We start from the raw sequence: 72,089 nt of genomic DNA, 5'->3' as shown, positions 1-72,089 counted from the left end.
ATTATGACAACACCTCTCCGTCGGAACATGACCCCCTTACCCTGAACAAGGTAAGCTACAGCATAGACTTTCAGCGAGGAGGGCAGGTCGGAAGGGACAGCGAAATGATTACTAAAGGATATAAGCAAACGTTGAAGACAAGAAGAAGTTTAAGCTTTTCTATCTCTAATCTCTCCCTCTACACTCTACTTCTCTTCCTGACTTGCTCGTCGGAGGGTTCACTGGGGGACTACCCCGTTCCCCATTGAACTTGCTTACAGGTTATCCGGTGGGCTTGATCATTTGGACCTGGGCTTGAGGAGCTTGGACCAGTCCGATCCATTCACTAGGACAAAGTGTAACATCAGTTGGCGCCGTCTGTGGGAAGTGGTTCTTATCCGGACGCCAGTTGTGCTCATTGTCGCCGGAGACCCTGTCCAAACAACCTTTTCCTCCTACCCATCCAAGTGTATGGTCACGACTAGATCTATAGCTTCTCACCATAATGCTGCCGACCATCAAACCGACCCTTCCAATCCAAACAACTCACCACAGTATATCATTGAGCTTACCAACAGCATTAACCGCATGGCTGAACAAAACCAGGCCCTGATAAATGCTTTACTCCAAAGAAACCTTCCGATGCTTCTTCCACCACCTCCAGATATACCACCCAACCAAGAAAGAGCCCCGAGCCATACTGTCTCGCAACCTTATCCACCCAACTTGGAAGGTTTGCAACCTCCTCCCCCGCACATAAATCTACCACCTCCACCCCCACACCCTTCGGTCGTGGCACCAGCCCCTAAAGAGGAAGCCAGCAGCGTCCAGCCCCCATTGACTGACAATGGTGACCACATTCCCCTCTGGGACGCTGAACTCCGAGCAATGAAGCTCCAGCTCCAAGGGGTCATGCAAAACATTCAACATAAACCCTCTACCACGGCAAGCTCACCATTTGTTGCCTCTATCCGGGACAAACCTCTGTCCGCCAAGTTCAAGATGCCCACCATTGACTCTTTTGACGGTACGACGGACCCAGTCGACCATCTGGAGACCTACCGTACCCTCATGATCCTCCATGCCTTCCCTGACGAGATCATGTATCGGGCTTTCCCCGTGACACTGAAGGGGTTAGCTCGACTGTGGTTTAGCCAGTTACCAGCAGACTCTGTCTCTACTTTCCAGCATCTCAACGATTCCTTCCTTAGCCATTTCATTGGAGCCCAGCGCCAACGCCACCCTACAACCCAACTCCTCAACATCCGTCAGACCGAGGGGGAGTCGCTGCGCAGTTTCGTTACCCACTTCAACACCGAAGCCTTGCAAGTAGCGGAAAACGATGACAAGGTCATCCTCACGGCTTTCATGGCCGGGCTACGATCGTCCGATTTCCTCTTCTCCCTCTCCAAAAACCCCCCGACCTCCATGGCAGCCCTACTCTCCAAAGCCCAGAAATACATGAATGCCGAAGATTCACTAGCCGCTCGGCAGGATCCAATATCTAAAAACCCGACCCCCAGAGAAAAGAGAAAAGACTCAGAACCCAGAAACACCCAGTATAACAGCCAAACACCCCACTATACCGACTGATCTCCTCGCGCTGACTGGTCGGCACCAGCTCGACCGCCCGGTCGGTTCGAGCGGTACACGCCACTTAATTCTTCCATGGAACAAGTCTTCCACCAGATCCAACGGGACTACCCTCTTAAATGGCCCCTACCCTCACGGACCCCCTTCAATCGGAAAGACCAGTCCAAATATTGTCGTTTCCACCAGGACCATGGCCATAACACCGATGACTGCATCAACCTCAAGGATCAGGTCGAGACCCTCATTCGTCAAGGGCGTCTCAGCCGGTTCACGGACACCTGCCCACAGCAGAGGCAAAGAATCGAGCCCCTCAGAAACAACCACCGGCGTACCCCACCCCGATAGCCAGCCCAACCTAACTAAGGCCATGATCGCCCCCCACAATAGCCTCGGCCGCCAGGTAATCCCCCTCCGCCAGTTGGTGAAATCCGAGTCATTTCAGGTGGCCTTGCTTGTGGCAGACCATTCAGCTTCGCTCAGAGGGCAGAGCTCAGGAAGATAAGGCAAGGCTCGGACAGAGCAGTTGCCACGGTAGATCGACCCTCCAAACAGCCCAAGCAGTGGACAGAGCCCATTACCTTCACGGACGCCGACTGTACAGGCATCCGTTATCCTCATGATGACCCTCTCGTCATTTCTGCTCTCCTCTCCAACTATAAGGTCAGACGGGTTCTCATCGACAACAGCAGTTCTTCAGACATCATATTCCTCAACTGCTTCCGCCAGCTCAAGATTGGGGAGGAAAGCCTGTCTCCCCTCCAAACCCCTTTGGTCGGTTTCACTGGCGATCGGGTGACCTCCATCGGCTCCATCGATCTCCCCCTCACCATCGGCCAATACCCGCGGCAGACTACCAAGTTGGTCACTTTCCTTGTGGTCGACTGTCCCTCTGCCTACAACATCATCCTTGGCCGCACCGCCTTTAACGCTTTCCAAGCTATCACTTCAACCTACCACCTCGCCATAAAGTTCCCTACCGACTTGGGCGTCGGGATAGTAAGGGGAGAGCAGACTGTAGCCAGGGAATGTTATGTCGCCTCACTCAAGGAAGTCAAGCTGAAGGAGGCCATGATCATTGAAGGACTTGACGTCCGAGATGAGGATGAGCTGGTTAGAAGAGAACTGGTTGAGGAGCTCGTTGAGGTTCCCATCGATCCCATCAACCCTATGAAGACTGCCAAAATCGGCAGCCAACTAACCCCCCAAGCTAAGGCCGACCTTACCGCCCTTCTGATCGAGCACAATGATGTATTTGCTTGGACCCATTCAGACATGCCAGGCATTGACCCCTCTTTCATAACTCACCGCCTCAGCATCGAACCCCATTTCTGACCTTACTGCCAGAAGCAGCACATCTTCCATCCAGAGCGCAATACACTTATAGCCGTAGAGGTTGACAAGCTCCTTGAGGCCTAATTCATCAAAAACGTGGATTACCCTAAATGGTTGTCAAACGTGGTCCTAGTTCGCAAGAACAATGTCAAATGACGACTCTGTGTCGATTACTCTGACCTAAACCGAGCTTGTCCCAAAGACAGCTATCCTCTTCCCCTCATAGATCTGCTGGTCGATGCCACGGCCGGTCATCAAATGCTCAGCTTCATGGATGCTTTCTCTGGGTACAACCAAATCCTGATGCACCCGTCCGATCGGGAACATACATCCTTCATTACCGACCGAGGTACCTACCACTACCGTGTGATGCCATTCGGACTGAAGAATTCTGGGGCTACCTACCAACGGTTGGTCAATGCCGTTTTCCATCATCAGATAGGTCGGAATATGGAAGTCTATGTCAACGACATGCTAGTCAAGAGCAAACTCTCTATTGATCATCTGTCCGACCTGCGAGAGACTTTCGCCACCCTACGCAAGTACCAAATGAAGCTCAACCTAGAGAAGTGCGCCTTCGGCGTAAGATCTGGAAAGTTTCTGGGTTTTATGGTCAGTCAGCGGGGCATTGAAGCTAACCCTGAAAAGATCAAGGCCTTGATTGAGATGCAATCACCCAGAACGGTTAAGGAGGTTCAAAGGCTCACTGGCCGAGTTGCGGCCCTCAACCGCTTCATTTCCCACGCAACAGATAAGTGCCTACCGTTCTTCAAAGTTCTTCGACAAACTTTTGAATGGACAACTGAATGTGAAGAAACTTTTCAGTAGTTGAAGCAGTTCATGGCAAATCCCCCCTCATTTCACAAGCAATTACGGGCGAGCCCCTTTTCTTCTATTTAGCCGTCTCAAGCACCGCAGTCAGTGCAACTCTTATCAAGGAAGACGACTCTGTCCAACGGCCGGTCTACTACATCAGTCGGGCTCTTAGGGGAGCAGAGCAGAATTACCCGCTGTTAGAAAAATTGTCCTTGGCTTTGGTCACCGCCTCCAGACGGCTCCGTCCTTACTTCCTGGCCCATTCCATAGTGGTTCTCACCGACCAACCCTTGAAGAAGGTCATGCAACAACCAGAACTTTTTGGCAGACTCAAGCAGTGGTCAGTGAAACTCAGTCAGTTTGATATCTCCTACCGGCCTCGAACAGCAATTAAGGGACATGCTGTCACGGATTTCATCCTAGAATTCACTAATCCTACCCCAACCGCTGTGCCCCCACCCCTATCCCCACCCCCACCAACCCCTACCGAGCCAGAAGACCCGCATTCATGGACTCTCAACGTGGACGGATCATCCCGCAGGGAAGGTAGTAAGGCTGGCCTCATTCTCACCGCCCCTGAGGGCGACTATTTCAAATATGCTCTCCGTTTCTTGTTTAATGCCAGTAACAATGAGGCCGAATATGAGGCATTGATAGCAGGACTCCGCCTCGCCAAGGACATTAGAGTCAGCCACATCCGGGTGTTCAGCGACTCCCAACTCATCGTCGGCCAGATTACGGAGGAATTCGATGCCAAGGAGGACACAATGCAGGCTTACAGGGATATGGCCCTCCCTCTTGTTCACCTCTTCAATACCTTCCACATCAGGCACATACCTCGGGCGAAAAACTCCAAGGCAGACGAGATGGCTCAGTTGGCCTCTGCAGACCAGTCCGACCTCAGCCACGGTGTCCACCTCGAATACCTAGCCCACCCGACCATCTCACCCGATTTACAAGAAGTGTAGTTCCTCCAAAACGAACCCATCCCTTGGGCCTCCGACATCTTCCTATTTTTGACAACAGGGGAACTCCCAGATGACCAACAGTAGGTCGCCAAAGTTAGGGCCCGGTTGTCCAATTACATCCTGGTCAGTGGCGTCTTATACAAACGTGATTTTTTACGCCCATACCTGCGATGCCTCAATTCGGTTCAAGCAACCTATGTAATGCGGGAAACCCATGAGGAAATTTGTGGTAATCATTCGGGCGGCAGGTCTCTGGACCACAAAATACTCCATACTGGTTATTTCTGGCCAACTCTCAATCAAAATGTGACTGATTTCGTGCTCAAATGTGATAAGTGTCAACGTTTTGCCAACATCCCCCATGCTCCTTCTACAGAGTTGATCACACTTTGCAGCCCTTATCTGTTCGCCAAATGGGGGATCGACTTGGTCAGTCCACTTCCCACCGGCCGAGGTCAGACCAAGTTCGCGATCGTCGTCATTGATTACTTCACCAAGTAAGTAGAGGCAGAACCCCTTGCCGCCATTACCGAGCGGAACACAACCAAGTTCATCTGGCAGTTGATCGTTTGCAGATTTGGCATCCCTCAGGCCATCGTCTCCGACAACGACAAACAATTTGACAACGCCAAGTACAGGAAGTTCTGTGCCGACCTCCAGATTCAACCATGTTTCTCTTCCCCCGATCATCCCCAGGCCAATGGCCAAGTCGAGGTCACCAACCGTTCTCTCCTGAAGATCATCAAAACTAAGCTCGAAGTTGCTAAGGAAGTTTGGGCTAAGGAACTACCGAATGTACTCTGGGCTTACCAAACTACAGCTCGGACTCCCACTGGGAAAACCCCTTTCCGCTTAACATACGGCGCTAAGGCGGTTATTCCAGTAGAAGTCGGTCTGTTTACTCCTAGGGTTTTACATCTGGATCCAGCACAAACCGAAGAGCTCCGTCGGGCAGACCTGGACCTAATCGAAGAACTTAGAGAGACCACCGCGGTCAGATTGGCCTCATACCAGCAGAAAATGAGAACCTACTACAACTGGAAAGTCCGACCAAGGGAGTTCGCTGTAGGGGACCTTGTCTTGAGAGAAGCAACTCTTGCTACAAAAAATCCGACTGAGGGTAAACTAGCAGCCAAATGGGAGAGACCTTACGTTATGAAAGCCATATCATGTCCGGGCACCTACCGACTTCAGGACATGGAAGGTCGAGACCTTCCCCACCCATGGAACGCCGAACACCTGAAACGTTACTTTCAATAAGCTCCTACTTTTGTATCGCTCAGTTATTGTATTTTCTTTCCGACAAATTTACGCATTCTTGATATCTCCTTATGCAATGTAACTTTTTAATTAACTGGGTTACACTTCCCCTGCCATCAATTATATATCTCAGTTATTTGTATGGTGTCTCAATAACGTTTTGATTGCAGCACTCATGAAAAGCCTCAGCCAGACTGAGCATCATAAAGCCTCAGCCAGACTGAGCACTAAAAAGCCTCAGCCAGACTCAGCATCATGAAGCCTCAGCCAGATTGAGCATCAAAAATCCTCAGCCAGACTGAGTATCAAAAAGCCTCAGCCAGACTGAGCATGAAGCACTCGGCCAGACCAAGCCTCAGCCAGCCTAAGCATAACAAGTCTCAGCCAGACCGAGCGCCACAATTTCAAGTCAGACTGAGTTCCTTATGATGTCAGTGAATCATAGCTTAGCCCCAACTGAGCACGCGTGCAGGGCTCGGTCAAAGCCATCTATGCAAACTTCATGCTTGTGGAATTAGTAGACACACTTAGTCACAATTCCAGGTCCAAGTCTTTACACTACTCTTTGCTTAGTCAAATTCCAAAGACGTTCTTACAAGTTTTCTTTACAAGTCAGGTTATTTTCTTCTCAATCAAACTCTTACAAGTCAGCCTGTTCCCTTACAAGCCAAGCCTCACTCCAATAAACCACTAATCTACTTCAGCAGTGTGGCAAACACAAACTTATAATTTTATTACATTTTAAATTTCACTCTGCATTGAGGAGTTCTTAACTTTACTCTGCATTGAGTCTTTATTACAAGTTCAATTTTACTCTACATTTAGGAGTTCTTAACTTCACTTTGCATTGAGTTTTTATTACAACTTCAACTTCACTCTATACTGAGGAGTTCTTACATTTAGTTCTTATTACAAGTTTAACTTCACTTTGCACTTCACAATGAGTTATACACCTGCTTCACCCATGCCTTATTCATTTCAGCTGTACAAGCACAGACAATCAAATGAAAACATAATTGCAATTTTATTTATTCAGAAATTTGTAGATGAGTTCATTACAGCCATTCAAAAAAAAAAAAAACTCTCTTAAGTACAAACTTTCTTCACTTCACTAATTCCTCCTCACTGGAGACAAGGTCTTCTTCTTCAACACCCTCATCCAGGGGGGTCTGGGCTACATCATCTTCACCAATTGTTACACTACTGAGGTCTAAGTCTGGGAACAGTTCTTCAGCCCTACGTTTGAACATTTTCCAGCCACTGTCCCAGAATTCAGCCATTTCGTGTTTATAGAAGTCTGATTGCTGGAAGCTCTCAATCACTTCCGCTTCAGTTCTGCCCCCAGCAGTCGTCCTCGATGGGCCCGCCCCCCCCAGACTCCTCCCTCGCCAAGCTACTGGCGACCGCGGCATCCACTGCCATCTGAAACTCAGCAGACCCCTTGAATTGATCCACTGCTGCCACATACAGATCGGGGTAAGCCGCCCTTTCAGAAGCTGCCTTTGCCCTCTCGTCGTCCAGCTCCTTCTGCAGGGTCGCCGTTTCAGAGGCTGCCTTAGCCCTCTCTTCCTCACACTCCTTCTTCAGGGACGCCCTTTCAGCAGTTGCCTTGGCTTTCTTTGCCTCCAACTCCTTCTGAAGGCTCTCCCTCTCTTCCAGTGCCTTTGCACGCTTGCCCTCCAGCTCCTTCTGCAGATCGCTAATCTTCACGTCTACCTCATCCTTCTGCCTGACCAACTCTTCATTGCTGCTCATCACCTCTTCATGCCGTTCGACCACGACCGCACAGGCTTTTTGGGCCTCATCCAACCTCTTCTGCTCGCCAGCCAGTTAGAATTCGAGCGACACAACCTGGCAACATGTGTTCTTCAGCTCCACCTTGACCGTTTACAACTTAGCGTGGGCACTCTCCCAGTTTGCGCTCTCTTTCTTCAACCTTGCAAGTTGAGCCTTGGCCCCATCTGCCTGGAGCTTTGCAGCCCCAGCCTTCCTCAGCAGAGCCCCTGCTAAGGTGGTTACCTCCATTTGAGCGGAGCATAACCCCCTCAACAGTTCAGCCTCATTGAATCTGGCTGCTGAGCGCAAGGCTGCCTCTTCTACAATCCCCATAAGGCGGTCTGCCCCTGCCCTGGCTGGGCCTTCTTCTCTCTCCAACCGCCCAGCCACCGCATGAGCATGGTAGATCGCAGTTGTCAGACTGACTCCTCCTCCTTGGGGTGCAGGAGCCCCCTAGGGCTGTTCTTCACCCCTTGGCTCAGGGCCAGTTGCCCCACCTTTTACTTGTACTTTAAGGACGACCCTCGCAACCCCCGCGGCGCTCGCCGCCACTACTGGAACGACTTCCATATCCTCTGAGGCAATGTCCACCACTTCTGGGGCAATTAATCTTCTTGGGCTCTCCTTCACTTCCCCCTCCCTCTGCCCCCTTCGCCATACTGGTCTCTTTTGCCCTTACTTCCCTCTTCCTCTTCTGGGCAGACTCTTCTTCTTCACTCCTCCCCACTTTCCTCTTCTTCTTCACTACGCCCAACACCTCCATCTCCTTCAAAGACCTCTCCTTCAAAAGATCTGTTGGGGGCGGTCATGGTACAAATTCACCTAAGTTTTTTTTCCCCAAGGGTTTGGGGTGAGGACGGATCTGCTCCCTTGCAACCGGCCTTGGCGGTCGGTCTTCCTGAGATTCTTTGAATTTTTGAGCTTTGGCAAGGATGGTCTAATCCTCCGCCTCTTGAGCCTTCCTCCTAGCCTCCAACTCCGCTCGGTCGAGGTCCCCACCGCTTGGCTATGGACCCAACCCCGCCTCAAACAAAGCCGACGGCTGAACGAGCTCGTCCCATCTGACCCCTTCCTTCTCCCTCCATTCCTTTACCCTCTTTACCCTCTCCTCTGCTGCTGCCCCCAGCTTTGGCTCCACAGACTTGGTGGGCACTTTCCAAATGGTGCGCACTCCAACCCCTCCGCTGGCAGACACATAGAACCATCGTGGTCTCCACCCCTTGATCAACGACGACAACCCCGCCACCAGCCCTTTCCCTGCTGCTGCTTGCAGAGTGGCCCAAGTCTCTTGCTGCCCTGACGCCTTGTAACATGCGAAGAATTCGTCTACTGTCATGGCCGTCCCTTCGTTCGCCTTCGGCTACACACTTGCACAGGCCAGTAAGATTTTCCACGCATTGGGCATTAGTTGGCCCGGCGCTACCTCCAAACGATTCAGGATATCTACCACCACTTGCGGCAGGGGCAACCTCAGTCCTCTCTTCAATGCTTCCTCATAAAGGGCAAACTCCCCTGACCTGGCGTTAGATGGCCTCTCCGTCGACGTCGGCAACAATAACTCTATTTCAGCAAGCACCTGGTATTTTTCTCGCATAGCCTCCAAATTCGTTGCACTAACTATTGATCTATCTGCCTTTGTATGCCAGTGATCTGGCTCTGCCTGGCTGATTGGCTTCGGCGCTGCTATCATGGTGGAACCATGGGATCGTACCACCGACTCCCCACCCCTCTCCATCCTATATTGTTGCGCCAACTCCACTACATCATCATTACCAAGTGCATTCACCCTAACATTCGCAGTTTCTTCTTGGGCCATCTCTATGGTATGTCTGCGAATCGCTTCAGATACAGGTGCAAGGAAATTGAAAAAGTGTTACAGAGGTGTATCGTGAGCAACAAAGGAATTAACACTTTGAATGTTTTGATTTTTTGTAAACAAGTAGGTGAATCGAATGATGCCAAAAGCCCAGGGTTTGCCCGTATTCCAAGGATCCCAATTAATTTTCGCCAGTTTGAAAACTTTTTAAATCATTCGCCAAAACTGTCTTTTCAATACCCATAATGACCTATCGTTTCATTTCTGATCTAGCGCCTAATCTCCCCCTCCCGCGAGATGTTGCCACGTGTACGACCACGATCCACTGTCTCCTCCCCTCACCCTGTCTTTTCCACTTCAAATCACCACGTGACACGCCGCCTCTCGAGCCTCACGCTCCTCCACCTCACCCCTGGCGGTCGGCCCTCCTTGTGGTTGACCCTCCCACTCGGCCAACCTCCGCGGTCGACCTCCCTCACGGTCGGCCCTCCTCGTATTCGACCCTCTCACTCGGTCAACCTTTGCGGTCGGTCCTCCCCGTGATCGGCCCTTCCATTCGGTCGCCTTGCACGGTCGGACCACCACCCGGTCGGTTCACCCCCTCGGTCACCCCTACCGATCGACCTCCATCCTGCCAATCCCTAACACCATCATCTACTTCATTAATATTCCCTTCGTTGGACTAAAGCTGCACTTGGGAATGGGGGACTACTGACGTGTATAAGCCCATAAAGGCCACAAATCACTATGAACAATCCAAGCCCATCACTTGGAGCCCAATGCATAACTCAGCTGGTGAGGTCCAGGACAGTTGGAGTCCAACATAGCATAAAGAGCCAATGACATTCAGACACACGGCAGGTGAAGGATGCGCCACATCAGCAGACAAAGATTTGCAAAGTTATTGCTACTGCACATCACCATTAATGTAGCCCATCACAGCATTTATTACAACAACACCTCTCTGTCGGAACATGACCCCCTTACCCTGAACAAGGTAAGCTACAGCATAGACTTTCGGCGAGGAGGGCAGGTCGGAAGGGACAACGAAATGATTACTAAAGGATATAAGCAAACGTTGAAGACAAGAAGAAGGTTAAGCTTTTCTATCTCTAATCTCTCCCTCTACACTCTACTTCTCTTCCTGACTTGCTCGTCGGAGGGTTCACTGGGGGACTACCCCGTTCCCCGTTGAACTTATTTGCAGATTATCCGATGGGCTTGATCATTTGGACCTGGGCTTGAGGAACTTGGACCAGTCCGATCCATTCACTGGGACAAAGTTTAACATCAAAAATCAATATTAGGTATTTGATACATTTAGAAAACACTATATATATTGGTGAGCATCTGAGAAATATAATTATACAATACGAGTGTGATACATATACAACTCAAATGAGCTTAATAGTTTCAATTAGATAGACTTTATATGTTCATGTATATGCTTATCTCTTGAATTAAAATATACTTTCATATGATAGTTATTGGGGGTGTTTGGGAAGAAAAAAAATAGTCCAATTTAGGCTAAAATTCACAAAAAGACAAAATAGGCTAAAATAGCTAATAAGACAAAATATCACATCAAACCCACAATTATTTCACTTTTTCTCTCACAAACATCACATCCAACCACAAAAAAATCCAATCATCTTCCCAAACACAAAAATTTTAGCCTACTAAAATAGCCAAAAACTAAAATAGCCTACTAAAATAGTCAATTGTCTTAATAGTAACCATTACGACTTAAAAGCATATATATAGGTCATGTTTGATTCATAAAATTAATAGTGAAGTATTAATAATCCTATTAAATTAGTGTGGTATTCACTATCCAATTGGATTAATAATCCCACCCCTACCCCATTACTAATAATCCTACAAATTTGTTGGATTAATTATCCATTGGATTAATAATCCTAAACCAAAATATTAAAACAAACATAAGATAATTGGGCCCACGGATTAATAATCCTAATCTCATGCTCCAATCCACCCAATCAAACATGCCAATAAAGTATTAATAACCTGTTGCTTACCCACCAAATCATCATTAATGCATTAACAAATAAATAAATAAACACACAAGATTTTATGTCTTCAATGATAACCACCACAAAAGAGTTACATGGATGTTAGCCTTGATGGACCTTCCTTGCATATTTTTAATTCACAAAAATAGTTGGCATATGTGTCCCTGTTTAATCTAAAAATCGCTATCCAAACAGACCCCAAGAAGAAAGTTTTGTCGAGCATAATACAAACCACGCTGTAGACCTTTTTTTTTTTTTTTTTTTTTTTTTTTTTTGGAACGATGAAAAATAATATTCTGAGGTGTCGTTACTACATCTGTGAATTTAGGTCCTGAGGTAACTGGTTGTCTGCTTGATTTGACTCAATTTATAGGACGGGACCCACCACCGAGATATCAAAAGAGCTCAACCATAAACTACAGACAAGCCACTATTTCGATTGAAGTATAAGACGAGATTTCCGTGTAGAGCCAACTATAAAATAACAAATTCACTATCTCAAAATTTGAACTTAATTCACACCTATAAAAAAAAGATGTCTTCTCCCCTCGACCACCACCTTCGGTGGTCATGCTGTAGACTTTGAAAGGATACATTATATGCTAGAAAAGGAGTTTGCCCCACAACAATGCATGCTATCTACAAAAGGTTGATAATGTTTTGTTTCAGTGGGGCTCAAAATGATGACAGTGTGTCCCACAACAATGCTGCTACTTACAATGAGTAATATTAGAAATTTTAAAAAATTTATCAAATATTTTATATGGATATGAAATTTATATAGAATCTATATGGTGTGAGTCTTATATGCATGTAAAATATTTAATAAAACTTTTAAGATATCTAGTATTTTTTATTTACAAAATTTGATAATATTTTGTCCAAAATGATGAATTGTTTTGGGAAAACTTCAATGCTGTGTAGGTTTTAAAAATATATATTATATATATATAAGTGATAAATTATATAAGAATTAATAATTAAAAATATTATTTTTTTATTTATTAATCTGTAATAACTTTTTGAGAATATCACTTATTAGTATTTTCCCAATTGTTTTGCTAGCAGCTTCTTGTTTGGTCGCTAAGAAATGTTGTGGAAAATACCTGGCATTGTTGAGACACTCTATGGGCACAATTTCGTTTGAGGTTATTTGTTGTTGTTGTTGATCGATATCTGGTGGAAATCTTTGTGTGTACCAAATGTTTGGGATTTTTATATTCATAAACATGAATGGAAGAACACTCACCCACTCACTAAACATTAAAAATATAAAAATTTACATGATTTGATTCAAATTTACTTATGCCCACTGGTTAAAGGAGAGAAATTTCACTATATAAACTGTGAACAGTATAATTATGAAACTAAAAACACTCAAATACTTGAAATAAGATCTCAATCGTTATACAATCTTTGTTTATTTACCATAAAGGTAATTAAACCATTAAGAAATTTTCATTTTTTTGCTCGTTCTCAGCACCTTTAGATTGTATTTGAATTGTAGATTTGAATACGAATTCAAAAAAAAAAAAAAAAATGGTTGAAATGTAAATGGAATATAGTTACATTTCACCTATATATTATTCATTTTTTCATTTTCCTTTTCTAAATCATCATTTAAATTCATAAAGAAAAATTAGTAAAATATTTATCTTCAACTTGGGGCAGTAGGAGAGATCCAATATGTTTTTTTTTTAATTAGCTAAGGTCAGAAAATTTTCTTTATGAAAATTAAATTTTTTGTTTTGGGGCGAAACTTCTCTATGTTGAATTTTCTCTGTGAAAATGTTGAAGGATCACAACTACTGTAAAAATATTATATGTCATTTATCTTATAAAATTTTAATATTAAAGACCTTAAAAAAAATTCTCAATTTATAATTCAAACACACCCTTAAGAATATTAAAGAAAAAAATTAGATGACAAATTACACTTTCCAACCCTTTAATTTTTACTCGAATTTTACTTTGCTTCCTCATATTTTAACTGTCAATTTCAAACACTGTTGAAATATAAAGATTTAATTTTTATAATTAAAAAATAAGGAATTAAAATAAATATGTTTAAGCTGTCGGTAGTGCACCGTGACGAGAATGGTTATATCAGCAGAGCATGAAGTGGACTTCAATATCTTCCAAAAATTGACCACTTGCACGGACACATGTGAATTGCCAATTATTTTTTATGGTTAATTAAGTATAATAATGATTTAGACTATTAAAAAATACATCATTAATAGTATTAATACATTTGGAATAACAAAAAATAAATAAATAAATAAATAAAAACAAGGCATAGAAAGTAGGCGGGGCTCACTGTCATATCATTAGTACTCCCTCTAGTGATCATTTTTTAGTGCTCCCAAACATTTTTCATTAAGTATAGGGAGTTTTTTTTGATAAATTCTTTTTTAAAGAGTTTTAGAGTATTCAATTATGGTTTATTTTGAAAAGATGGTAAAAAGTAATTTTTTTGCTTTTAACTAAGCTTTTGATTTTTTTAGACAAATGATTTGGAAAATTGGTAAAAAGTTGCTTTTGACTTTTTTGATTAGTATTTGTTTATGATGTCAAATCACAATAAAATGATCAAACTATCCCCATTTATTTAAAATATATACAATTTCACCCATGTAACACATTTTTACCCATGAGGGGTAGAATTGTAATTTCACAATTGGCTAAAAACTAACTTTCCAAATGAAAAAAATAAAATAAAAAGTCAACTTTTGACTTTTGCTACAAACCTAAAAAAGTGGCTAAAAGTCATGTTGCCAAAACACCCCTATATTCTCTTTGACTATTTTAGTAGATCATATTTGAGGTAAAAAGACAAAAATATCCTTAATTTCTCATGCCTCCTATTAATGTTGATATTTAATGTTAATTGTCATTATGTTTTGATAGTTTTCATACATCATGATGTTGACTATCATTATATTCATATTAATTTGAAATGAAATTTAATTATGTTGTCAATTACATGATGTGAATATTCATACTAAAACATACGAATGTGAACGTTTACATCACTACATTAGATGAGAGAATGTTTACATACTGTGAATAAGGTCTTGTCAATTAAAAATATAATGAACGTTATTTTTAATGTGTTGTCAATTAAAAATAAGAACTTCACATGTTGTGAACGTTCTCATCACTACATTAGATGAGGGAGACTTTTTCGCGAAAAGTTGTTGTGAACATTCATATCAGATGAGAGAGAATATTTACATTATTTTTAATGTATTGTTAATTAAAAATATATTCACATCAGATGAGAGGTGTTCACATTATTTTTAATGTCTTGTCAATTAAAAATATATTCACATTATACAATAATATAAAATAGGGTCTGGTTTTAGTCCAGTTCGCCATCGGACTAGACCGTGCTGTTGGGCCCGTGAGGGCCCACCACGGGTCTCGTTTTGCAAATCTGAACCGTAATATGTAGAACTCGTCGAGTACTATATGTCTGTGAAAAATCACGTTGATCGGATATCGATAGCTATGTGATTAAATTAGTTTTGTATAAAAAAAATGGACGGTGAATAAATTAACGATTGATAAAAAACTGTTTTGATCACATAGTTATCGATATTTGATCAAATTGATTTTTCATAGACATATAGTACTCGACGAGTTTTACACATTGAACGGTTTAGATTTTCAAAACGAGACCCGTGGTGGGCCCCCACGGGCCCAACAGCACGGTCCAGTCCGATGGTGGACTGGACCAAAGTCAAGCCCTATAAAATAATAACATCTAAGCTTACTTGGTTAGGTTTTTCAAAAAATACTTTTCAGAAAATTTTACTTTCTTATTTTTCGAATTATTTTTTGTTTTTATTGAATTTTTTTAATATTTTAAACAATTTTTTTTTTTTACTTTTTAGACATAGCTAACATAAATATACCTAAAAAATAAAAAAAAAATTATGAAAAAAATCTTTTAAAAATTCACTAAATACCAAAAATACAAAAAAAAATGAGAATTTACTGTATTTTTATATATTTTTTAATTTTTAAAAATATTTTTTCACAAATTTTTTACTTTTTAGATATATCTAAGTAAGGTGCATCTAAAAAAGTATGAAAAAAATGTTTAAAATTTTAAAAATATTCACTAAAAAAAAAAAATCGAAAACCAAAAAACTCAATTTTCAAAAAACTTAATCCAAAAAACTCAAACCAAACACACTGAATGTTATTTAATTTATGTATAAAATTTCTTATACCGTGATCCTTTCCCTTCTCTCTCCTCCCCCAATATTAAATCAATATTAAATATAAGAACATAAGAGTCTAAGAAAATAGTGTAAATAATAAAAATGATAATGTTTGAGAGCTCGAATTTGGCCCCCCTAATCCCCAAAACGACGTCGTTTTGGGGATTTTTTTTTTTTCTTTCTCCATTTTCGACTCTGAAACAGGGAGAGGGAGAGGGAGAGAAGCAGAGGAGAGGGGAAGAGAGAAAGAGAGAGAGAGAGAGAGAAGACGATCGTCGATCGCCGATGCCCAGTCGCCGATCGTCCCCCAGCCGCCGGTCGTCGTCGCAGCCCAGCCCCGCCGTCGCCGTCCCCTCCTTCCTCCTCCCCCTCCCTCCTTCCTCCTCCTTTTCTCCTTCTCTGCTTCTGAAAGGCCCCCTCCATTCCCCTCCTTCCTCCTCCTCCTCCTCCTCCTCCTCTCCCTCCCTCCTTCCTCCTTCCTCCTCCTTTCCTCCTTCTCTGCTTCTGAAAAAAAAAAAAAAAAATTAGGGGGATTCGGGGTAGCTCGAAATTAGCTACCTAGCACGACTCATAAAAAAAAAAAAGGACTTTATGAATAACAATATAAATACATGAGACTAAGTGGGTTAAAAAATTTCTTTATAAATTACTTAGGTTAGAACACTTTTAAATGAGATTTATCAATAAAAATCCCTTAAGTATATATGTATGTAATTATTATTATTATTTTTTAAATTCTAAAATTATATATTTGGAGGTCTATATTATTTAAAAAATTATATTAGTTTCACTTCTTTTTAAAAAGGACAGCTGTATATACTTTTAAAAATATTGGACGAATTACATTTTATCCCCTAAACTATTGTCTTATATCACTTTATCATCTTGAATTTTAAAGCAACTCTTTCTGTCCGGTAAGCAAACAGGTTAAGTTTCCAATCGATTTTCGGCTCAATGCATCGGCAACGGTATTGGCTTTTCCCGGATGGTACAATATCTGTAGGTCATAATCTTTAATTAGTTCTAGCCATTTCCGCTGTCTCATGTTCAGTTCTTTCTGTGTGAAGAAATATTTTAAACTCTTGTGGTCGGTGTATACTTCACATGTCACCCCGTACAGATATTGACGCCAGATTTTCAGTGCAAATACTACTGCAGCAAGTTCCAGATCATGGGTCGGGTAGTTCTTTTCATGCGGTCTCAGTTGACGGGAAGCATAGGCAATTACTCTCCCATTCTGCATTAAAACACACCCCAAACCCTTATGAGAAGCATCACTAAATACAGTATAACCATCCATACCTGAAGGTAAGGTAAGAACCGATGCAGTCACTAATCGAGTTTTCAACTCCTGGGAAGCAGATTCTCTTTGGTCAGTCCAGTCAAATGATGTCTCCTTCTGAGTTAACTGAGTCAATGGTAGGGCAATTTTGGAGAAATCTTTGACAAATCTTCTGTAATATCCAGCCAATCCCAAAAAGCTTCGGACTTCAGTCACGTTTGTTGGTCTAGGCCAGTTCACTACAGCTTCAATTTTCTGAGGATCAACAGAAATTCCATTTTTGCTAACAACATGCCCCAAAAACATAACATGGTCAAGCCAAAATTCACATTTAGACAGATTAGCATACAGTTTCTGTTCTCTTAGGGTCTGCAAGACAAGTCTCAGATGATGTTCATGTTATTCTATACTTTTGGAGTAAATCAATATGTCATCAATAAATACTACAATGAAATCATCAAGGTATGGTTTAAAAATTCTGTTCATGAGGTCCATAAAAGCAGCAGGGGCATTCGTGACTCCGAATGGCATAACTAAAAATTCATAATGGCCATACCTCATTCTAAAAGCAGTTTTATCAATGTCTTTCGGTTTAACCTTCAGTTGATGATACCCCGATCTGAGGTCAATCTTAGAAAACACTTTGGCACCCTGTAACTGATCAAACAGGTCATCAATACGCGGTAATGGGTATTTATTCTTTACAGTTACCTTATTCAGTTCATGATAGTCAATGCACAGTCTCAGTGAGCCGTCTTTCTTCTTTACAAACAAAACAGGAGCGCCCCATGACGAAGTGCTAGGCCTGATGAACTTCTTATCCAGCAGTTCCTGCAGTTGCACTTTCAGTTCTTTCAGTTCAGTAGGGGCCATTCTGTAAGGAGCTTTCGATATCGGCTGTGTACCCGGAATCACATCAACGGTAAATTCAATTTCCCTGTCAATCAAATCCCCTGGCAGATCATCTGGAAATACATCTGGGAATTCCCTGACTATAGGAATACAATTCACATCAGTTTTAACACTATCATCAGTAGACACAGTCAGTACAGAACACAGATATCCCTTACACCCCTTTCTAATCAATTTTACAGCTTTCACAGATGAAATCAAATATGGAGGAGGTACTACTCCACTCCCATTAAACACGAATTCAGGCAAACCAGGTGGACGGAAAACAACTTGCTTGGTCACATAATCAATAGTGGCATGATATTTTTGTAACCAATCCATCCCCAATATTACATCAAAATGATCAATGTTCAATGGTAGTAAATCGATAAACAGATGCATATCCCCAACAATGATTTCACATGCGGGGTATATATAAGCACAGGTCATAGATCCCCCAACGGGTGATGATACAGCTAACAGATAATTCATGGGTTCTAAGGGTTTACTCAATTTCCGTGAGAAAGCATGCGATACATAAGAATGCGTAGACCCCGAATCAATCAATACATATGCATTTTGTGTACAAATAGAGAGGATACCTGACACAACGGTTTCAGTATTTTGCACGTCTCCCGGTACTAGGGCGAACACGCGGCCCTGCCTCATGGGCTCTTTCCCAGTAGCTCTGGGGTTAGGCTTTGGTGCTACAGTTGATGCTGCTGCACTTGGTGCAGCTTTACTACTGGCTTGTGGAGCAGAGGGGCAGTCTTTAACCATGTGGCCCACCTTGCCACACCTGTAACAGGCTCCAGATATTTTGTAGCAGACCCCTTTGTGCTTCTTGCCACACTCAGAACAGGGTGGTATGAACCCACTCCCTTGGCTGGGGCTAGTCGTCGACCCCGTATCCTGTTTCTTGTTGGCCGGGTTGTGCTTGCCTTTCTTGAATTTAAAACCCTGCCTCTTGCCACGCCATTCCGACGTTGGTGTTTCAGTTTTCAGTGCTTCAATGTTTGACTCGGCCATCAATGCCCGGTCGAGAACACCACAAAAGTCGATAGTTTCAAAACATTTATTCGGTCAAGTATTGCAACATTAAGGCCACCCTCAAATTTTCTGGCCTTCTTGTAGTCAGTGTCCACCATGTGTGGTGCATATCTGGCAAGTTCGGTAAATTTTGTTTCATATTCCGCAACGGACATCGTGCCCTGCTTCAGCTGTTCAAATTCAGTCACTCTTCTATCCCTGACACACTGAGGGAAATACTTTTCAAAAAAAGCTCCTTTGAACTGAGCCCAAGTCATAACCGTATTTTCGTTACGGATAAGCATCCACCACCTTCTAGCTTCTTCCTACAGGGTGAAGGTGGCTAACAGTACCTTGTGTGCTTCAGAGCACGGGAACACCTCAAATAATTTCTCTGTTTCAAGAACCCACGCCTCAGCTTTTAACGGTTCGAGGCCTCCCTGAAAGGACGGCAGTTTTATTTTGCTGAATTTATGGGTGAGAGCAATAATATCCCCATCATTCACATTCGCATTAGGTTCCGGCTGTATCGGAGGATGAGGAGGTGGGGGCGGTTGATTCTGTTGTTGTTCAAGTCTAGCAGTTATCAGTTCTATCATTCTTTCCATTGTTTCCATTCTTGCCTCAGTAGATGAGGATTCAGGTTCATTTGCATTGTCCATTTCACTATAAGCAGTTATAACAGTTTTAAACATAAGCGGTCATTTGTTTCACAGTTTAACACGTTAGCAGATATTCAGTCATAACATAACCACACACTTTTCAAGTTCATGAAATGCCCTAATCACTTTCCTAGGACACCCTGTAGCTCATTTGGACACGTGTGTGCGGTATGACTCGTGGTTAAGTATCGCTCTGATACCACTCTGTCACGACCCAAACCCGGCCCTATGGGTTTAGCACCGTAACCGGCCGGTAATCCGAGATTACCAAAGGCCTGCAGAACAGTAGTACAGTAAAACAGAGTACAGGGCCTGGCGGAAGCCAAAACAGTAATTAAACAATGCCCAATGAGCTGTGACAGTTTGTATGCAAAAAGACTTTTCATACATATATACATAAACAGTACAGAACAGTATGCACAATATTTACAATCATTCAGACTAGGGACTCAATCCCTGTATAACAGTACAGTAAACCTTCAGTCTATACAGAACAGTAAGACGATACAGAAGGGGGAAATCTAAAACACCCCTAAGCCTTAACAGATAGGCTCGGAACCTCGCAGTAAGGCACATGGGCTGGCTTGACAAAACTGGAGTAACCCTGACGCTCCTAGCCGCGGTTTGGTGCTTGTACACCTACATATATATATATATATATATATATAAACAGTGAGCTAAAGCCCAGTGAATAACATAATGCGTAAGGAGGTTAAGAATGAAATGTCCTTACAGTAATGAAATCAGTTCATCAAACAATACTTCAGTCTTTCAGTCAAAACAGTTATTCAATCATATGTGGTACATCCATTAGCATAGCAGTAAACAGTAGGTCTTAAAGACCGAACAGTAATGATGGCCATCAATCAGTAAACAGTAGTGGTTCCACGAGGGAACCGACAGAGATCTCTGTAACAGTAGCAGTAACAGTACACAACAGTTGCTAAGGATGCCACAATACATTTCAGAATATAGGACATACATTCAAACAATTAACAATAATTACTTCAGAAAACAGTTTCGTTAAACAGTCAGAAAATATTCTCAGTTGAACATATCTTTACACAATTATTACTCACAGAGTTTGGGCTACAGTAAGCTAGAGCGCGTCTCCCCAGTCGCCAACCCTACACAGTTAACAGATTGAACACACACTAAGCTACACAGTTGGGAAAGATAACAACTTAATCCCTAATTTGCCTCGGTGTGTTCTACATCTATATCCTCAATAAGATGTCTTAAACTAGGCCTAGGAATGCCTAGAATGGGATGAGGATGCAAAGATGTACTCAAAAAGCAGTTTCAGAATTTAGCAGAAAAACAGAGTCCTGCTCGAGCGCAGGTTTCCCCGCTCGAGCGGTCATGCAACAAAGGTACACACTCGAGCGTCAACTTTCCAGCTCGAGCGTACTGTAAAAGTACTGGATGGGTGAAATCTCCGCTCGACGGGCGCTCGACGCCCGCTCGATCGTGAGACACATGCCTCCGCTCGAGCGGACTGTAAAACAGTGCAGAGATACTGGATGCTCGGATTCCCCGCTCGAGCGGCTCTTACCCCGCTCGAGCGGAAGTGCAAAATCTGGAAATTCCAGATTGCACCTCCAAGCCAAAAACCAAGTTCAAAAGCATCAAAACCGATCCTCTTGGGCTAAATTTCCAGAAAACAGTTGTAAACATATAGAATATCATAGTTCAAAACTCAATTTGAGAAATCAAAACCCAAGGGTGTTTAATTGAAACCCAATTTCAAACCATTTTTCAAGAACAATATGAACATGCAAACATGCATGAATTCAAATCATTTTGAAGTTCCAAATTGATGCTCTAAGGAGCCAATTGTTTCCAAAACATGATGAAATCATGGACTTGAACATAATTGTGAACATGCATGCAATATTTTGCCATGAACTCAACTCAAACTCCAACAACACTAACATGCATGCATGAATTATGCTCTATATCAACAACAATGAACCAATTCTAGACTTAATTCACTCGAGGCTCAAGAATCTTGCATGAATAAGCTTAAACACAACAAAGAGGGGTTGAAATCCTTACCTAGAGCTTCAATTACAAGGTGAGAAAGCTTAATTTGCAACCTATACTTCAATTCCTTCAATTACCAAGCAATTTACAAGCAAAATGAGATGAAATTCACTCCTCTAGTTCCTCTCTCTCTTTATGGTCGGCAATGCAAGGAAGAAGGCTGAGGAAAATATTTTGATTTAAGTGTAATGAACTCAAAGGTGTATAGGTAGTGGCCCACTCAAGGGCAAGATTGTAAATAAGTCCAATTCATATAATTAACTCATTTTAATATAATTTAATCATACCTAATCAGTTTTCAGATAATTATACCATAAAATCACATTAATTATGATGATCATAAAACACTAATCAATTTCTGGTTCGGCCGTCGATAAGGCCTTCAATTAGCAGTTTAAACATAAAACACGAACAGATAATCAAACAGTCAAACAGATGGATTATGCATTTAAACAGATACAATCAGTCAATTAATTTCAGATTCCAGTCAGTCAGTTCAGTACTTTAATCAGTCCAATTATCAGTCATAATCAATTCAGTTTAACGGTAATCGATGGTTATCGGTAATCAATCAGTCATTAATCGGTAAACAGTACGAGGGTTGTTACACAAAACTACCTTTTTAATTATAGAAATAAATTTCACTTAATCCCTTAAACCATCACTCAATAACACTTTACACCCTAGTGACTGGTTGATTTTTAATTTAAAATGCAATTCTTAAGTTTTATTTCTAATATATATATATATATATATTCTTATTTTTTTTGTTTTTAGTAAAAATTTTCCATATTTTTGTCAAAAATTTTAAAATTTTAAGTGCACGTAAAAGTTAAATATTTGTGAATAATTTTTTTTAAAAAAATACTAAAGACTAAAAACAAAAAAAAATGTATTTTTTTTTTTGTGAATTTTTTAAAGATTTCTTCATAAATATTTTCACTTTGTTTGGTTTGATTTTCAAATTTTATTTTTAATTTTTTTCTTAAAAACTTAAAATTAATTTAGTGATTAAAAAAAAAAAAAAAAAAAAACAAACAAACAAACAAAGAGGTCCAAGTTGAAAGTGATATTGGGTGATAGTTAAAGAGGTAAAGTGATATTGGATAATAATTCATGAGAGTAAAGTGTAATTTATTCTATTGAATAATTTTCAAAATACTTTCTCATAGTATGTAAAATTGCTCTTATATAGTCTATTGTTTTCGTACCTAATAATTACAAAAACATAAGGTTAGCATTCACATTCATGATATAACTCTTAAAAACACACAAGCATGCATATATAGAGACAATACGTTTTACCCACCCAACAAAACTTGTATGTAGGGAAGTGATGACAAAGTTAATACCAAAATGCACATTGACCAAATTAAAGAACAAGATATTATGTTGTCTGAATCGACTAGTGGTGTGAGAGGTTGTAATGACTTGATGATATAGGGCCTCAGGTTTTCAAGCATAATTGACACCCCCCCATTTAATGAACCACACAAAGCTCAATGGTTTCACTTTCAGTTAGGCCTCGAGTCTCTCTACATGAGCCCTATGAAATTCTTCAATCAAGCCCCAACAGTATGTTGGTGTGTAGGCACTCAGTTTGACTCCCTTGTTTACATCATCAAAGGCAACTAAAGCACCCCCATCTCTGGTTCGGACCCTCTCGGACATACATGGGGACCATTTACAAGACAATCCAATCCAATCCAAGCCCCTGCTCCATAGAGAGCCACGAAGACCATTCTCGCTCGCTCACGAACCATCATGACGCACTCTGCATCACATGCAGTCTCCAATTTGGGGCCTCCCTTCCCCGTACAACTTGTAATCTGTTGTAATTGTGTCTCCAATTCCATTCAGATTATGTTTATCCCTTGCTGAGTCACTCCATTCCACTAATGAATATGTCTCACCCACATTTTGAACTTATTTTTTGGATTTTTAAGTTTTGTTTATTAAATTATTTCAAGATATAGATGGATATAGAGGGTGGGTTAAATTGTTGATTAGTTTCGGAACACTTTGTGAAATGGCTCTCTGTTGATCAAGAATCTTTGTGTTTGACTAGGGAAATTAATGAAAAATATATTTAATTAGGTGAAACCGCGCCAACAATGTTTTGTTTCGTCATTCCCATGCCAATTTTCTTTCCAAAAGTATGTATACAAAGTTATATATTTTTAGTTCCGGAGCACTACGTGGCATCATTACAACATATAAGAGTTTTAGAAATCAAATATTTTGATCTCTAATACTGTGTTTAGTTAGGGGATTTGGGGAGGGATTTGAAAAGGGAAAAGGAAAAGATGTGTGAAACTAGGTAAAATGTAGGTATATTTTATTCACATTTCACATAACTTTTTCCTTTCCTTTTCCAAATCACTCTTCAAATTCTCCAACCAAACACAGCGTAAAAGTAAAAATTTTGTTGCAAAAGACATTTAGGGACATATTTTCATCATCATAAGGATAGTCACTAAAAAGTTGTCTCGAAAAGTAAAAAATAAGACATTTAGCGATAAAATTTTAAAAATGTCACTAATAAATAGACTTTTAGGGACAATAATTTGGTCTCAAAATAGTTTATTTTTTGAGACAAAAAATTTGATCACAAAAGGATAATAATTCATCATTAATGTCCAATTTTTGTTGCTAAAAATATAATGGTGACACTTTTCGCAACAAAATTATTTGGTTCCTAAAAAATAATTTTGTCCCTAAATTTTGGTCTCTAAAACCTTAATTTTTTGTAGTGCATCATGCTTCAAATCAATTACATAATGAAAAATTTTACAAATGAAATATGTTGACTTATTTTTATTAAATGATTAAAAGATAAATGATGATCCACTTAATATGTATTGCAATTTTTCATTGATCGAGTGTGTAATAATTTTCATAAAAAGTGAGGTTTTCTAAACTAAAATAAATTTATGGGATAGATTTAATTTTAGTATGATAAGGTCAAAATTAAAATGAATTCAATCTATAAATTTTAAATTACACGTTTCTTTTGCAGATTTTTTGTGGAATGATCAACCGATGTTTGACTATGGAAATTAATGGAAAGAAATAGATTAATTAGGTGAAACCCCCACCAACAATGTTTTGTTTTGTCATTCCTACGTCAATTTTCTTTTCAGAAGTATGTTATAATTCAAGGAAAATGGGGGAGACCCCTAGCACCCCCGCCCCCAGTGGGTGATGATTGGTTGAAATTTATTTATTTATTTATTTTTTTCCTCTCTTTACCGCCCACATGTATGTGGAGGTGGTGGGGTCGTTCCGTACAGGGGTCCGAAGCAGTGCTCATAATTCAAACACAAACTCAAACCCTTTCGATGTAAAAAAAATAAAATATAAAAAATAAATAAATAAATAAAATCAGACCCTTCTATCTCTTTCTAGTCACTCCACTATGGTATTTTGAAAAGATAATTAAAAGTTGACTTTTGGTTTTTATCCAAGTTTTTTCTTTTTTCATAAAGCAATTTGAGAAGTTGGTAAAAAGAATTATTTTTTAATTTTTTTACTTAATATTTATTTATACTATCACATCATAATTAAATAACTAAAATACTCTCACCTATTTTTGAAAATAACTACTTTCATTCATGTAACTCATTTAAACAATACAGAGGGTATAACTGTAATTTTATAAACGCAACTTTTTTTTTTTCTTTTCTTCCCAAATGAATGGCACCACTGTTACGCATGCCTAAGCCACTATATTTCGTGGAAATGTTATATATGATTGGATCATTTTATTCCATTGCACACTACAAGACATAATTTTAATAAATATTCCACATAAAATTTCTTTTAAATACAAAACCAATCACAACATCCAATTATACAATTATTAATATAAAATAATGATAAAAATCTTTTTGTATGGAAAAAGTAATTTCGTGATTGTAGTGAATTCGATCTCCATTACGTGTCAATAAAAGAAGAATCCCATGTTGCAGAACCATACCGAATAGATCTACTCGAGAATCATTTTTAATCAAAAATAAATAAATGAAATAATGATTTGAACTCTATTACTCAACATTTGTTTTTTTAGGAGCAGTGAAAGGGATTTACCGAGCTCAACTTGGGGGATCCATATCGATGATTCGATTGATTTATTTTGTTAAAGCGAGTTTAATAATATTTTTCTAACTTGATGAATCACTTAGTGCTTTGAGTTCGGTAGACTTGTATTAATGAGTTGAATCATTTATTTTACCAAAATTAACTTAACAAAATCTCTCCAATTGAATGTCCAACCAAAAAAAAAAAAAATTCATTCCCTTTTTTTTTTGTGTGTGGAGAGTTTTCTTCTTATTTTCCAATAAAAGATAATGAAGAAAAATGCCACAAGCAATTAGATTCAAAGTTCTCTTTTATTTTTTATTTTTAAAAATTCCCCCTTCCTTTCTGGCATTTGGCCCAAAATCATTTGTTACATCCATTTTTCAACCATGGAACATTTATTTCCTCGCCTCATCAAAATAATTTTCATAGTTAAATTCGTTGCATCATTCTGTTAAAATTACCAATCAACCGATTAATGCAATTTAAAAAGTAAAAAGATGGTTTTTTTGATGTGATAAGTTAAATCTTAACGGAATATGGTTGGAGTTGATTGAGACTCTTTAAAAACATCTTTAATTTTAAAAATAAAAGTGATAGATTTTTGATTTGATAAGCCAAAACTTTAATCGAGTATGGTTGGCATTGATTGAGACTCTCTAAAAGTATCTTCAATGAACTTTTTAAAAGAGACTTGTTAGTTATTATAATTAATTTCATTTTATTTTACCTACTCCAATGGGTTGCTAATATGATAATTATTTTAACAAGATTCTTGCTGTTTAACTACATTTGGAGAGTATTGAGATGCTTTTTTAAACTAATTTGTATGAATAAATATATAAAATAAATAGTAGCGTTGGAACATATAAATCATAATTTAATTAGGTAAATTAACGAGCAAATCTTTTTCATATTTTAACTAATGAAAACTAAAGAGTAGTTAGAATTGCTCCAAAGAGAAATCCTCGGATTTTTTAAAAAAAAATAGGATAAGTCCAAGTTTATATTTTTCCAAACATTTTATATTTCTTATTTTTTTAATAAGAAATAAATAAAACGATTTTGTGGTGTCAAAAAATTAAGTTAGCCTCATAAGGAAATGTAACATTATAGTATTTTTGACAAATGAAGAATTACAAAATATAGTATTCCTTCAAATACTTAAAAAATGTGATTCGACATTATTTCATTCATTATATTTTTTACTAAGTTATTGATTAATAATTTTATATAAATAATTTCAGATGATATTTCAAGATTACTTATTAATATTTTTCTATAAGAGCTCTGCCAAGTTGAATTTGATTAGAAAAACTAATTTGATTAGTCAATTTTACAATTGGGCCAGGTTCAAAACATCCTATTAACAAATTGGTAAACTTTCTTTCTTTATTATTTTTAAATTCGTTTAAAATATGCGAATAAATTTATTTTTTAAGTACCGTATTTCATTTAATTTAAACCAAGTGAAATTGCATTATTAAAGTTACAACTACGACCTTGTTACGCGTCGTCACTATCTTACGCCCCCCTTATATGCGCAGAGAAGACCGCCCCTCCAGCCTACCACATCAAAACCCTTCTCTCTCACTCCTCCAATATGCTAAATTGCTCCTCCTTCCCATCCTCACCAACCCCCAAATTAGTGCCCCTCCACTCCACATTTTCTCTCTCTCTCTTCCCCCTGCTCTGTCCCTTCCTCAATTGCCACCCCAAAACATAAACAAATAAATAAGATACAACCACGCTTTCCTACACCCCCTGTCCTTTGCTAACGTGCGCCTTGATAATTGATCAAGGAGAAAAGAAAGAAGCCCATTTTACCCATCTTTCTCTTCCTTTCTTCTGATCCTGTGTCTTTACAGGGGGAGGGAGCAAAGCAAAGTAAAGCAAACAGAGCAAAAGGCAAAGCATATCAGACTTTTTGTACGCTGATTTGGGTCACATCTCTCTCATCTCATCCTTTCACTAACGTACGCCTTGGTGGCACTGCCTAACACGTCAATCAGTTATACACACGCACACACACAAATTAAAAGCTCCATTTCTCTCTCTCACCTTTTATTTGGGTTTCTTCTGTTCTTTTTTTGTCTTCTCTCTAGATAGGATATGGGTATTGGTATTTCTTCATCATTTTGGAGATTATTAGTCTTGCTGTGGCTGCTAACATGCGCCATCCTCCTCCAACCCTCCACCCCAGATCCAGACGACGAAGCTTGCTTAACCCACCTGAGCGAGTCTCTACAGGACCCAAACAACAACCTCCACAACTGGACCAAGACCACCTTCAAGGACCCCTGCGGCGGCTCCGCCTCATACCTGGAAGGCGCCACCTGCAACAGCGGCCGCATCTACAAGCTCTCTCTCTCAAACCTCTCTCTCCGCGGCTCAATCTCCCCATACCTCTCCAACTGCACCAATCTCCAATCCCTCGACCTCTCCTCCAATTCCCTCTCCGGCCCAATCCCCTCCGACCTCCAATTCCTGGTCAACCTCGCTGTCCTAAACCTCTCCTCCAACCTCCTCTCCGCCCAAATCCCACCCCAAATCGCCTTATGCGCCTACCTCAACGTCATCGATCTCAGCGATAATCTTCTCACGGGTCCGATTCCGCCGCAACTGGGGCTTTTGGTGCGGTTATCGGTTTTCGATGTGTCGAATAACCGGTTGGAGGGTCCGATTCCGGCGGCGCTGGGGAACCGGACTGGGAATTTGGTGAGGTTCAATGCCAGCTCGTATGTGGGGAATAAGGATCTCTATGGATACCCATTGCCGCCATTGAAGAGTAAAGGCCTTTCGATTATGGCGATTGTGGGGATCGGATTGGGAAGTGGGTTGTTGAGCTTGGTGCTCAGTTTTAGTGCTGTGTGTATATGGTTGAGAGTTTCTGAGCAGAATATGACTGTGGAAGAAGGCAAAATTAGTCAGCTCATGCCTGATTATTGAGCTCATCTCAAAAATTAATTAATGCTTTCAACAAAAATGAATTTAAGGTAGGCAGGTATATATGATTGATAATGGGTTTTTGTTTTTTCACTTTGTTGTAATTCTTTGTTTTTTGAGGGTAAATTTTATTAATTTCTGCAAGTTTTTTTTTTTTCTTTTCTTTTCTTGGAATTTTGTAGTTTTTGTTAACAACTACCTTCTTCTTCTTCTCCTCCTTTTTTTTTTTTTTTTTTTTTTTCACAATTTTTACTGATTCAACAATTAACAATGAATAGATGATTAAACCAATTCAGAAGTACAAGTTGAAATATGAGATTCTGGTGAAATTATTCGAACAATTTTGCTCCTCTGTTTCTCTGTATATAAATAGTGCACTATTTTTGTGTGTGTGTGTGTGGGTGTGTGTGTGTGTGTGTGTGTGTGTGTGTGTCTAGTGGGAAAATTATTTGGCGATCTTGGTAAGTCTACGTCGTGCCTTTGTTGATTAAAATTATGTGATCCAACATTTTTGGATGGCTTATTTGAGTGGTGTTTTAGGAAATTAATAAATAGTTGACTTTTGATTTTTGACTTTTTTAATCTAAAATTTAACCTTTTTGGGTAATGATTTGGATAAAAAAATTAATTTTTTGTCTAAAAAAATTAAAAATTAACTTTTTATTAATTTGTCAAAACAAGCCATAATACAACTTGATGTTGGATAAATGATAAGGGTTAATGAAAGGAAAGGGGAAATATCATTAAAGTGAAAACTAAGAAAAATATCTTCAAATTAATGAAATTTTTTATTAAGGAATGCTACGTACACAGAAAGTGGAGCACACAAGACAAACATAGAATACTGTTCACCGGTTATCCTCCCGGATGATCAGAAAATTTTATGACATCCGCAATTGACAAGCTTGACAATCACGGTTGATATCATGACAATCGCAATCGATAAGCTCTGACCCGTCGTTTGGACGATCGTCTGAGCAAACGACCGGTGAACAGTTTATGTGTTTAGTTTCTGTATTTCATTCTCTATATTTCTAGACATTTTGAATTTTATAACATTAAAAAATATATGTATAAACCTTTTCATAAAAGTGATAATATTTTTTAATTACCATGAATGCTATTTTTCCTTAGGATGTGACCGTCTTCACACCATAATCGGACTAGATAGTTTAATTTGGCTCAATGAGTCAACTTTTAGACCCGTTTTGATAATTTGAATCATTATATTTTAAGGTTATATTATTTTTGTAAAAAAATAAAGTTGATTGGACAACGAAAATCACGTGTTCGAATCAATTTTATATGAACTATTTTTTTTCTCACTGTTTATTTTTTTCATATAAAATTGATCCGAACACATAATTAGCATTATATAATCGACTTAATTTTTTACAAGGATAATATATTCAATGAATCTTAAAATGTGAACGGTTTAAATTATCGTAATAAGACCCAAAAGTGAGCTTACAAAACCCAACAACACCTCTCTAAGCCTTCGTTTGGTAATAATTTTTTGGGTGCTGTTATGGTGTGCAACCCCTTAAGGTTGCACACCATGTGCAACCAACACAAAAGATGTAAATGGAAGGTGTAAACATAAAACAGGACAGCAAACATAAAGGCGTAAGTGTAAGGTGTAAGGTGTAAGTTGCACACTTAAGAAAAGTCCTAATTTTTTTAGTTGGCTTTTTAACTTTTTTAGCTTGAGCCTCTGTTTGGGATTGGCTTTTTTGGGCTTTTTTGGCTAAAATAGCCACAAAAAACAAAATAGACTATTTTAGCCACAAAAAACAAAACATCAAATCCAACCCATAATCATTACAATCCTCTCTCACAAAAAAAGCCAAAAAAGCCAAAAAGCCAAAAAGCCCTTCCCAAACCAGGCTAAAATAGCCAAAAAGCCAAAAAGCCAAAAAGCCAACCCACTTCCCAAACGGAGGCTGAGATTTTTTTGTTCGTTTGGTATTCTTGATTGACTTTTTTAACTTTTTAGTTTTGGATTAGTTGATTTTTTTTTTTATCCTTTTACGATTTTTGACATTTTATGATTTTTTTACTTTTCTTTTTCTTTTTTTTAATCCTTTTATGATTATTTAGCCGACTCAAAAATCAAACAACCACTAATGCAATGGAGGATTGAAAAGAAGCCATAACATTTCCCCTAATTAAATTGATATTGATGTCGATTGGGGTTTAAGAAATTTTTTATTTTGTTAATGTGTGACCAATGATTAGATATTTTGTATAAAATTGTACTATCATTTTACTCCCTCCGTCCCAAAATAATGGTCCCTTTTGGGGAATCCAACTTTTTTTGGTAGTACAATTATTGCATTTGAAAAAAGTTGATTTTCCAAAATTATCCTTTTGATAGAACATTTTTTGAGAATATCAATGCATAATTGTACTTTTTATGCTGTTTATTAATTTAAAAGAAGGGTAAAATAGGAAGTTTATATTATTTTTGTACTTGATTTTTGAAGAGGGACTAATATTTTGGGACAATGAAAAATGGAATAAGGGACTAATATTTTGGGACGGAGGAGTACTATTTTTTTTTATGACACATGTTGACCGGACTTTTGAAAATAAAAGGGCATATTACAAATATATTTTTTAAAATTTATTTAAAATATAAATTATTTTTTGTGACTTGAAAAATTACAAATATCTCTTTGTTATAATATTTTATTTAACAGAATTAATTAAAAAAGTAAAATTTTTAACTATTCACCTATATAATAATAAAATTATCTGAATTATTAATTGAAATAAAATTTTAACATTATTAAAAATTATTAATTAATTTGATGATTTATTACAAAATGACCTATTTGTTATGAAATTAGAAACCTTAAAGAGCATACTACAGCGGATAATTTACAATTTAAGTAAATCTTAGAGGGTGTGTTTATAATTTACCCAAAATAAAAAGAAGAGAAATATCACATCAGAGAAATTTTTAAAAAATAATTAACATATCAGTGAAATATTTTATAAATATTAATAATTAAAATTATAAATTTTTTTTATGAATATGTATTTTTTTTTTCCTCCTAACTCTCACTGTGGTATAATTACCCCTATTTGGGAAAATATCCCATCAGTATATTTTTAAAAAATAATTACAAATCAGTGAGATACTTTTTATAAATATTAATAATTATAATTATAATTTCTTTCATTAATATGTATTTTTTTTTACTCCCATTGTGGCGTAGTTACCAAAATAAATAAATAACTAACCATAATTTTAGTTCAAATAATACTATCTTCATTTTATTTTCATAAAAATAATATGATATGATTTTAATTCACACTTACTAATATTGAGAATATGATAGAAAGTGTATTGAAAATGTGTAAGATAGGTAAAAAAAAATGTTTTCAAATTCATAAAATATATTTTGAATTTAGTAATAAAGTTTTTGAATTTATACAATTTTGTATTTTTATTGTGCTCCAAAAGACTTTTGTTAACAAAATTCTTTGAAAAAAAAAAGATTAATCAAATTATAATTTTATCAGGATGATATATATTAAAATTATATTGACATATTTATCAGATCAATTTAATTTTTTTAATATTATTTACACAATAATAATTACAAAATAAATTAATTAAATTATTAAAATAATACATATCGTGGCTTCAGCATAGACCGAACAGGTTTGCTACTAGTGAAGTTTTAGTCATATTTGAAATCGAACCAATTGAGATATACTTTTACAACCTCAAAATGATTGGATGGTGAAATTAGAAAGCTTGAAATTTAACCATGAGCATTTTTGTTCAAAGTTGTATTAATTAGTTTGTGAATTTTACATAAGTGCTACTTTTGTTGTTGACCATGACGTTAAGGTCTCCTTGTTGATGTCTTAATTGAAATTAAAAGGAGTAGCCACTCATGTTCAAAAATGTGATATTGAGTGGGTAACATGATTGTGGTGGCTTGTTGATGTATGATTTTTTTTTGCCTCTTTTACACTCAGTTTTGTTTATTTTATTACCCTTATATTATACTCATCATATTTACCAAAAAAATAAAAAAGAAATATATGGTGGGATTCATATTTGTCCCCTTAAACAAAAACTATCCACATGTTATTTACACATTACCTGTTTATTTGTAAATATAACATAAAATTTGTTTTCATGCATACTCTTGCACACCACTAATGTTACGTTTTAGGGCAAACTTCACTTTACCTCATATGATTTAAACCATATGCGGATTACCTCCCTGACGTTCGAATATCACCACACAATCTCCCTGTGGTTGATGGAGTAAAGTGCACAATTAGTTTTTTCATTTATTCTAACAGGTTGTACAGTACACGCAAGTGTGGTGCAGTTGGGCATGAACTGATGATGTTCCCTCACAATTAAAAGACCAAAATGTCCCTAGAGTTACAAATAAAAGCTTACCCAAAAAGATTGCTTGTGTGTTTCAACTCCTATGTTCATTACTGATTGAATTTGCCAAAGGAAAATGCTAGAGGTCTTAAATTTTCTATCAAATAAATGACCAAATGTCTCACATGAGTGTGGGGCCCACAAAATTGCGGACCCCACACCCATGTGAGACATTTGGTCATTTGTTTGGTAGAAAATTTGGTGTCCCTAGCATTACTCTTTGCCAAAAAGCTATGATCTTTTATCCTAAAATTCAAACTCTACATAACATTTCAGTTTGCAGAATATAATATAATTCCCTAAACAATTACATGAATTTGAAAGGACGAGTGATTCAGAGATCATGCCGAACAAAATCACAAAAATCAAAATCAAGTTCATTCTCTCTCTCTCTCTATATATATATGGATTCATTTCTGTTCTGTTGTATATAGTGACTCATATATGTATTGTTTGATTGAAGATAGAACTTCATGATCGGAATCAATGTATATATATGTATATATATAATTTGTAGCTATATATTGTTGGACAATCTTCACTGTATTTAAATAGATTAAATTCTGTTGTGTACAAAACAACAATAAGAATATAAAGAAATAAAGAAAAGGACAGAATTTGTTTGATTACAAAAATCAAACTCGAAATAATAAATAAATAAATAAATAACATATTTTATTTTGTTACAAAAACAAAATTTAAATCTGATTTTAATAAATAAAAACAACAGTGAAAATAAATTAAATAACTTACTTAATTTAATTTCTTCGAATAATTTTCTAATCAAGTCCAGTGTTTGACACTGTATCCTTAAGACAGATTCGTCCTCTCCACGGTGCTATCAGAATTTGGACGTCTATCTCCCAGGATGAAATGATCTACCACAAACAATAGCAGCACTGCAAATTGTTTGCCTTACGAACACAGTAAGTGTTTACACTCTTTTTTTTCAGAAATAAAATGCAACAAAATGAAGAATAGAATAAGCAGAGGTGAAATACGAAATTTCTGAATGAAAAATATCAAATGAGGGTGGTCCTATTTATAGATGTAAAGGTAGCTCTTGGTTTTAAATTGAACAGGTATGATACCTGTTGGTTTTGAATTCAAACAGATTTGAATCTGTTAATAATTCAAACAGATAGCAAAAAATGGGAAGGGCCCTGTTTGGGTGTGCACTAATTCCAAACTAGTTTATTTCTGTTTCAATTTGAATTCTGGATTTTATTTTACCAAAAATAAAATTAAATTCAAATATTTTTGGCCCAAAAAGATTAGTATTGGGCCGAACAAGCCCAACCACGCCCAAGCCCAGCCCGCCCAATCGGACGAGCGGCGGTGGCGCGCGCGCGTGTGGTGATTTTTGGATCCAATGGGTCTAGCCCACAACCTCTCCCTCTAAAACACTTGGATACCCCTTGGGGCACACCCCAATTATCTCACCCAAGCCTGATAAACCCTTTCAAAACTTCCCACCAAATCAATGTGGGACAAGCCAATTTACAACCTTAAGGAATTTCCACCAAAACTCCATTTCCATGGAGCACACTTTGGCTTCAATTTTCCATTCACTCGGTAATAGTTTTGAGCAACCAAATATACCACGTGAATCACAACGCGGCATAGAACGCGTTACCACTTTGACCCGTGTAAATCGATGCACGGGGCCCACCTAAAAAATAGATCAAACTTGAGAAAAAATTCTGGTTTTACCCAGAATTTTTCTACCATTTCCAACATATATATGTTAGGAATATGGTACAAGAATAAAACTGTAACTGTATGTATATAATCTGTGACTTTGATTTCTATGTATATATATAATCTATATGTATATAATCTGTAGCTATATATAATATGTGACTTTGATCTCTTCTTTAATTTCTATGTATATGTATATATGTATATATATAATCTTCTTTGATTTCTCTCCAAAAATTTTAATCTTCTTCGTGTATATATATATATATATTAGAAGGTTGTGCTGAGCACAAACCTTCTTCAACATTTTATTCACCCCCATCCCATAAGGTTCACTATAGAAAAGTAATTGGAAGCTAATCTGAGTACGAACCCACCTCAAAAGGAAAAAAAAAATAAAAAAATTAAAGAACCTAAATCAAAAGAGAATCAAAAACTCATTTTTACAAATTCCAAGACTCCATTCTTTGAATGAATATCATTAAAAAGTACAAATCAGAAAATAAATTTCCCAGCCAACTGAATTCGAATCAACAGATAAGGTAGACGAGAGAGAGAGAGAAAGAAAAAAAAAAAAACCTTCTTAGATGTGCAAGGTTTTTTTTTTTTTTTCTTAAGCTCATTCTTAAATTTGGTCGCAGGTGTTCAATCGTACAACCTAGTTCTCTCCCCTTTTCTCTTTTCAGATGCATGACTGTTGGAAGTGAAAATGATAAGTTTAGATATATATATATATATATAAGGCAAATTGATCTTTTAACGTTTGTCATTAGCAGTGTTAACTGTGTATTTTACTCCATCAACTACAAGAAATTATGTAGTGATATTTAAATATCAAGAGAGTAATCTGCACATGATCTAAATCATAGAGAATAAAGTGAAATTTGTCCAAAGTTTTATAGTGCATGTATAAAGATTTGAAGTGAATACTATTTATTAAAAAAAAATACATACACACAAAGAAATATATTTTAGAACTAAAATAAAATATCTTGTTTTTAAGTGATGTGATTGGAATAATCTCCTTAAAAGTAGTGGTGAAACACAATACTAATATCACTTTATTCCTTTTTATTCCAAAAATATTAAATTAATTATCGTACTTATATTCGCAAAATTCTAAAACCGTCAAGAAAATGAGTCCAAATAAGAAATTATTTTTTTCTTATTACAAAGACAATATGGATCTTTTTTTATTTGACTCAAAAAGTGTATTTCAGATTCTTCCCCTCGACAATCAAATTTTATTTATATGCTTATTTATTTAAAGTAATTATATTATTTTTTGATGGTTGTTTATTAAAAACATTGAGTTATTTTAAAAAGATAGTTAAAAATTGATTTTTAATTTTTTAATTTTTTTTAAAAATATATATATATATATATATATAATATGAAAGATATTGTGAATAAATTAAAAATTTTAAAAAAGTTTTAATTATTTTCCATAAAATAACCATTGTCAAATGAATTGATGTGGGAATATGTCAGATCCAAGCCGAAAGTTCAAAGGAAAAGTCAAAGTTTGCTTTTAATTTCTCAGTAATCGGGAAATATTTATTGGCTACTCCCATGCTATTGCTCCACACCAATTAGATTTATTTTAGGGTAATTATAAATACATCTTTTAAAGTTTACTTAAATTATAAATTATTTCTTGTGATTCTAGAAATTATATTATGCCTCCTAAGATTTTTAATTTCATAAAAAATAGGTCATTTTATTAATAAATTATCAAATTAATTAATAATTTTTTAATAATGTTAAAATTTTATTTTAATTAATAATTCAGATAATTTTATTATTGTATAGGTGAACGGTTAAAAATTTCATTTTTTTCAATTAATTCTGTTAAATAAAAAATTTTGACGGGAAAGTATTTGTAATATTTTCAAATTACAAGAGTAATTCGTATTTTAAGCAAACTTCAGGGATGTATTTGTAATTTATCCTTTATTTTATTAGTAATGATATATAAATAAAAAAATTAATAAAATAATAAAATTCAATGTGAATATTTTATTTTAAAATTAAATAATTATAAAGATAAATTTATTTACAAAAATATTATTGTCATATTATTTTTATATAATTTGTTGGGTATAAATAGAGTTTTTCCTTATTCTCCATGTATAAAATTTGTGTACATTGTAAAAATGATTAGCTAATACTTTTCATTAATTAGAAAATTGATGAAAGATAGGGAAAGAAAAGGAGCAAGGATCCTTTAGAGTTTTTTTTTTTTTTTAAAATTTTTTTTAAAATGGTGTGTTGTATAGTTGAGATTTAATGACAAGTCACATCAATTTTTGATCATTAAATCTCACCCATACAACACATCACTTTAGGAATCTTTAGAAAAAAAAAACTCTAGAGGATCCTTGGTGAAAGAAAAGAGTCTTGTTAACTTAGGGTGTACATTGTAAAAATGATTAGTGAAATTAGTAAAGTGAAATTTTGAATAATTATTAACTCTGTTTCGTTTCATTTTTCAAATTTTAATTTTCAAAAAATTTCACTAATTTTTTTAATATTTTAGGCAATTTTTTTAATTTTTAGACACTTAATATAAATATACTTAAAATGTATAATATTTGTGAATTTTTTTTTAAAAAAAATTCACTAAATATCAAAAATATAAAAAAAATATGAAAAATTCAGTACAGTTTTCATATTTTTGTGTATTTATTAATTTTTTAAAATATTTTTTTACAAATATTTTACTATTAAATACATCTAAGTAAGGTACATCTAAAAAAGTAAAAAAATTACTTAAAATTTTAAAAATATTCACAAAAACAAAAAAATCAATTTCAAAAAAAATTAAATTCAAAAAATTGAAATTGTTAATTTGGTAATTCACAATTTGCGCGTCTGTACCCGACCCGATCGAAACCATCTCAACCCGCCTCGTTTCTGTTCCTCTATTTCCCGCTTCTTCTTCAACCGCTAACACCCTAGTTCTTTCACAACTCTTGTTTCGTTAGAGTCTTCTAAAATTCTAAATCAATGGCCAAGTCATTGATCGAAGACCAAGAAGAGGAAGAGGAACATGATGAAAACCAGACCTTGGAAGATCTTCGACTCAATCCTCGCTTGATTCATGCTCTGTTTGGCCGCTGAGAAAATTCCACCAAACAGAAAGAGAAATTTGAAAATTGAGAGATATCTGGTTTGATTTTGATCGCAGAGAACAGCTTTGGCTGGACCGTGTGATATTCTGGTTTCCACTCCAGTTCGCATACAAACATGCTTTTCGAAAGGTGTAATTATCCCAACATCTGTCCATAATTCACTTTCAATTCTTGTTCTTGATCACATTTTGGCTGTTTTCTTCCTTGCCGCTTTTATGTTGGTTTCTTGATATTTTTGCATTTGCAGTGCTGATGTTGAAAAAACTCAAAAACCTTGTTCTACTCAATTTTTATATCTTGAAATTGCCAGAAGTGGGAGATGTTAAGGATCAGATTGTCCCTAAAAAATTTTGAGCCATTTTGGGTAAGAATCAATATGCCCTTCTTAATAAATAACGAAGCCCTGGGAATGTTACCGTATTATTTTATTTAAAATAACACAAGTTGTAAAATTTCATTAAGCTTCCAAGTTCCAAGATTTTATTTGCATCATTGCCTTACTATTATTGCAGCATCTTCTATGTGATTTCTTTACATCATTGGTACCCAGTTCATTGCCTTTGCTATTATTTGTTTATCTTTCATGCAGTGTTCACGATAAGCTTGTTTACATCCTAGCCCTCTTGAATTTGGAGCTAGTTCAATAAGAAAAAACATGCTGATATTTACTAATACAATTGACATGAATTTTAGACTAAAAATCTTCTTTGAACAGGTATTTTGACTTCATTTTATGTTGATCATTTAGTCCCGATACGAAAAGTTTTTGTCTGATGATCATTATTTTTTTGAATTACAACGAAGTGGTTTTAAAACCAAAATGCATCACAATACATTCATTTTTTAATGTTCCAAAGCGTAAACTTACTATGCAGGCCGGCTGTATTGGAGGGCAGGGGTGCTGCTAGTGGTTGGTTTCTTATAGCTCCTCATATGAGGTGGGTGGTGTCAAGATACTTATTGATGTTACAGTTACGATACAATGGGTCCTGGGTGGAATGGGTCGGACTAATCCATGCTTCTTCAACCGGTAATTGAGTGTTCAAGCCCACCAGAGAACCTGCACACAAATTCAACAGGGGAACGGGGAGTCCCCCAGCGAACCCTCCGACAAGCAAGTTAGAGAGAGAGAAGTGTAATGTAGAGATATGAATTGGAGATAGAAAACTTAGCCTTCTTTCTGTGTTCAACGTCTGCTTATATCCTTTGGTAATCATTTCGCCGTCCCTTCCGACCTGCCACCTTGGCCGAAAGTCTATGCTGTAGCTTACCTTGTTCAGGGTGAGGGGGTGCTGTTCCGACGGAAAGGTGTTGTTGTAATAAATGCTGTGATAGATTGCATTAATGGTGACGTGCAGTGGCAATAACTTTGCAGATCTTTGTCTGCTGATGTGGCTTATCCTTTGCCTGCTACATGTCTGAATATCATTGGTTCTTCGTGCCATGTTGGCTTCCAACTGTTCAGGATCTCGTCAGTTAGGTTATGTGTTGGGCTCTAAGTGATGGGCTTGGGTTGTTCATAGTGGGCTATGACCTTTGTGGGCCTAACCACGTTAGTAGTCCCCCATTCCTAAGTGCAGCTTTAGCCCAACGAAGGGAATACTAATGGAGAAGATAAGAGGACCGACAACGAAGGGTGGCCGAATGGAAGGACCGACCATAAAGAGGACCGACTGCGAAGGGTGGCCGAGTGGATAGGCCGACCATAAGGAGGACCAACCGCAAAGGGTGGCCAAGTGGATGGACCGACCATGAAGAGGACCGACCGCGAAGGGTGGCCGAGTGGATGGGCAAACCATAAGGAGGACCAACCGCGAAGGGTGGCCGAGTGGATGGACCGACCATGAAGAGGACCGACCGCGAAGGGTGGCCGAGTGGATGGGCCTACCATGAGGAGAACCGACCGCGAAGGGTGGCCGAGTGAATAGACCGACCATGAAGATGACCGACCGCGAAGGGTGGGCGAGTGGATAGGCCGACCATGAGGAAGACCGACCGCGAAGGGTGGCCGAGTGGATGGGTCGACAATGAAGAGGACCGACCACGAAGGGTGGCCAAGTGGGAGGGCTGACAATGAGGACCTACTGTGAAGGTTGAGGTGGGGGGGCACGGGGCTCAAGAAGCGGTGTGTCACGTGATGACTTGAAGTGGAAAAGAAAGGGTAAGGGGAGGTGGCAGTGAATCGTGCACGTGGCAGCATCTCGTGGGGATGGAGATTAGGCGTTGGGCCAGAAATGAAACGATAGGTCATGATGGGTGTTGAAAAAATAGTTTTGGTGGATGTTTTGAAAAGTTTTCAAACTGGTGAAAATTAATTGTGACCCTTGGAATACGGGCAAGCCTTGGGCTTTGGGTATTATTCGATTTACCTACTTCTTTGCAAAAAATCAAAACATTCCAAGTGTTAACTCCTTTGTTGCTGACGATACATCTCTGCAACATTTCTTGAATTTTCTTACACCCGCTTCCGAAGCTATTCATAGGCACACCACAGAGATGGCTCAAGAAGAAGCTGGAACTGCCAGGGTTGATCCGTTTAGGGATGACGACGTAGTGGAGCTGGCGGAGTAGTACCGGACGGAGAGACAAGTAGAGAGGGTAGGGGAGCCGGTGGTACAATCCCATTCTTCCACCATGATAGCGGCTCCGAAACCAATCAGCCAGGCGGAACCAGATCACTGGCATACGAAGGCTGATAAATCAACGGTTACTGCGGCGGACTTGGAGGTTATGCGCGAAAAATACCAAGTTCCTGCTGAAATAGAGTTACTGTTGTCGTCGTCAACGGAGAGGCCATCTAACGCTCGACCGGGGGAGTTTGCCCTGTACGAAGAAGCATTGAAAGGAGGACTGAGGCTACCACTTCTGCAGGTGGTGGTTGATATCCTAAACCGGTTGGAGGTAGCGCTGGGACAACTAATGCCCAACGCGTGGAAGATTGTGTTTGCCTGTGCAAGCGCGTGGCCAAAGGCGACTGAAGGGTTGGCGATGCCGGTGGACGAATTTTTCGCGTGTTATAAGGCCTCAGGACAGCAAGAGACTTGGGTGACGGTGTAGGCGGCGGCAATGAGGGGTCTGGTGACGGGGCTGCCGTCGTCCATTAAGAGTTGGAGGCCGCGGTGGTTCTACGTGTCCGCGAATGGAGGGGTTGGGGTACGTACGGTGTAGAGAGTGCCCACCAAATCTGTGGAGCCAAAACTGGGGGTGGCAGTAGAGGAGAGGATAAAAAAGGTGAAGGCATGGAGGGAGAAGGAGGGAGTCAGGTAGGACAAGCTCGTTCAACCTTCAGCCTTGTTTGCAGTGGGATTAGATCCTCAGCCGAGTGTTGGAGATCTGGGACGGGCTGAACTAGAGGCGAGGAGGAAAACGCAAGAGGCTGAGGATATGGCCATCCTTGCCAAAGGCAGCAAGTTCAAGGAGGCGCAGGAAGATCGACCGCACAAGTCGATCGCGCAGGAGAGGATCTGATCGCGCCCAAAATCGCTGGAGGAAAAAGACTTGGGTGAATCTGAGCCACGACCGCCCCCGATTGATACTTTGAAACAGAGGGCCAAGGAGATGGGCAGTGTGGGGAAGAAGAGAAGAAAGGTCATGAGGAGTAAGGGGGAGCCTGCCTTGAAGAGGGGGAAGGAGATGACGGTAGAGGAGGCCCCCATGGCCCAGGAGGCAAAGGAGGAGGGAGTGAGGGAGGCCCCAGGAAGGGTGGTTGCCTCAGGAATGGTGGAGGTCGCCTCAGAGGTCGTGGAAGTCGTCCCAATAGTGGTGGAGATCGCCCAAGAAGTTCAAGTAGAGGGTGGGGCAACTGGCCCTGAGCCCAGGGTAGAGGAACAGCCCCAGAGGGGTCCTGGGCCCCAAGGAGGGGGGGTCAGGCTAACGACTATTATCTACCACGCTCGCGCGATGTTTGGGCGGCAGGAGGGAGAAGAAGGCCCAGCCAGGGCAACTGCAGATCGCCTTGTGGAGATAGTGGATGATGCAACCGTTCACTCGGTGGCCAAGTTCAATGAGGCTGAGCTGCTAAGGGGGTTATGCTCTGCCCAAATGGAGATAACCACCTTAGCTGGGGCTCTGCTGAGAAAGACGGCGGCTGCAAAGGTCAAGTCGGATGAGGCCTAGGCGTAACTTGCAAACTTCACAAGAGAGAGTGCAGGGTGGAAGAAGGCTGCGCGAAGCGTGTGCTCCAGAGGTTGGCAGGAAGCTGAAAAAGCTAAAAAGATATAAGTGTTGGCCATTGTTCACCGCAATGTTGCTGACCGAGCCCATGCTAAGCTGATCGCGGTCAAGTTGGAGCTAGAAGACGAACGCCGCCAGGTTGTGTCGCTCGAGTTCCAGCTGGCTAGCGAGTAGAAGAAGCTGGAGGAGGCTCAAAGGGCCTGCGCGATCACCACTGAGCAGCATGAAGAGGCTATGACCAGCAATGAAGAACTGCGCGCCCAGCAAATCAAAGAAAAGGATGAAGCAGACGTGAAGATTACTTGGCTGCAGAAGGAGCTGGAAGACGAGCATGTTAAGGCAATAGAGGAGAGGGCGAGCCTGCAGAAGGAGTTAGAGGAAGAGAGGGCCAAGACGGCCTCTGAAAAGGCAGCATACCCCGATTTGTATGTCTCAGCAATAGAACAATTCAAGGGGTTTGCTGAATTTCAGATGGCGATCGATGCCGCAGTTGCCAACAGCGTGGCGAGGGAGGTGTTTGGGGGGGCGGATTCGTCGGGAACGACCGCTGGAGGCAGGACTGAGGCGGAAGTTATTGAGAGCTTCCAACGGTCAGACTTCTATAAGCATGAAATGGCAGAGTTCTGGGACAGTGGCTGGAAAATGTTCAAGCGTAAAGCTGAAGAGCTGTTCCCAGGCTTAGACCTTAGTAGTGTAAAAATTGACGAAGACGATGTGGCCCAGACCCCCCTAGATGAGGGTATTGAAGAAGAAGACCTCGTTTCCAGTGAGAAAGAATGATTGAAGAAGAAGGAGAAGACCTTGTACTTAGAGTGATTTTTGTGTGTTTGTTTTTGTTTTTTTTTGTTTTGAAATACTGTAATGAACTTATGTACTAGTTGGTGAATAAATAAAATTTGAGTTGTGTTTTTAGTCCATTATTTTTGCTTGTGCATCTGAAATGTATAAATTATTGTGAAGTGTAAAATGTAAGGAAAACTCAATGCAGAGTGAAAGTGAGAAAACTCAATGCAGAGTGAATTTTAACTTGTAAAAAAAATTCAATGCAGAGTGAGAGTGAGAAAACTCAGTGCAGAGTGAATTTTAACTTGTAAGAAAAATTCAATGCAGAGTGAAAGTGAGAAAACTCAATGCATAGTGAATTTTAACTTGTAAGAAAAATTCAATGCAGAGTGAATTTTAACTTGTAAGAAAAATTCAATGCAGAGTGAAAGTGAGAAAACTCAATGCAGAGTGAATTTTAACTTGTAAGAAAAATTCAATGCAGAGTGAAAGTGAGAAAACATGGCCACTGTGCTTATGATCATGAAGTCGCAATGGCGGCTTCGGCCTGGTTGGGGCTTTAAGTAACTCAGTTTGGCCGAGCTCTTCATGCTCAGTCTGGCTAAGGCTTTTTTGTGACTCGGTCTAGCCGAGCTCTTCATGCTCAGTTTGACTGAGGCTTTTTGTGCTCAGTCTAGCTGAGGCTTTTTGTACTCAGTCTGGCTGAGGCTTTTTGTGACTTGGTCTGGCCGTGCTCTTCATGTTCAGTCTGGCTGAGGCTTGTTGTGCTCAGTTTGGCTGAGGCTTTTTTTGCTCAGTATAGTTGAGGCTGCAATCAAAGCGTTATTGGAATACCACAGATAGTTGAGATATAAGCTCGCTATTATACAAAGTGTAGCCCGTTGGATCATAAATTTACACCATATGTGGAGAAAATGAGAACATTCAGGTGTGCAGATTATCAGAAAGAACATACATCAATTGGACAATACAAAAAATACAAGTATTATTGAAAATAGCGCTTCAAATGCTCAGCATTCCAAAGATGGGGGAGGTCTCGACCTTCCATGTCTTGAAGTCAGTAAGTGCCTAGGCGAGGTCTGGCTTTAACAACGTAAGGTCCTTCCCATTTGGTTGCCAGCTTGCCCTCAGTTGGATTCTTGGTGGTGAGGGTTGCTTCGCGTAAGACAAGGTCCCCTACAGCGAACTCTTTTGGTCGGACTCTGCGGTTGTAGTGTGTTCTCATTTTTTGTTGGTAGGAGGCCAGTCTAACAGCAGTGGTTTCTCTGAGCTCTTCAATTAGGTCAAGGTCTGCCCGATGAAGCTCTTCGGCCAGTTCTGGGTTTGGGTGTAAAACCCTTGGGGTAGGCAGACCGACTTCCACTGGGATGACCGCCTCAGCACCGTATGTTAAGCGAAAGGGGGTCTCCCCAGTGGGAGTCCGAGCAGTAGTACGGTAAGCTCAGAGTACATTCGGTAATTCCTCAGTCCAAAGTCCTTTAGCAGCTTCTAGCTTAGTTTTGATGATCTTTAGAAGAGAACGGTCAGTGACCTCGACTTGGCCATTGGCTTAGGGATGACCTGGGGAGGAGAAACAGGGTTGGATCTGGAGGTCTGCACAAAACATCCTGTACTTGGCGTTGTCGAATTGTTTGCCGTTGTCAGAGACGATGGCTTGAGGGATGCCAAACCTGCATACGATCGACTGCCAGATAAATTTGGTTGTGTTCCGTTCGGTAATGGTGGCAAGGGGTTCTGCTTTTACCCACTTGGTGAAGTAATCAATGGCGACAATCGCGAACTTAGTTTGGCCTCGGCCGGTAGGAAATGGACCAACTAAATCGATCCCCCATTTGGCGAACGGATAAGGACTGCAAAGTGTGATCAATTCGGTGGAAGGAGCATGGGAGATGTTGGCGAAGCGTTGACATTTATCACATTTGAGCACGAAGTCGGTCGTATCTTGGTTGAGGGTAGGCCAAAAATATCCAGTGCGAAGTATTTTGCGGGCTAGGGATCGGTCGCCTGAATGATTATCGCAGATACCCTCATGGATTTCTCGCATCACACAGGTTGCTTGAGCTGGACTGAGGCATCGCAGATACGGGCGTGAAAAACCACGTTTATACAAGACACCACTTACGAGGATGTAATTGGACGACTAGGCCTTAACTTTGGCGGCTTGCTGTTGGTCATCTGGAAGTTCCCCCGTTATCAAAAATAGAAAGATGTCCGACGCCCAAGGGATGGGCTCATACTGGAGGAACTGCACTTCTTGCTGATCGGGAGAAATGGCAGGGTGGGCTAGGTACTCGAGACGGACACCATGACTGAGGTCGGACTGGTCTGAAGAAGCCACCTGAGCCATCTCGTCTGCCTTTGAGTTTTCAGCCCGAGGAATGTGCTGGATGTGAAAGGTATTGAAGAGGCGGGGGAAGGGCAATATCCCTGTAAGCCCGCATTGTGTCCTCCTTTGCATCGAATTCCCCCGTAATTTGTTCGACAATGAACTGGGAGTCGCTGAACACCCGGATGTGGCTGACACAAATGTCCCTAGCTAGGCAGAGCCTTGCTATCAATGCCTCATATTCGGCCTCATTGTTACTGGCATCGAACAAAAAACGGAGAGCACATTTGAAATAACCACCCTCAGGGGCAGTGAGGATGAGGCCAGCCCCACTGTCTTCTCTGCGGGATAATCCGTCGACATTGAGAGTCCAAGAATGAGGGTTCTCTGGCTCGGTAGGGGTTGGTGGGGGTGGAGTGGCCGTCGTTGGGGTAGGATTAGTGAACTCCAAGATGAAATCGGCGACAGCCTGCCCTTTAATTGCTGTTCGAGGTCGGTAGGAGATGTTAAACTGGCTGAGTTCCACCGACCATTGCATGAGTCTGCCAGAGAGCTCTGGTTGCTACATTACCTTCTTCAAAGGTTAGTCGGTGAGGACCACTATGGAATGGGCTTGGAAGTAAAGATGGAGTCGTCTGGAGGCGGTGACCAAGGCCAAGGACAATTTTTCTAACAGTGGGTAATTCTGCTCGGCGCCCCTGAGGGCCTGACTGATGTAGTAGACCGGCCGTTGAACAGAGTCGTCTTCCCTGATAAGAGCTGCACTGACTACGGTGCTTGAAACGGCTAAGTAGAGGAAGAGGGGTTCGCCAGTGATTGCCTGAGAAAGGAGGGGGGTTGGCCATGCACTGCTTCAACTGCTGAAGGGCCTCTTCGGACTCGGTCGTCCATTCCAAAGTTTGCCGAAGAACTTTGAAGATGGGGAGGCACTTATCCGTTGCATAGGAAATGAAACGGTTGAGGACGGCAACTCGGCCAATGAGTCTCTGAACTTCCTTAACCATTCTGGGTGACTGCATTTCAATCAAGGCCTTGATCTTTTCAGGGTTAGCTTCAATGCCCCGTTGACTGACCATGAAACCCAAGAACTTTCCAGATTCGGCGCCGAAGGCGCACTTCTCTGGGTTGAGCTTCATTTGGTACTTCCGTAGGGTGGCGAAGGTCTCTCGCAGGTTGGTCAGATGGTCAGCGGAGAGTTTGCTCTTGACTAGCATGTCATCGACATATACTTCCATGTTTCGACCGATCTGGTGATGGAAAACGGAATTGACCAACCGTTGGTAGGTGGCCCCAGCATTTTTCAGTCCAAATGGCATCACTTGGTAATGGTAGGTGCCTCGGTCGGTAATGAAGGAGGTGTGTTCCCGATCGGGTGGGTGCATCAAAATTTGGTTATACCCAGAGAAGGCATCCATGAAGCTGAGCATTTGGTGACTGGCCGTGGCGTCGACCAATAGATCTATGTGGGGAAGATGATAACTGTCTTTGGGGCAAGCTTGGTTGAGGTCTGAGTAGTCGACACAGAGTCGTCATTTACCATTGTTCTTGCGAACCAGGACCACGTTTGACAACCATCTAGGGTAGTCCACGTTTTTGATGAATTGTGCCTCAAGGAGCTTGTCGACCTCTGCGGCGCTCCGGATGGAAAATGCGTTGCTTCTGGCGGTAAGGTCGAAAATGGGGTTCAATACTGAGACGATGGGTTATGAATGAGGGGTCAATGCCCGGCATGTCTGAGTGGGTCTAGGCGAATACATCGTTGTGCTCAATCAGGAGGGTAGTAAGGTCGGCCTTTGCTTGGGGGGACAATTAGCTGCCAATTTTGGCAGTTTTCGCTGGGTTGGTGGGGTCGATGGGAACCTCAACGAGCTCCTCCACAGGCTCCCCTCTGACCAGCTCGTCCTCATCCCGGACGTCAAGTCCTTCAATGATCATGGCTTCCTTCAGCTTGACTTCTTTTAGTGAGGCAACATAGCATTCCCTGGCCACAGTCTGCTCTCCCCTTACAGTCCTGACCCCCAGATCGGTGGGAAACTTAACGGCAAGGTGATAAGTTGATGTGATAGCTTGGAAGGCATTTAGGGCAGTGCGGCCAAGGATGATGTTGTAGGCGGATGGACAGTCGACAATAAGGAAGGTGAGCAACTTTGTAGTCTGCCGTAAGTACTCGCCGATTGTGATGGGAAGATCGATAGAGCCGATGGAGGTGACCCGGTCGCCAGTGAAACCGACCAAAGGGGTTTAGAGAGGAGACAGACTTTCCTCCCCAATTTTGAGCTAGCGAAAACAGTTGAGAAAGATGATGTCTGAAGAACTGCCGTTGTCGATGAGAACTCGTCTGACCTTGTAGTTGGAGAGGAGGGCAGAAATGACGAGAGGTTCATCATGAGGGTAGCGGATGCCTGTACAGTCGGCGTCCGTGAAGGTGATAGGCTCGGTCCACTGCTTGGGCTGTTTGGAGGGTCGATCGACCGTGGCAACTGCTTTGTCTAAGCCCTGCCTTATCTTCTTGAGTTTTGCCCTCTGAGCCGAGCGGGATGGTCCCCCGCAAGCAAGGCCGCCTAAAATGACTTTGATTTCTCCAGCAGGTGGGGGGGTTGCCTGGCGGCCGAGGTTGCTGTGGAGGGTGATCATGGCCTTGATTAGGTTGGGCTGGCTGCCGGGGGGAGGTGCGCCAGCGGTTGTTTCTGAGGGGTTCAGTTCTCTGCCTCTGTTGAGGGCGGGTGTCCGTGAACTGGCTAAGACATCCCTGGCGTATGAAGGTCTCGACCTGATCATTGAGGTTAACGCACTCATCGGTGTTATGGCCATGGTCCTGGTGAAAGCGGCAATATTTGGACTGGTCTTTCCGATTGGAAGGGGTTCGTGAAGGTTAGGGCAATTTAAGGGGGTAGTCCCGCTGGATCTAAATGAGGACTTGTTCCATGAGGGAATTAAGGGGTGTGTACTGCTCGAACCGACCGGGTGGTCGGGTTGGTGCCGACCGGTCAGCTTAGGAGGGTCGATCGGTATAGTGTGGTGTTTGGCTATTATACTGGGTGTTTCTTGGTTCTGAGTCTTTTCTCTTTTCTCTGGGGGTCGGGTTTTTGGTTATTGGATCTTGCCGGGCAGCTAGGGAATCCTCAACATTCATGTATTTTTGGGCCTTGGAGAGTAGGGCTGCCATGGAGGTCGGGGGGTTTTTAGAGAGGGAGAACAGGAAGTCGGACGACCGTAGACCGGCCATGAAAGCAGTGAGGATGACCTTGTCATCATTTTTCGCTACTTGTAGGACCTCGGTGTTGAAGCGGGTAACAAAACTGCGTAGCGACTCCCCCTCGGTCTGTCGAATGTTGAGGAGTTGGGTTGCCGGGCGTCGCTGGCGCTGGACTCCAATAAAATGGCTGAGGAAGGAGTCACTGAGATGTTGGAAAGTGGAGACGGAGTCTGCTGGTAACTGGCTAAACCACAGCCGAGCTGACCCTTTCAGTGTCATGGGGAAAGCTCAGTACATGATCTTGTCAGGGGATGCGTGGAGGATCATGAGGGTTCTGTAGGTCTCCAGATGGTCGACTGAGTCCGTTGTACCGTCAAAAGAGTCGATGGTGGGCATCTTAAACTTGGGGGGTAGAGGTTTGTCGCAGATGGAGGCGACAAATGGTGAGTTTGCTGTGGTAGAGGGTTTATGCTGGATGTTCTGCATGACCCTTTGGAGTTGGAGCTTCATGGCTCGGAGTTCCGCGCCCTAGAGAGGGATATGGTCACCTCCGGAGGGCAACGGGGGCTGGACGCTGCTGGCCTTTCCTTCAAGGATTGGTGCCGGGATCAATGGTTGTGGGCCCCGGGGTGGCAGGTTTATACATGGGGGAGGCGGTTGCAAGCCTTCTCTGTTAGGCGGATGAGGCTGCGGGATAGTATGGCTCGGGGCTTGTTCGTAGTTGGGAGGAATATCGGGAGGTGGTGGAGGGGGCATAGGAAGGTTTCTTTGGAGTAGGGCATTGATCAGGGCTTAGTTTTGCTCGGCCATGCTGTTAATGTTGTTGGTAAGCTCGATGAAATATTGTGGTGGGTTGTTTGGATTGGGGGGGTCGGCTTAGTGGTTGGCAGCATTTTGGTGAGAAGCCATGGATCTAGTCGTGACCATACACTTCGATGGGTAGCGAGAAAGGGTTATTGGAACAGGGTCTTCGGCGACAGTGAACAAAACTGGTGCGAGGAGCAAAGCTTTCCCATAGATGGGGCCAATTGATGTTACAGTTACGATACAATGTGTCCCAGGTGGAATGGTTCAGACTAATCCACGCTTCTTCAACCGGTAACTGAGTGTTCAAGCCCACCAGAGAACCTGCACACAAGTTCAACAGGGGAACGGGGAGTCTCCCAGTGAACCTCCGACGAGCAAGTTAGAGAGAGAGAAGTGTAATGTAGAGATATGAATTGGAGATAGAAAACTTAACCTTCTTCCTGTCTTCAACGTCTGCTTATATGTTTTGGTAATCATTTCGCTGTCCCTTCCGACCTGCCACCTTGGTCGAAAGTCTATGTTGTAGCTTACCTTGTTCAGGGTAAGGGGATGCTGTTCCGACGGAGAGGTGTTGTCGTAATAAATGCTGTGATAGATTGCATTAATGGCGATGTGCAGTGACAATAACTTTGCAGATCTTTGTCTGCTGATGTGGCTTGTCCTTTGCCTGCCACATGTTTGAATATCATTGGTTCTTCGTGCCATGTTGGCTTCCAGTTGTTCAGGATCTCGTCAGTTGGGTTATGTGTTGGGCTCTAAGTGATGGGCTTGGGTTGTTCATAGTGGGTTATGACCTTTGTGGGCCTAACCACGTCACTTATAATGGAAGGAAGTACATTATTTCTTGAAGGTAAGTTAGACTTCTCCAGGGCCAGTTGTCATGCAAGCATGTACATTGATGTGGATGTTTCTATAGAAATTAAGTATACACAGCCCTCATGTCTGATGAACTTCAATCAGAATGAAGCTGGACTCTGTAGAGAATTCAATGATCACTCACTAAAGTATGGTTGATATGTTGCCAAGAATTTAGGTTTGAATATGATTTCAGGCCAAATGGAATATGTTTTAATGGTTTTTTTGATTGACCTGGTCCTGACATATATGTACTACTACTCTATAAGTTTAAAGGCAAAGCATAAGTGCCATTTCATCTGTTTCCTAGGTTGTTTTGTCTGACTGGTCATCTGGCAAATCATATATGTTCTATAGAAATTTGGTGATTTTCATTCCATATTGTGGAGTTCGATTTACTTTTTGTGGCAGTTCAGAATCAAGTCTGCTGTCTTAAATGCTGAGTTGCTTCAGAATTCTTGTCTACATATCCTTGAGGTATGCCATTCAAATGTAATAGCTTTTTTTATTCAGAATCTTCATAAAGAATAATTTCCATGAGCTGCGCTAGGCTTTACATTCTGATTTTACCATTGAAATCATGTTTGGTTTAATTCTTTGCTTGTTGCTTGCACTATCTGGAATTCAATGTTGGCCTTTTTGATTATTTGATAGCAACTGATGGAAGCCACACATAGGAGAAGGAACAAGCTGATGGGGAGAGCCATGTTGAGGGGAAAAGATCTAGCAAGCATGCCATGAAAAAATTGGACTCTGAATTTCGAGTGATGAGAGGAATCGACTTCAAAGATGTGGACATGGGGTATGCAAATGAGTTAGGATCACTATTTTTTCATTGCCTTATCTATAATTTGAACTGAACTTGGTAACAAAGTGGAATTTTGTAATCACAAGCTTTATTATTATTTAAACCTGACATATCTAAAAGGTTGGTTGCCAAACCCAGGAGTTATACATTATTACTGGCTTCTCCCTCCCATCCCCCAATTGCAAAACAAAAATAATCCTAATTTGGAGCAATTTCTCGCTTAAGGTTTTCGCTAACCCTTTGTTACTTATCAGATTAGACTGAATGATGCTCTATTAATCTTCTTGATTTTTCAGTACAAAGCTAATGATTATTACAATAATTTTTCAACTTATGCATTCATCATTTTGGCTTTATTTTAAGTTCTGGTTTTGGTAGTACTGTTTTATTTATTTAACCTAATAATTTGCAAATTGACAATACCTGCAGTTTTTTTCGACAGGTTATAAATTTTGATATGCCTCAAAGTGTTGCAAGATATGTACTTTGAATTGGACGTACTGGAAAAGCCTATAATACTGGTGCATCTATCTCTTTAGTAAGTTTAAGTACTTTATATAGTAGGGACGTCAATGAAGCAAAGTAATATTTGTCTTTATATATGCATTATAGTTGTTAAATTGAGATATATGAATTGTGAAATGAAATTCTTCCCTCTCTCTCTCTCTCATATTTTAATAATGTGAATTGTAAGATTCTGTAATACTTTCTAAAATAGACTTAAAAAACATGTAGAAATTAGACTTAAAAACCATGTAGCAATTCTAGTATAAATATGAACAATTAGACATTAATGCAAAACTTCTTGTGAACATGGTCCGCATGGTGCTTGTCTCCATGTCAAGAGATTTGGGTCCGAGTTCTATGATAATTTGTAAGCACGTATTGCATATGGATTTCTGTGCATTGATTAAAATGGAAAATTCAAATTTCAAGGTCTATCATACCAGAAGCTAAAAGACCTGAATTTGAACATGAGACAAACTGAACAAATTGTGCATAATAATACGTAAATTCACTCATGATTCCAAACTTATAAATTACTTGAGTAATATATCATTTCTATTAAACCATAGCTTTACACCAAACAATGGTCCCGTATAAAATTGCTAGGCTTGCTCTTTTGCTTTTTCATAACAACCATTATCAACAAAGTATGTAGTCTAAGTGAAACTCTCAATTTTTTCATACGGCAATAAGTTAAAAATTCAGTTATATAAGTCAAGTTATCCAACAATAAGTTAGGGTTTGAATCATCTTGAATTGTGATTTCTATGCATACTGTAAAGGAATATTTACATATTTACGTGATGATAATTAGATCTAAAACTGAACCCTTCAAAGTTTTTCATGTATATGTATACATATGTTTGTCTTATTATATATATATATATATATAATATTTATGAAATTGTAGTATTTGTTGGAGAAACATGCGAGAATTAGGCTCTTATGGTTATGTGGTTTATTTTGTATATTTTTCTTTTTGCCTCTTTTCAGTCCTACAATATAAATTATTCCCAAGGTATATTATGGTCTTCAAAGCTTATAGTGTTTTGTTGCTTGTCTTGTCAATAGGTTTCTCTAGAAGAGATGGAAATTTTTGAAGAAATTAAATCTATTTTGGGTGAAAACAAAGACGAAGACTCAAATTTTATTGCTCCATTTCCTTTACTCACTAAAAATGCGGTGGAGTCCTTGAGATGTAGAGCTGGGTTAAGCTTTTAACAAATCCATTTTTTTTAAGAGTTTAGTGCACTCATGCACATGAACATCTGTGCATTACAAATGATATAAACTTTTAGTTTCCACATGCTGGCCTAAAAATAAGTATTTGTTAAAAAAAAAGGAGTGAACTATGGCATTAGATGGAGGATTGAAATTTCTGTAGGCTGTAGCCAATCCCAAGTAGCAGGAATTATACTAGGTGCCAAAAGAGGTGTAACCCAAGTACCTTTGCATTTTACATGTATTTATGTATATACATTGATAACATGAAACAAATGCCAAAGGGAGTGTAACCCAAGCCAAGGAGTTATGTTAGGTTGCGCACACAAAGCAAGAATGAAACATAACCATGGAGGTGGAAACCAAACAAGCCTAAGCCCCTAGACTATAACCAATATCATTCAAATAATAATAATAATAATCCACAAATGCATTAATAACAAAAAACCTCCCTCCAAACCCCACCTCCCTACCCCCATTTTTACAACACTCCTCAAGAGCCAATAGAACAAGTAACTCAACATCATCTGCTTTAACTCATGACAGCAAAAAACTTCCTATTTCTCACTTTTTGTGTGTACCAAAAAGGCAGAGCAAAGTCTATTTACAGCACAGATTTGATTTCCGTTTTGGATAGCCACCATCCCAGCAGCCCCTGCATTGCTATCTGTGCACACCAAATAAAGAATAGAATTAAACTCCTCTAATCCTTGGCTAGTAATGCTATAAAGTTTCCTACATTGTTTAATGCATGGAACACTAGTTGGCAAAATTGTATTGCTGCTGGTCAGATATTTGTTAGGACTTTCTTCGATGAGGCTGTCCACGTCTCTTTTCCAGGAAACAAGGTGCACCAACTCCACATAGTTTATAAGGTACTACTACGAACCACTTTTAGAAGCCTTCCACTTTAAACTTTCTATCATTTAAAAACCCAGTTTGGTAAAACTCATAAGCATTTCTTTTAGCTTAAGTTTTGAAAATGTGTGTTGTGAGCTGTTTTGCTTTTTGAAATTCCCAATAACTTTTTAACCTAATGGAGCCTCGACAAATCAGAAAGAGCATCTACTAAACTTCCACTCCTGCATTGTCCTAATGAGGTGATATCGCAAGAACCCTTCTATTCCCCTTAGTCACGTATTCTGCCACAGAATCATCCTTTATTACGGGCCTAATCTATCTCTAATTTGCTAACCCAAAGAATGGTATTCATTTATTCCTGCACTCATTAGCCATCAAGATTGCATGTACAATATTTCAACCCTGGTGTGTTTGCACCAGCTTTTCCAAGAAACTGGTTTTATTCTTACACAAACGTTGCTACATTTCACCCAAGTGCTATATGGTGGTTAAGAAGGAAAAAAGGGAAATTTCTCAAAGGGTGTCTGGACATTCTGTGGAAACAAATCCTTCAATTTCATGTCTTAAAGGGTGGCTTGGCCCAACATTAAGGCTTGCCGTTAGGTGGTGCAGGTTTGATTCACAGAAACAATTTGATAGAAATGGGAGTAAGATTGTGTACATCTTACTCTCCCTGTGCCCTGCTTCAGTGGAAGCCTTGTGTACGAGGTTGCCTTTTTACTCACTTTTAGAATGAGTTGAGCATTGACATTGCTCATTTTTTATTTTTTAAATGAAGTCAACCTAATATTGAATTCATTTTTTTTCTGTTCAAAAAAATAAATAAAAATAAAATGAAGTCAATATTTTGATGTGATGGCATTTTCATTTATATAAGAGTACTGGTGAAGGTTGCTGGTCACCATAATCTACTACATCTTCTTATAGGCTATGTTTGATTCACAAGACTAAATAGTGAAGGTATTAATAATCTCATCAAATTAGTGTGGTGTTCACTATCCAATTGAATTAGTAGAATAAATTATCTCTTTGTCTATTGGATAAGAAAACATATGAATGTAGGATTACAACTATATTTATCTTATGTGTGGGTGATTTTCCGACCACACTGCCCGCTTAGTAACCAGCTGGAGAGCACTGGCAGAATAGATGGCACCTGACTGACCTGTAACAGAAATATAAGAATCCCGCGGTGGTTTCGACCATCCGGGGGCACTCCGACGATCAAGTCAGTATATCTCTCAAAGATAAATCAAGTATTAAACTCACAAACTTGAGTATCAAAAACATACCTTAGACCCATAGGGGTGCCTCTCTTTTATAGCCAATACAATCCTAGCCCCAATAGGAGCCTGGCCCTAATGGACTTAGGATTACTGCTAATCTGGGACTCCCAGTGGGATTAGGATAAACTCTCTAAGAGCCTTATCTTTACCCAAACGGAAGTCTTCTTCCAATCTAGGACTCTTGTCCATATCCAAGTTGAGTTCCCTCTTCATTCTAGGACTCTTGTCCCTTATCCGCTTATCTCGGATTCCGATATCTTCGTAGGAAACCTCGGCCTAGCCGAGATCACCTCGGCGTCACGACCAGGACACGTGGCACCTCGGCTGACACATCGGCGTCACCTTGCCACGTGTTGGTACTCAGAAAATATATCCCCACAACTGCCCCCTAGGTTCTATTACCTCGGCATTCTGAGGTGATAGAACCTACACTGTTTCGTTCATCTGTGCCCCTCTGTCCGAGATCAAACTCGCCGACCTTAAAGTTCTCTGGACTTTACTGTCCATTGGTGTCAAGAATCAAGTTTCATGCTTTCCAAACTGCTTGAAATCGTACCTCCTAGCCGAGGTTCTGGTTCCATTAATTCGTAAACTCCAAGAGCTTCGCAACTGTTCTACTCACACTCTCTGGTGATTTCCAGTCATCTATTTGACTCCAACGATTTTCATATCGGCGTTCATTTCACTTTGTAGGTTCATAAACTCTTACTTTTTTATTAAGCTCAATCTTTCATAACTCTTCTGATTTACTTTGAATCTGTTTATTTGCCCTCTGTTGTCTTCTATTTTTGTCTGTCTTCAAGTTTTTGATTTATTGCTAAAATGCCTGGAACTGTTCTTGTCATATCTGCTTTCTGTTGCTAGCATCATGCCTGGTTCATTACTTTCTTGTTCTTCACATACTTACTTAGTGCCTGTGCATTTAGCTTTATTCTTTGAACTTTGTCGTCTTGTTGACTATTTTTCTCTTTTTTCATTTAATCCTCTGGCTTCTTCTCTTTCTAACTCTTTTGCTTAAATCCGTCATTTGTTCCAAGCTTTCAAGTTTCTGCAACTGTCTTCATTTCTCTCCTCCGGTAAAGCTTTACGTCATTCTATTATTGTCATTAGACTTCGGCAACTCTCATTCCGGCTTCCTTCTTTCTGGTAAGCCACTGTTCCTCCTGGTTTTATTTCTTGTTGCTTTCCAAGAAGCTCTGCTTCATTGTTAATTACCATTGCTTGTTTTACCCATTATTTCCAAATCATCTTTCTTGAATACACACTGTTCACACACATCTGTTGATTTCTACCACTGTTCTTGGCTTGACTACTTGTACAGTTTTTTTGTCTTGCTTTCTTGATAGCTTCATCATCATTCTTGATTACATTCTTGTTTCTGTTTTCTGTGTCTTTTTTCAGATTCTTGTTTTCAATCCTTGCTTTTAAAACTCCGAGGTGCCAATCGCCAAGAAGAGCTTTTGATCAAACTCTTCAAGAGGTTGATGCTGAGCTTGTGACTGAGAAGGCTGTTGAGAAGTTCTTTCCAACTGTCTTCTGGGGGTGAGACACAACCTACCGCTGATGCCGAGTAGTTTTGCTTCCTTCTTGAAATTGATGCCGAGGTAATGACAAAGAAGCTCCTCCAACTGATTGCCGAGGCTGAGCCATTGTCGTCCGTTGAAGCAGATTAGTCCGACGTTCTTGCTTTCAGTCCCTAGTTCTTTAAGGTCTTTATTTTTGTACTTGCCAACCTTCTCAGCTCTTAACAAGCTAGTTGGTCATCTCGGTTGATCATATCTCGGAAAACGTCTTTCAGTGTTATCTCGGCTATACCAAACTTGTAAATTGCTACAAATTTCAACAAGTGGTAGACTTCATAATCTTCGGTTAACTCATCTTGTAATTTGCTCAAAAAAGTTCAACAAGTGTTAACATTCCTTGCTCCTTAATTATCATTCCTTCCCCCCTACACCTTCTCCCTGCCCCCCTAATGTGAACGCAAGTTGTACTTAGGATCACATTAGGGAAGTGGGCCTCGTGCTGTAGACCTGATGTGTTCTTCTTTCGCCGATGTATTACAACTTCTGGTATTTAATTCACCCCCTTTAGACCCTCTTTCTCTTTGGCCTTTGCAAATTATAATCGCTGTCTCTTGAAGCATTTATTCCTTTCACAATTCTGGTCACCACTTCTGGCGTGCACTTAGTGGTTCTAATCAAAACGTCGTTTGACTCTGGCGAATCTTTTGCCGACATTTAACTTTGTGCACTCTTGTCCCTTAAACATCATTTCGGTTTAACTTCGGTTAAGTATCATCTCAGTTTAACTTCAGTTAAACATCACCTCAGTTTAACTTCGGTTAAACATCATCTCGGCTTATCTTCGGTTAAGCATCATCTCAGTTTTTGAAGTTTTTCCTTTTTTTTTGTCGCTTGTACTCTTGTACCTTTTTGTTTTTTAGATAATGTAAGCTCTGCATATGGCCGATGTGCCTCCTTGTTCTTCAATGTCTAATTCAACTTTCCTTCTCTGAATGAAGCGCTCTTCGTCGCCCTTCCGGACGAGGATTTTCTTCAGTGTCTCTTCACTCTTTTTGACTGGCTCCTTGCCGACATCATCTAGGACCTCCATGTCCTCGTCTTCAATCTCTGCCTTCCCTGGTTCCCGAATGTTGCAGGTAGTTTTCATTGCTGCCATGGAGCAATTCTTCGCCTGCAGTTGATCCCCTCTGACTCTTTCAATCCCATGTTCTGTGGAGAACCGCAATAGTTGATGTAACGTTGAGGGAACTGCCCCCATTGCATGCAACCATCGCCTTCCCAAGATGATGTTATAAGGTGAAGGTGTGTCAATCACGACGAATTCTGTTTTGATCTTCTTCTAACTGCTCTTGCAAGATTCTATACTTAGAATATTGTGCATGCCTTTCATACTTTGCCTCCTTTGTGCAATCTTCTCGGGGTTACATACCTCGGGTATAATAGCTACAAAACTTTTACTTCGGCACGATACTGACCTGCAAACTTTTCATAAATTCTAACAAGTGTGAAACATATACTACTCAATGTTAACTTTGCAAACTTTTTCTCAAGTTTCAACAAGTATTTAAACGGTGATCTCGGTCTAGCCTACTTGTAAATTGCTACAAATTTCAACAAGAATTAACATAACAAGTGTTAAACAATAATCTATTTGTAAATTGCTACGAATTTCAACAAGTGTTTAAACAATATACTTAGCTTTTACCTCAACCTGTAAATTGCTGCAAATTTCAACAGATGATCACATGTCGGCTTAACATTATCTTGTAAATTGCTACAAATTTCAACAAGTGTTAAGCATCTTCTCTGGTTTAACCAACCTGTAGATTGCTACAAGTGTGCAGACTATAACCTCGGCTTCACTTCGACTTGTAAATTGCTACAAATTTCAACAAGTGAAGAGAACCAGTAATCTCGGCTTAACTCCAACTTGTAAATTGCTACAAATTTCAACAAGTGAAGATAAGGAATCAGCTTAACTCCAACTTGTAAATTGCTACAAATTTCAACAAGTGAAGATAAGGAATCAGCTTAATTCCAACTTGTAAATTGCTACAAATTTCAACAAGTGAATTAAGGAATCAGCTTGACTCCAACTTGTAAATTGCTACAAATTTCAACAAGTGAAGACAAGGAATCAGCTTGACTCCAACTTGTAAATTGCTACAAATTTCAACAAGTGGAGACAAGGAATCAGCTTGACTCCAACTTGTAAATTGCTACAAATTTCAACAAGTGGAGACAAGAAATCATCTCGGCTTAATTTCAATTAAGCATCATCTCGGCTTAACTTCGGTTAAGCATCGTCTCGGCTTAACTTCGGTTAAGCATTATCTCGGTTTAACTTCGGTTAAACATCATCTTCGGCTTAACTTCGGTTAAGCATTATCTCGGCTTAACTTCAGTTAAGTATCATATCGGCTTAACTTCGGCTAAGCATCATATTGGTTTAACCAACTTGTAAATTGCTACAAATTTCAACAAGTGGTAACCGCATTCTTCTTCTCTTTGCCCCTAATGTGAACTTAAAATCCACTTGGGTTCTCATCATGTAGCTTCGACCTTATCGCCGAGGTTGAATTCAATCTGAGGTTGTCGGCCTTGGTTTCTCTATTGATCTTACTTGGCTCCAACCTGAGTTTGATTTTCGGCCACAATGAGCCGTTTCTCTTTTCTTGTTCCGATGCCTTTGTTCCCGGCATGTCCTCCTCGGCCCTAGCATACTTCTCGATTCTGGCCAACTTTAGTTTGATCTTGTGTGTTTCCTTTTTATCTTCTGAGATCTGAGATCTGCTCATTGTGCTCTTCTCTTCTCGGACTCAGGTGCCGAGATCTTCTCTTCTGAAATCTTGGGTCTGCTCACTCAGGTTGAGCTCTTCTTTTCTCGGACCTACTCATCTAGGCCGAGATCATGTCTTCTGGGATCCGGGATCTGGAATTCGGGGTCTGCTCACTTAGGTTGAGCTCTCGTCTTCTCAGGCCTATTTGTCTAGGCTGAGATCATGTCTTCTCGGATTCGGGATCCAGGATCTGAAATCCGGGATCTGCTCACTCAGGATGAGTTCTTCTATACTTGAATGTTATCTCCTTGGGAGCGCTCATGCCCCTTGTCTTTGTATCCCTTCTGGAAGGGTCTTCGTTCCTCCGCAGGTATCTATCCTTCCATACCTGGAGGTCTTCTTCGTTGCTTCAATCTGTTATCTTTGGTGCGTCACCTTCCTGGTCGGCTTCTTTCACTCCGTGACTCTGGTCACGAGTATCTGTGTTGCTATTGTCCCCTTCAACGTCGAGATCAATAGGTCTTCCACTCCCAGCAGGAGCGTAGTCTCTAATCTAGTCATTCTGTTCGTCATTGGCCATCTATTCTTCTTTCTTTCCCACAGACGGCGCCAAATTGTGTGGGTGATTTTCCGACCACACTGCCCGCTTAGTAACCAGCTGGAGAGCACTGGCAGAATAGATGGCACCTGACTGACCTGTAACAGAAATATAAGAATCCCGCGGTGGTTTCGACCACCCGGGGGCACTCCGACGATCAAGTCAGTATATCTCTCAAAGATAAATCAAGTATTAAACTCACAAACTTGAGTATCAAAAACATACCTTAGACCCATAGGGGTGCCTCTCTTTTATAGCCAATACAATCCTAGCCCCAATAGGAGCCTGGCCCTAATGGACTTAGGATTACTGCTAATCTGGGACTCCCAGTGGGATTAGGATAAACTCTCTAAGAGCCTTATCTTTACCCAAACGGAAGTCTTCTTCCAATCTAGGACTCTTGTCCATATCCAAGTTGAGTTCCCTCTTCATTCTAGGACTCTTGTCCCTTATCCGCTTATCTCGGATTCCGATATCTTCGGAGGCAACCTCGGCCTAGCCGAGATCACCTCGGCGTCACGACCAGGACACGTGGCACCTCGGCTGACACATCGGCGTCACCTTGCCACGTGTTGGTACTCAGAAAATATATCCCCACATCTTATTTTCCAATCTTACCCTCTATTAATATTTCTTCACAATCTTTACTTTATTAAAATTTCTTCATAAACGTGGTTTTGAAAAAATTTATAAATAAATAAATAAAAGCAAAATAAAAATACAAAATACAAATGCCATGTTTGGTTTGTTTTTTAAAAAAAATATAAACTAATTTGATAAAATAAATATCAAAAATTATTTTTAAAAATTATTTTTAGCCTTCTAAAATATAAAATTATATAAAAATAACAAATGTTTTAATTTTTAGTCAAGGGTAAAAAAGTCTTTTTATTTTATTCTCCAGCTTAGAATATATAATCTCACCCCTATCCCATTACTAATTATCTTATAAATTTGTTGGATTAATTATTCATTAGATTAATAATTCTGAAATAAAATTTCAAATAAACACATGATTATTGGACGCACGGATTAATAATCCATACTCTAATCCTGTCAATCAAACATATCCATGAGTACTTATTTGAGAATGCATTTGGTCTTTCTGCATTGGGATGTATGTTTTTCTCGTACGCTGATTTGGTGATCTTCACAAGATGTTGCAAGGAGCGTGACAAAATTTGCTGAGAGAGAATCACGGGCTCTGGACCTGAGGAACGAAATTCTCAATTCTGAGAAATGAGTTATTTTCTGACTGTGGTTTTTCTTTATAGATTCTTGTACTACTCCAGGTTTTCCATTTTTTCGTATCACCATGACCAACTACAACTTGATGCCAATTGTATAGTGCATTAATCATATAATATTGTTTACATCAGTCATGTGTTGCCATGAAAATGGGAGAATCGTGTTTGAAATAATTGACATAGCCCAGTCTGACCTCGGACCATTGTCGAAATTCCAACATAGCCACCACATGCGTGCGCACACATTCGCACACAGTGTGGTTGACTGACTGTAAATATGTTCAGGTTGAATCCAGTATGTAGTATTTATATTGCACAAAGGCCGTGTAATATAGCTTCCCAACAGAAGAAGAAAAAACTTTGTTATAGTGTCTGTGAGCTGTAATTTGTCTCTCCAGTTGCTAGGCAAATTGAGAGTACCCGTCCATCTGCGTGGATCGTGGACCGATGAGGTGGCACCAATAGTGCTGCTCAATAAAGATGTAGTCAGTTCAGGACGGTCGGTATAATGTCGGTCTTATTATATTGAAAATTGATACAGATTAAATTTTTTATTAAACTGCACCAAATCGCACCGATTCAAACGGTTCAGCTCAATGTGGTTTAATCTGTTTAAATACTTTCAAAATGAGTCGTTTTTTATATTTGTAGTATAATAAATAATTTATATAAAAATATTAAATTAGTAGTCATTTATACATAATTTTAACCGTATCCAATCCAACTATTCACAAAAATACAAAATAATAATAATAATAATAATAATAATAAATATACTAATGCTTGAAACGTTTACCGAATTAGAATTAGAAATAAAATATAATTTAAGAACCAAAGTCTTAACATCAAAATAAAATCAAAACCTAAAACAATAATTTTATTATATGTAAACACCTACGGTTAGGTTCAGTGAAAATCGGTATACAATATGTCAAAACCGATATTGAATCGAAAACCGACAAAGAATAATTTTCAAAATCTAACAGACCGATTCATATTAAAATACTGGCCAAATATGACCGGTTCGATTTGGTTCAATCGATTTAGTCGATTTTTTCAATTTTTCTTACATCTCTAGTGCTTAATTATTAAAAATATTTAATTTTTAGGCATACTAGAATGGCATGACTAAGGGCAGGGACTAGGGAGGTCACGTGCCCGCCGCCCGCCCGCCCGACCGACAATTCATTATTCTTTTTTTTTTTAAAGTCTTAGCTAAGCACTAACACGGGGTCCCAAATCAAACACTGACAATCCACATTCTGACTTTCCTAGACTCCTGGCTAAACACTGACACACACAAACACTGATAAATACTAATACAACCCCTCCCTCCCAATTTCCAAAGTCTCTATTTTTTTTTATTTTTTTTTAATTCTTAACTTGCTGGGTAAGAGTTAATCTTAAAAAAAATAAATAAATTTGATGGGGCAAGGCTTTCAGAAACAGCTAGCAGGATCTCTAAAATTCTAAAAGTATATGAAGTTCTTTGTTTTTTTATTTATTCACAGTACTTGTTAAGTGTCTCCGTATATTTTTTGTCTTTTTTGTCTCCCTTTGTTGTTTTGCAATTTACTGACTCACGATTCACTAGATTAGGATCACACAACACAAATTTGGGATCACACTACCACCTTGGTGTCTTCTCTTCATTATTTACATATAACTTTATTTATTATTTTTTACTTTTAAATAAAAATTATGAGTATTAATTTATAATTATGTGTTAAGTTTTGATTTTGTAAAAAAAAAATTTATTTTTTATTATTTATGTTAAAATAAGAGATTTTGAAATGCTAAAATTATGAATTCTGATTGGTGGTGATTTATATGAAAATTAGGAATTTTGATTTGTTGTTGTTTGTGTTAAAATTAGGAATTTGATTTGTGCTAAAATTAAAAATATTAATTTGTGCTAATATTAGTTTTTTGTGTTTAATATTAGCTCGAAAAATTGTTATTATGCTTTTGTTATTGATTGAAAAAAAAAAATTTAAGATTATAATTAATAAGTACTCTTATATTAAATTTTTGACTCCGCCACTGAACATGGAAACTTTGGTTGTATAGAGTGATATTGATGAAGGGTTTTGATTTCTACATTCTATGAAATTTATAAAGTAGATAAAAATTCGGGAAGAGGTGCCTTGTTATATAGTACTATTATTTATTTTTAAAAGGGAAGTGATTGAGACCCCCTCCAATCACCATCCCCACTACCCCACACACATGTGGTGGGTTGTGATTGGAGGAAAAGAAAAAAAAAAAAAAAAAAAAAACTGACCAATCAAAAGAGAGAGAGAGGGTTAAAGGGGGTGCCTCCTTGAGGGATCCAACTTATTTTCTTTTTTAAAAACATTTCAACAGGATATTTATGATAATACACATCGTTTGCATGCTATTGTATTCTACACAAACTATTTGATCATGAGAATTGAGATTGGAGACTATACATATAACATGAAATAATTCAATATAAAAAAGGACTTGTAGACCTAGCTGTTTAGGTTCTTTTTTATTTATTGATTATTATTATTATTATATAGAAATGGATAATGATCAAGTCTTTATCTTTATCTTTTTTTTAATTTTGTTTTTTTGTGTTAGCAAAATTGTCTGGTTTGTATTCTTAAAATAGATGAAAATAATTGAAGGCAGATATTATAATTACCAATTTCCTTGATGGGTTGATGTCCCTGATAATGTGTCGATCTGCTAGACTTCTGGCACCCAAAGGATATGAATCAACCACACAAGGAATGGCAAATCATGTGGTCCTTAAAGAGTAGTCCTAGCTGAGTGATGAGTACAAAATGGCCATGCCAGATGGGACATGGGTGTCCATAATACATATGTTGTCTTGTTACTTTCCTACTTTTCTAGTTGTATTTTGGAAAAATATTTGAGGCCTCCTTTTAGGAAGATCCCCATCACTTCTACAGTGATGTGGACTAATGATGTATTTGTATTATTTTTTTTTCCTTTCTTTTTCTTACTTGGATCAATCACAAATAAGTGGGGTTGTAAGAGTGATGTTTTGTGAGGGTCTGAATCATTATTGTTATTGGCACTTCACACTTTATTTTTAGCTTTTTAATATGAGTTTGGATTCTTTTAAGTTGGTTATCTAATCTCTGAGGATAAAGCATTTGGGTTTGGTGGACCCAATTTATGATCGATCTTGGTGATTTAAACTATTAAATTTTTAGATTTTATTAAGTTGAATATTCATATAAAAAATTAAGATGATCGAATATTGGTCAATATATGTTTGAAATATATTTGTTTTAAAAAAATGGGCGGCAAATATAATTGCAAAAATAGTAATTCATTTTTTATAATACAAACGTGATTTAAACATATAACTACCGATATTCGATTATATTGATTTTTTTGAATTATATTCTACTCAGCGAATCTTAAAAAGTGAATAGCTCAAATTATCTAAGTCAACCCTAAAATGAACCCACTAAACCCAAACACTCTCAAGGTGATAGGACCCTTTTCTTTTAGAATATAAATATTTGTAGTATTATATAAGGACTAATATTATAAGACGGGGAATATATTATACTTACCCATATTAATATAAATATTCATAGTATTTTACAATAAAGGCTAATATTATAAGACGGAAAGCATATTATATGTACTCATATTAATATGTACTCATATTAATATAAATATTCATAGTGCTGTATAATAAGGACTAATATTATAAGACGGTGAGCATATTATATGTACTCATGTAATCCTTGTGCTTTACAATTGATTTGCTTGAATTTTCTTTGCTTTTCTTTCCCTTATTAAGTTAAAAAATAGTAAAATTTTCCTTTGTTAAAAGTGAAATTCTCCACTGATAAAATTAAAGGAAAATTAGTCTAAAGTCCCTCTTCCATTTTTAGTAATGGAAGAGATCCACAAAATTATTTTTTGGTGTCTAAGGTCCCTAAATATATATCAGAAAAATTTGACTCTTTGTCTCTCCTCATCTACTGCAGAGTAGCACTTCCTCTCTCTCTTTCTCTCTCCGAAACCCTAGAGAGAAGAGATGGGCAAAGTCAAGGACAAGCATTGTTTGGACAAGTACTACCACTTAGCTCAAGAACATGGCTACAGATCTCGCGTCGCCTGGAAGATCATCTAGTTCGAGTCCAAATTCAGCTTCCTCTGCTCCTCTTGCGCCATCTTTGACCTCTACGCCGAGCCCTCATTTGTTTCCGAATTGTTCAATAATGATGATAACTTGCTTGACTGAGTCTCTGCATCGAAAAATGCGAATAAAGCCTTGGATTTGATCGAAGAAAACTTGAATCCAAGTGGTGGTGGTGTTGTGAGCGGTTCAGATTGTTGTTTGATCATATCTGCTGCGTTTGATCGGAACATTGTTGACTTGGCATTGTCGGTTTTCTCCGCCATGCGTTCTAGCTTTAATCCTGGTACATAATACTATATATAAGCACTTGCGTTTACCAAATTTGAAACTGCAAGTAGAAGAATCAGTGCTTAAATTAGGTGAATATTGATGTTCTATGCTATAAATTGTGTTGTTTGTTATTGTAATGCTAAGCCACAATTGCTTTTAATGCACATTGCTTATTATGATATGAAATTATTAAGTTCAGTTGAAAGTATCTAATTATTATTTTTTTATATATATATTTCTTTTTATTCATTCGCTTAGTAATCATAGTGAGATGATGAAGATACAATATTGTGCTTGAAAAGGGGAAAAGATGTGGTTTAACTTGGTACTTGTCATCAATTAGCATAGTATTCTGTGGATGGAAATTATTTTTCACTTATTTTTCTTGGCAACCAAACAAACTTTTTGCTTTATAGTTCACTTGAAATCCAAAGAAAATTCAGAGAAAATCCAGAGAAATTCTCTGAAAATCCAGAGAAAATCTCTAGATTGGAATCCAAAATTTCTCTGACCTTCATAGAATTTCTCTGGAGAGAAATTCTCTGCCATGTTTAATTTTCTCTATCATGTGTAATTTTCTCTGGTTCGAACCCTTCTTCAAAGGAGATTGGGTGTTAGATAATGTGACTCATCCAATATACAGAGAAGATGAATATGAGTTCCTTACAGGTCAAGTTCATCTCTCTCTCGTTACTTGATCTCTACGCCATCTCACTAAGCTTCAAGCAGTTCGATTTCATCTCTTATACTCTCCAGAGAAATTCAGGAATTTCTCTGGAGAGAATTTCTCTGGAAAAGGCCAGAGAAATTCCTATAATTTGCTTGACACCAAGAGTGATGGCAAACAAAGCATGCTGCTCAGGCGTCTGACCATCCTTGGAAATACCGGCTTCAAAACTACCAGTGGTGGAGTTGATGAAATCACGATGGCCAAGAGCATCAATGACAATGTAGTAGTATTTGGTGGTCTCAAACTTTCACAAAGCAATATCAATGTTCCCTATTGAAAAATATTTCTCCAGCTGCAAATCATACATGGATATACTTTGCTTCAAGAAATAATGTTGAAAAGAGAAAACATGATGGGATGAAGTGCACAAACATGCCTGCAGAAGTATCCTTGATGTTGATACAATAGTTAAACCTGTTGCTGTTAGGGGAAATAGAAGCAAATAAGTGTTGTTTGATGCTTGCATTCTTACCACGTTCACATTCATTGGTCCAGAGAAATTCTAGGGAGAAATTTCTCTGGATAAGAATTTCTCTAGAGAGAAATTTCTCTAGGAAGTCTAAAGAAATTCTCTAGATGAAATTTCTCTCGATCAAATTGAGGGACCTTAGATATTATGAAAATATTTGGTGTCCTTTATACTATAAAATCTTAATGCCAGGGACCTTAAAAAAAATCTCCTAAAATTAATAACTAAAATGGAAAATTAATAAGAACAAAAAGAATTGAAGTTTTTTCATATGGAAAATGGAAAAAAAAACTAACCAAATTAATAAGTAGTATAAACTTTTCTTATTAATTAATGCGACATGCAATAATAAAATTTTAGAATTTAAAAGCTAATTTACTTCAATGAGATTATAAGTATCAAGTCAGTGAGTAGGATAATGTGTAAAATTAACAATACTCAAGCAAAAGAATGGAATTTGTTCTATTGTAAATAAATGCAGGATGGAATGTTATGGCTTGGAATCCTTTGTCAGTTTATTTATTTATTTATTTATTTATTTATTGAGGGAGGGGAGTGGTTATCACACTGACACCTCCTAAGATGAGGGGTGGGTATTACATTGACACCTCTTGAGATTTGATCCAATTATATTTTACTCTCTAACGTTTTAAAAATTACATTTCCACCCCTATGGTTAATAGTCTCATTTTACAAACCCTCTACTTATATAAAAGGCAACAACTTTTGGTAGAAAAATAGAGAAAATTATATTAAAAAAAAGGTAAAGGAAAAAAGAAGAAGAAAGTAAAGTAAAGTAAGAAAAGAGAGAGTATATGAATTCAATATCTTCATTTTGTCTAAATAATTACAATGACATGGGGTTTAATGTAATTTCCCAAACGTCAGAGGATAATATGTATTAAACTTAAATCTCAGGAGATGTAAGTGTAGGAGGGGAAATTATGCTGACACCTCCTGAGATTTGATCCAATTACATTTTACTCCTTAATGTTTTAAAAATTACATTTCCACCCCTATGGTTAATAGTCTCATTTTACAAAACCCCTACTTATATAAAAGGCAACAACTCTTGGTAGAAAAATAGAGAAAGTTATATTAAAAAAAAGTAAAGGAAAAAAGAAGAAGAAAGTAAAGCAAAGTAAGAAAAGAGAGAGTGTATGAGTTCAATATCTTCATTTTGTGTAAATAATTACAATGACATGGGGTTTAGTGTAATTTCCCAAATGTCAGAGGATAATATGTATTAAACTTAAATCTCAAGAGATGTAAGTGTAATTTACCCTTTTTTAAATAAATATATATATATATATATATATATATTTTATTATTTTAAACCCTCAATTCCATCCTCTTAGTCGTACCACATCATCAAAAATTTGAATTCAAAATAAACTTTTAAGGATCTAGCTTGTCTTTACTTAGATATCAAGACTACACCGTCCAGTCCATTATGTGAACTCATTTTTACATCTCATTTCGATAATCCATATTGTTTACATTTTTGGATTCGTTGAGTACATTATCTTTATAAAAAATCAAGTCGATCGGATAATGGTAATTACGTGTTTAAATCAATTTTGTACAAAAAAAATAGATTGTGAAAAAATAAACGGTTAATATGAAATTGATTCAAACACGTAGTTGTCATTATCCGATCGACTTGATTTTTTACAAGAATAATGTACTCGACGAATTTTAAAATGTTAACAATTCGGATCATTGAAGCGGGACCCAAAAATAGGGTCACAGAACATATTGAATTGTCTAATCTTGATCTCCAACTGGAGACAAACTGGACCCAACTTTTAAAATTGATATGTCAATAGATAAAGAGTTGAGACAATATATAAGGATGGAAGATTCGAAACTAAATGTTAATATATGAAAATGAAAGGGAAAATTACTATGTAGTCCTATGTAGTGGATGTATTTCCCTTCTAATCCCACTATATTTTTAATAAACTAATAGGTCCACAGTTTTTTAAGTTTTGTACTCGGATGTCCCGTTTTTTATTTTCTTATTTTTTAAATGACTACATTACCCTTTGATTTGAGATATATGTACGTGAAAAATCAAATATTCGCCTATGCGAGGTTGTCTGCAATCTCGATCTCTCTCCATGATGCCGATCTCTTTGTGTTGTGAGGTTGATCTCGTTGTGCTGTGAGGTGGTTCTGGTTGTGCGATCTGAATCTTTGTGTATAGGTGATCTCTGCGTACGCTCTCTCTTTCTCTCTCTGTGTGTGTTTGTGTCTCACTCTGTCTCTATCTGTCGATACATATATGTATGTGTATATATAGATAAGCAAATTTGTGTGATCTCTGGTTTCTGTTTGGCAATGTTATTGTAATTCTTAGTTTTGTGATAAACTTTGTTTGTTTGATACTTATTTTGTGATTTTTGTATGTGATATAGTATAATGATTTTGATTTTGTTTGTTGTTTAGTGTAATGTGTTTTGAAGTTATAGTTTGGAATTGTGAATTCCGAAATTTTGATACTGATATGTTGTAACTGTATAATTTTACAGTTTGGAATTGTGAATTGTGAATTGTGAAGTGTTGATACTGATATGTTGTAACTGTATAATTTTAAAGTTTGGAATCTGCGAACAATTGTTTGTTGGTTTGTGATTTTGTAGTATGGAGGGGTGTTTCATGTTAATGTGCAAATATTGTAACTCTTGTGCTGCTATTAAGATTAGTGAGGGATGTAGTTATCAAAAAGTTGTTAAGAAAATATATGCGAAGTTCAAAGAGTTGAGTGTTGGTAACTTTTGTTTGTTTTTCTCTATTCCTAGATATTCTAATTGTATTGTTGAATGTGATGATGATTTGAAAAATATGATGTCAATGGTAGGTTGTAGTGGTTCTCATGTTGTTGATGTTGTTGTGGGTGATAGGAGAATTGTGGAGGTTGATAATAATTCTTCTAGGATTGATTCTGTAATTTGTAAGAGTTTTTTGGTTAACGATTGTGATGATTTTGGTGGTTTGTTGCCTAGTTTTTATCCAGAACCAGAGAGAGTTTTGTTGTCTGCTAGTTGGAAGGTGATTATACATAGTGTTGGTCTAGAATTTGAAGATAGAGTAATGGCGTTCCGCATTGCATTGGCTAACTATACAGTTGAGTGTGATTTTACAGTGAATTATTTGAAGAATGATGCAACAAGAGTAACTGCTAAATGTATGATGAAGTCGTCTACGAGTTGTAAATAGTTTGTGCATGGAGGGGTATTGATGAATTCCGGTATTTTTTTTATTATAAAGTTGGATAATGTGCATGCTTGTGGAGTTGTTGCTCGTAGATCACTACAACAAATTTGGGATTTAAAGACGAAAAAAATTTGTCCCAAAATGTATATATTTCGTCACCCAAAGTAATTACGACGAACATTTTTCGTCACCCGTTTTGTCGCCAAAGGGTCGTCGCTAAAGGGTCTTAGAGACGAAAAAAAAATTCGTCATTGAAAATGATAAATTTATGACGAATTTTTTTGTCTCCAATACACTTTGTTGGAAACATACTTGTAAGTAATTAGCGACAAAATATTTTGTCATTAAAGGAGAAATTAGAGACAAAAGTATTTCGTCATAAATATAAGAAATAGAGACGAAATAATTTTGTTACGTTTAATATAAATGAAGACGAAAATTTTTTGTCAAAGAAACTACCAATAGAGACAAAAACAAATTCATCATTAAAAATGAAAAATTTGCGACGAATTTTTTTGTCTCCAATACACTCTGTTGGGAATATACTTGTAAGTAATTAGCGACAAAATATTTTGTCATTAAAGGAAGAAATTAGAGACAAAAGTATTTTGTCATAAATATAAGAAATAGAGATGAAATAATTTTGTCACGTTTAATATAAACGAAGACAAAAAAAAATTTGTCAAAGAAGCTACCAATAGAGACAAACAAATTCATCATTAAAAATGATAAATTTGTGACAAATTTTTTTGTCTCCAATACATTCTGTTGGGAACATACTTGAAAGTAATTAGCGACAAAATATTTTGTCATTTAAAGAGAAATTAGAGACAAAAGTATTTTGTCATAAAAATAAGAAATGGAGACAAAATAATTGTCACGTTTAATATAAACGAAGACAAAAAATTTTTGTCAAAAAAGCTACCAATAGAGACAAAAATAAATTCATCATTAAAAATAATGAAATAATGTCAAAAAAAATTCGTCACACATTGAGGGTAATAGTGACAAAATGTGACAATATTTTTTGTCATGACAAATTCATTTAGCGACGAAATAAAGAATTCATGACAAAATTAATCATCCACCTAAGCTAAGAGACAAAAAAAAAACCTTCTTTAGGGATGAAAAATTGTCAATAATTCCATTATATTTTTTTCCACATTATATACCTATTTTATCAAAATCTAAATTTTAGTTCAACAAATATGACCATGTTCATGTTGAAACCTGTTGAATATAACAATTCCATCACAACTTAACCTAACCTGCTATCAACACATTTACGAATTAACAAAATGAAGATATCCATTCATCATTACAAATAATTTCATCCTAATACAATAAAATAGTGAAATATCCACAAAATATCCAAAAGTTATAACTTGTTCAATTCCACCAAAAATCCAACAATAACTAGTGCAACTCCAAAAAGTATGTGTATCCTTATCAAACAAAATGAACATTCAAGCAAATTACATCATTGTTGCACGTCAAAAATGCCACTCTAATCCAATCTGCAAAAAAATAAATTAAAAGTTTTAGTAATTAATCAATTATACAAAAGATTAAAAACATTATTAACTCATCAATTTATAATTAGATCAATTATACAATTTATCCCTGTAACAGACTTTTTTTGAGATTATGAGAACAAAAAATTAATTTTAAGGCTAATTCACAAATGGTGCATCCCATTAATGTGTCGTATGTTTAAACAACTTATATTGGTCCCTCCCAAGGTGCATCCCATTAATGTGTAATAGCTTACCGCTCAGGTGCTAAAGCTGAGTTATCATCACCACTGGAGAAAGGAAGAAGGTCAATGAGTGTGGATGGGGGTTCCGTAGTCAGAATTATAAGCTACATCTTCACGCTATTTGCAAGGGGAAAAAAAGAAAAAAGAGAAAAGAGAAGCACCAGGTTAATATTGCAGAAACAGCAAAATCAAAGCCAATCAATAGTTAGGACTCTCACTGACAAATCTTCTCAATCTAATCCTAGTTGCATAAAGTCTAATAAAAGTTCAATTTCAATATCTGAAATGTTTCACTGCTTTGCCTTTGTATTACCAAGTTAGTAAAAAAAATATATGAAACCATTTGAAGCATAAAACAACCATCGTACCTGAGTGGTAAGTCTCCCAAACACACAACAACACAACTCTCAAATGAGCCATACCAGCAAGCACAACAAGTTAACAATCATCCAAGTAGACAAATTACTACAACTAAAAGAAGAACAAGGTCTTTAACACTCAATCCCTGGGATGCAAAAA

At 38.5% G+C, this 72,089-nt stretch overlaps 1 long non-coding RNA gene and 2 pseudogenes across 2 annotated transcripts in view; 2 read left to right on the top strand and 1 right to left on the bottom strand.

The window, feature by feature from the left end:
- Positions 1-27,363: 27,363 nt before the first annotated feature.
- LOC114276228 (receptor-like protein 44 pseudogene) lies at positions 27,364-29,082 on the top strand (annotated as a pseudogene). The gene is made up of 2 exons (XR_014344286.1): positions 27,364-27,771; positions 27,901-29,082. The product of XR_014344286.1 is annotated as a receptor-like protein 44 pseudogene (transcript).
- An 8,789-nt stretch (positions 29,083-37,871) lies between these two features.
- On the top strand, positions 37,872-60,963 carry LOC145822406 (DEAD-box ATP-dependent RNA helicase 16-like; annotated as a pseudogene).
- A 10,142-nt stretch (positions 60,964-71,105) lies between these two features.
- The window catches only part of LOC145802061 (uncharacterized), an 8,900-nt gene continuing 7,916 nt past the window's right edge, over positions 71,106-72,089 (bottom strand). Inside the window, exons 2-3 of the long non-coding RNA XR_014344295.1 lie at positions 71,583-71,687; positions 71,106-71,328 (exon numbers count right to left, since the gene is read on the bottom strand). This is a non-coding gene — a long non-coding RNA (uncharacterized LOC145802061). The remainder of the gene's footprint in view (positions 71,329-71,582; positions 71,688-72,089) is intronic.

The sequence above is a fragment of the Camellia sinensis genome, chromosome 1 (assembly GCF_055761805.1).
Source record: "Camellia sinensis isolate YWXY chromosome 1, ASM5576180v1, whole genome shotgun sequence".
Taxonomy (NCBI): Eukaryota; Viridiplantae; Streptophyta; class Magnoliopsida; order Ericales; family Theaceae; genus Camellia; species Camellia sinensis.
Note: the sequence above shows the minus strand (reverse complement) of the source record. Positions and strands in the feature narration are given on the sequence as shown.